The sequence below is a fragment of the Mustela erminea genome, chromosome 19, assembly GCF_009829155.1.
Source record: "Mustela erminea isolate mMusErm1 chromosome 19, mMusErm1.Pri, whole genome shotgun sequence".
NCBI lineage: Eukaryota > Metazoa > Chordata > Mammalia > Carnivora > Mustelidae > Mustela > Mustela erminea.
Genome location: NC_045632.1, coordinates 10,897,321 through 10,950,864, shown reverse-complemented (window position 1 = coordinate 10,950,864; position 53,544 = coordinate 10,897,321). Strand labels below are relative to the sequence as shown.

At 57.9% G+C, this 53,544-nt stretch overlaps 3 protein-coding genes across 6 annotated transcripts in view; 2 read left to right on the top strand and 1 right to left on the bottom strand.

Annotated features, from left to right (window-relative positions):
- The first annotated feature begins 981 nt into the window (after nucleotides 1–981).
- On the top strand, nucleotides 982–21,095 carry PPP1R12C (protein phosphatase 1 regulatory subunit 12C). 3 transcript variants are annotated; one of them, XM_032323867.1, is made up of 22 exons: nucleotides 982–1,882; nucleotides 5,807–5,937; nucleotides 6,024–6,142; nucleotides 11,546–11,705; nucleotides 14,885–15,029; nucleotides 15,132–15,206; nucleotides 16,418–16,491; nucleotides 16,568–16,695; nucleotides 17,075–17,148; nucleotides 17,409–17,567; nucleotides 17,648–17,715; nucleotides 18,215–18,298; nucleotides 18,509–18,599; nucleotides 18,844–18,927; nucleotides 19,005–19,065; nucleotides 19,225–19,307; nucleotides 19,399–19,439; nucleotides 19,522–19,603; nucleotides 19,749–19,853; nucleotides 20,075–20,125; nucleotides 20,308–20,358; nucleotides 20,444–21,095. In XM_032323867.1, exons 1-22 carry the CDS (start codon nucleotides 1,562–1,564, stop codon nucleotides 20,528–20,530), a joined length of 2,274 nt encoding a protein of 757 aa, XP_032179758.1. In that variant the 5' UTR covers nucleotides 982–1,561; the 3' UTR covers nucleotides 20,531–21,095. The 3 variants fall into 3 exon arrangements, with proteins under 3 accessions (XP_032179758.1, XP_032179757.1, XP_032179759.1); XM_032323866.1 differs by having other exon boundaries at nucleotides 19,222–19,307; XM_032323868.1 differs by lacking the exon at nucleotides 17,409–17,567 and having other exon boundaries at nucleotides 19,222–19,307.
- A 1,849-nt stretch (nucleotides 21,096–22,944) lies between these two features.
- On the bottom strand, nucleotides 22,945–34,114 carry EPS8L1 (EPS8 like 1). 2 transcript variants are annotated; one of them, XM_032323864.1, is made up of 21 exons: nucleotides 34,009–34,114; nucleotides 33,347–33,399; nucleotides 31,504–31,544; nucleotides 31,280–31,338; nucleotides 30,592–30,753; nucleotides 30,109–30,258; nucleotides 29,516–29,598; nucleotides 28,629–28,884; nucleotides 28,240–28,366; nucleotides 27,984–28,072; nucleotides 27,820–27,894; nucleotides 27,568–27,716; nucleotides 26,881–27,022; nucleotides 26,747–26,775; nucleotides 26,612–26,623; nucleotides 24,567–24,693; nucleotides 24,348–24,479; nucleotides 24,109–24,214; nucleotides 23,750–23,924; nucleotides 23,365–23,497; nucleotides 22,945–23,279 (listed from the first exon to the last, which is right to left on the bottom strand). In XM_032323864.1, exons 2-21 carry the CDS (start codon nucleotides 33,361–33,363, stop codon nucleotides 23,193–23,195), a joined length of 2,151 nt encoding a protein of 716 aa, XP_032179755.1. In that variant the 5' UTR covers nucleotides 33,364–33,399; nucleotides 34,009–34,114; the 3' UTR covers nucleotides 22,945–23,192. The 2 variants fall into 2 exon arrangements, with proteins under 2 accessions (XP_032179755.1, XP_032179756.1); XM_032323865.1 differs by lacking the exon at nucleotides 26,612–26,623.
- Nucleotides 34,115–44,231: 10,117 nt separating this feature from the next.
- RDH13 (retinol dehydrogenase 13) overlaps nucleotides 44,232–53,544 on the top strand; it is a 13,256-nt gene continuing 3,943 nt past the window's right edge. Inside the window, exons 1-6 of the mRNA XM_032325826.1 lie at nucleotides 44,232–44,490; nucleotides 46,802–46,920; nucleotides 48,415–48,570; nucleotides 50,921–51,025; nucleotides 51,860–52,072; nucleotides 52,870–52,971. Coding sequence (XP_032181717.1) covers nucleotides 44,426–44,490; nucleotides 46,802–46,920; nucleotides 48,415–48,570; nucleotides 50,921–51,025; nucleotides 51,860–52,072; nucleotides 52,870–52,971 — 760 coding nt within the window. The 5' untranslated portion in view covers nucleotides 44,232–44,425. The remainder of the gene's footprint in view (nucleotides 44,491–46,801; nucleotides 46,921–48,414; nucleotides 48,571–50,920; nucleotides 51,026–51,859; nucleotides 52,073–52,869; nucleotides 52,972–53,544) is intronic.

The window sequence follows — 53,544 nt, the reverse complement described above, 5'->3', positions numbered from 1 at the left end:
CTTTCAAAGTACTTCTCTCTTAAATTTAAAACTTTCCTTTAACGGTTTTAAAATATCAGAAATCACAATTGACCTATACTGTGCCTCGTTCTGTTTTCACTCTGGACAAGGGAGCAGATCTGATACAACACATCCCAAGACCCCCCCCCCCACCCCCGTCCTTTTATATTTATGGCCAGCGTTATCCAGGCCTCATGGGATTTGTAGTTCATTTCTTCTTACAGGCCCAAGGACTTGAGTGGGTGGGCTCCTCCAACATCCCTTGGCAAAAAAGGCTGTCGCCCCATCCAGATTTTACAGCCTTCCTGGGCTATTTTTCCCACTCTTTGATCTGATCTCAAAGTATCTGCATCTCTCCTAGCCAGATTCAGGTTCAGGACACTTAAAGTGAGATTATTTCGGGCTTTAAAATGCTACGCGGGGTCACCTGGGTGGCTTAGTGGGTTAAGTCTGTCTTCGGCTCGGGTCGTGATCTCAGTATCCTGGGATCGAGCCCCGCATCGGGCTCTCTGCTCAGCGGGGAGCCTGCTTCCTCCTCTCTTTCTGCCTGCCTCTCTATTTGCGATCTCTGTCAAATAAATAAATAAATACTTAAAAAAAAAAATCGTAATAAAACGCTACGCCGAACGCTTCACTGAGGACTGCAAATCCCAGCATGGCTTGCGAGGAAATAGAGCCTGGACTACATTTCCCAACGTGCACACGAGCGGGAGAGGGGCGGGCGCATGAAGGTTCTGGGGGCGCTATTGTTGTGGACCCTGCCCCTCGGGCACCTTTACCGATGTGATCCAAGGGTTACCATGAGGGACTCTGGACTCCTCTTGCCCTTGGGCCTGGTTTTTCCGGTGCTTGGGGTTCTGCCTAGGACCCACCGTGCCTCCAGGGGCGGGCCCTGAGGACTACATTTCCCGGCGTGCGTTGGGGCTGCGGCCCGAAGGCAGTGACCTCTGCCCACTTTTGTCTCGCACGATCACAGTCACCCGGGGAGGCTGGGACCCGGGTTGTCCCGAAGGCTTTCTGGGTCGCGTGGCGCCCTGGCGTGTCCCGTGACCTCGGGTATCCCTCCATTCATGGGTCGTGCACTCTTGGGCTCCACTCTGGCGCCGGGAAGAAGACAAATGTCCTTGTTCTCCGGCCGCGTACTTCTAGTTGAAGGGAGCCGACTCAAGGGCCCACAGTAAAGAGTCACGTGGGGAAATGGGCGTTATAGCTTTCCCGGCTCCCGGGCCCCCTGGGACCGAGCGCTGCGTTTCCCGAAGCTCCCCGCCCCATCGCCTGGGATCCGGGGAGCGGCGGACTTCCCAGCGTGCCCCGGGGCGGAGCGAGGCCGGACGGTTGCCAGGAGCAACTTCCGCTTGCGGACTCCATTTCCCAGCGCGCCCCGTGGCGGCGTCCTGACGTCAGCGCGCCGGGCGGAGGCAGACAGATCCTCGGGCGGCGCGGGGCCAGCGGCAGTTCCCGGCTGCCCCGGGCGGGCGGCGGCGGCGGTGGCGGCGCAGCGGTAGCTCGTCCTCGGGGCTCGGCCCTCGCTCGCTCGCTCACCGGGCGGGCGGGCGGCGCGATGTCCGGCGAGGACGGCCCGGGGGCGGGCCCGGGGGCGGCCGCGGCCGCGGCCCGGGAGCGGCGGCGAGAGCAGCTGCGGCAGTGGGGGGCGCGGGCGGGCACCGAGCCGGGCCCCGCGGAGCGGCGCGCCCGCACCGTGCGCTTCGAGCGCGCCGCCGAGTTCCTGGCGGCCTGCGCGGGCGGCGACCTGGACGAGGCGCGCCTGATGTTGCGCGCGGCGGACCCTGGCCCCGGCGCCGAGCTCGACCCCGCCGCCCCGCCGCCCGCCCGCGCCGTGCTCGACTCCACCAACGCCGACGGCATCAGTGCCCTGCACCAGGTCAGCGCCCCGGGTCCGAGCCCCCTCGAGCGTGCTCCCAGCATGAGTCGCGGTTGCCGCCCTGGTCTGCGCCCCCTCTGCCGCTCCACCCGCTGGAGCTCGCCGCTTCTAGTCTTGAGCCTCCTCAGCCGGCCGGGTCTTTGCCACCCTGCGCCGCCCCCTCTCCGGACGCGAGCCCCTACTGACAGCCTCCGTCTGGTCCGTTCCAACGGCCCCGTCGTTGCCGCTGCGCGCCGCCTTCTCCCGACCCCGAGCGCGCTGTACGAGTTTGGTCCCCTCCCCCCCAGCCCAGCCCCCGTTGCCAGTTTCCAGGCAGGTACTCGAGCAGCAGGGTCCTCTCGCTCTGGCGCCCCCCGGGCTTCCTGCCCTGGTCCCTGGCCTGGGCTGCCGCTTTTGCTAGGCCCGGATCTTCCGTGCCGCTGCTTTCGGCTTCGTGCTCCTTCCCTGTTCCTTCTCAGCCTTGGGCAGTGCCCTCTGAGGCTGGGGGAGGATGCTCTTTCTTGGGCCGCTTTTTGCTAGGCTTCGCTTCCTTATCTGGGTCACCTCGTCCTTTTTCCACCCTGATGCCGATGCCGTCTGCACTTTCCGGAGGCTGTGCCACCTGTCTTCCACAGTCGGCCTAGTGTGGGGGATGTTTGTCCTTCTCAGGGCACCGCGTCGTCCTTACGCCCCTTCCCTTGGCTAGGCCTGTATCCTCGGTCTTTTCTGGGGAACCTCAGAGCACCCACCTCTCCGTCCTCGGTCATCTTGCTTTCCGGGCCCGATGCCTTCTCTTGGAGATTTGGGCAGCTTCTTTCCCATAGGCTGATCTCTCTGGCTCTCGTCATGTCACCTCCGCAAGTCTTCTAGAACCCTGCTGGTCCTCTCCTCCACAAGCTGGCCCCCGTGCCTTTCCAAGACTCCCTGATTGTTGCCTCCAGTGTATCTGTGGCCCAGAAGCAGGGCCGCCTTATGCTCCAGGAATCTCTCCGGTTCTGGGTGCATTTATCTGTTCCTCCACGGTGGGACCTCCGGGCACAGGACTGGTCACGGAAGAGCCTCTGGCCCCTGTGTGATCCCTTAGACCGTCTTCTACCTGGGCCAGTCCTCAGCCCTCTCTCTGTGCCAGAACCCACAGGGCTCGGTAATGGATGGAGTCACAGCAGACCCTGGGAAGGAAAGGTTGATGGGGGAGGCAGGGATGTTGGAAGTAGCCCACTTCTCAGGTCTCCACAAAGAGGAGAGGAGCGATTGAGGAGAAGCAGAACTGACCCTAAGTTCTAACCTCAGTTGCTCAGCTTTGTGGCTTTGCTTTACTGTCCATTCTCTGCCTCAGTTTCCTCTCCTGTGCAGCAGGGCTAGCGGTGGGTCCCTCCCTGGTTGGGCTCTGGAGAAGGAGGGAGCTCGTATGTGTGGAAATCCCTTCAGGAAGCAGCGTAGGCGTTCAGCTGGGGAGTTGCTGCCGCCTGGTCTAAGTGCCCGGCCTCTCCCTTTTTCTCTTTCCCAACCCCCCAGGCCTGTCCCCTACAGAGTTCCTCTTGCTATCTGGGAAATTTTCTTCCACCCATAGAACAGTCCTGCTTCCCTGAGATCTTGTAAGTTCTCAGAGGACTTGGCAAGCCCAGGAGGGGTGTGTCAGGCTCCCGTGTCCCCCTTCGCCATCATCCATGACTTGGCTCACCTGGACTTCCCCTCAGGGGCTCTTGGTCCTGCTCTTGAAGCTGAATCCCCCCTTCTCTGGCATCCCCTGGGCCTGGACCCTTGCAAAAGGCCACTCTGAGCTTGCCTAGCAGGCTGCCTTTTCAGGTGAGATCTTTCTCCCGCTCCAGGCAGGTACCTGGTAAACTCACTCTGTAGGAGGCCTGAAGGGTTAGGGCTTTGGAGGTTCAGAGAGGGGAAGTTCCCGCCTCAGGTCACATGGCCAGCAAGCGGGCGAGCTGGGGTTGGGTCAGGCCTGGGGTGGGGTGACCAGCTCATCGTGGTTTGCATGAGACTGGTTTTTGCAGGGAAAGTCCCAGGTCTCAGGCATCCCCTGTTCCACGCTCCTGGGCCTTGTCTGGGTGAGTCCTGGGACTGTGATTTCTTTTCTGAATTTTCCCTGGAGTGGGTCCCGGGGCGTCAGCCCCCTGCCTTGGTTGTGGTCTGGGAGTTCTTAGAGCCGGGTGCTTGCTTCAGGTGGGTTTGTTGACCACTTGAGAAGGCTCCTGTACTGTGCTTCAGGTGGGTTCGCTGACCACTTGAGAAGGCTCCTGTACTGTCCCCTCTCCGCAAAATCGCCTTGTGCATTAGTAGCTGGCTCTGCAGTGTGGAGTAGAAGAGATTGGGAGCTGCAGTTCTTAGATCTGAATAGGGAGGGTGGCAGCTGGGACTCTTGGGTCTGGGTGGGGGAGGGGCTTGGACTCCTGGGTCTAGGGGGGTGCCGGGGGTGGGGACTGTCATCTGGATTCTTGAATCCCTGGTGCCCAAGCCTCGGGCATCTTTCACATGGATTCCTGTGCCTGGCCAGGTCCTTGAAAGGGAAAGGCCCATCTCCCTGCTTGACACCCCCCCCATCACCATGACAACCGGGTAGAAATAAACGGAGCGGAGTTCATCCCGTTCCCAGGGCACGTGTGGCCCCCCTTTCACGGCCTGAGTTTCCATGACTTCATGCTCTTGGCCCTCATGGCCTGCTTTCCCTTCTCCAGATGGGTGGTTTTGGAGAGGTGAGGGAGTTGGGGGGTTAATTTACCCTGAGAACTCAGGACTCCAGGCCTACCCCTTCCCTTGACCCAGCTCAGGTCCCAGCTCCCACCCCGTGTTTGCACGTGCCCTGGGCTATAAATCCCTTCTTTGTCCCCACTTGCTGTGCCTGCTTGGGCCAGGGCTCTTACCTCCCTGAGACTGATTTCTTCCTCCGCTGTGCAGAGCCCTGACAGCAGATCAGGGAGGATCTTCCCAAGTGTGAACCTCTTGGAACAGTGCTCCATGTGTAGTGGGTCCTCAGTGCATGGGAGCTTCGTCTGGGCTCCATGCTCTGGGAACAGGCAAACGCAGCCGTTTGTACACCTTGAGGAGTCTTTTCCAGGACTCTCTTTCTGCCCCACGTTCCCAGGGACTTGGTGACTTTAAGAGCCCTGCATAGCCTTGGGCCCCAGGGGCCTAGCCTCTCCCCTCAGGGTATAAGTCAGGGGCATGGTCAGTTCCTAGAGTGTATCTCCTGGGCCTGTGGGAGGAGGAGCTGGGGTCCTACGCTCCTGGATTTGAGGGAGGAGAGAGCTGGGGGGCCTGGACTCCAGGGTCTGAGGGAGGAGGGGCTGAGGGGCCTGGACTCCAGGGTCTAAGGGAGGAGGGGCTGGGGGCCTGGACTCCTGGGTCTGATGGAGGAGGGCCTGGGGGACCAGGACTCCTGGGTCTGAGGGAGGAGGGGCTGGGGACTCAGACCCCTGAGTCTGAAGGAGAAGGGTTGTGGGCATGGACTCCTGGGTCTGATGGAGGAGGGACTGTGGGCCTGGACTCCCCTGTCTGAAGGAGGAGGGGCTGCGGGTCTGGACTGCTGGGTCAGGGAGGAGGGGTCCATTACCGGAAGCCCTGTCCTGTTGGTGGTGATTGGGGTACACTGTATCTGACAAAGCATCTTCCGGGATTTCTGCACCTGGAGGAAAGTCTCTATCTGGTTTGTGCTTGCAGGGATTTGGGTGTCTTGCTGTCATGGTCTCTGCTGAGCTCCAGAGGCCCAGCTGACCTAACCTTTGGGAAGCCAGGGGTGTCATCGGGAGCTGGGTCGTTCCAGGAGTTGGGCTGGTGCCTTCCAGACTCTATCCCAGCGACACCACGGTCTTTCCCTTGAGTGTCACAACTGCTTGTTCCCTGGATCTGTCTTGCGGCCCCTATGGGTGTCCTGCCTTGCTGGGCACACAGTGCGTGGGCCAGGCAAGGACTGACAGCTGTGCCCCTTGCGCCCAGGCCTGCATCGACGAGAACCTGGAGGTGGTGCGCTTCTTGGTGGAGCAGGGGGCCACGGTGAACCAGGCAGACAATGAGGGCTGGACGCCCCTGCATGTGGCTGCCTCCTGCGGCTATCTGGACATCGCCAGGTGAGGCAGGGGAGGTAACATGGGATCCCCTGGGGGCCGGAGCTCAGCCCCTCAGCCCTGACCTTCCCACCCCACCCCGCCCCCAGGTACCTCCTGAGCCACGGGGCCAACATTGCCGCCGTCAACAGCGACGGGGACCTGCCCCTGGACTTGGCCGAGTCGGATGCCATGGAGGGGCTGCTGAAGGCGGAGATTGCCTTCCGAGGTGGGCCCCCGGGAGCGGACAGCCGGGGCTCCGCGGCCGGCCTCTGCTCATCCCGGGATTGTCGGACTCTCTGTGCTTCCGCTTCCTTTCCTGAGCAGTGGGAGTGTGAGTGTGTCCCCAGCCTTGCTCGGGACATGGAGTGACTGATTGTATATGGCGCTTGTACCGCCGCCGGGCACAGAATATGAGCCCAGCACTGGTGACCCCAGTCGTCACCTTACCACTTGAGTAGGTGAGGAAATGAGGGGAGAGCCTTGTTCAGGGTCTCCTGGGTGAGATTGTCTACTCGTGGGTTCAGTGCAGGGGTCTGGGGGATTGGTCATCTCATGCACAGGGTCAGTGTACCCCAGTGGTCTTTAATGTGGGGCCCAGGGCCCCCCAAAACTCTGCATATGGCTTCGTTCATATTTCTAGAGAGAATGTGTGTTGTTTCTAGCAAGTTCGCAGAGGGGCTTACGACTGAACATGCTCCCCCACCGGAGCAGCTGTCTGGGACCCGCTGATGCGTGGGGCGTGTGGGGAAGGCTGTGGCCTGATGGGTCTGGAAGGAGAGGACACGGGTGGGGGGCACTGGTCTGGGTGCTGCTGTGAGCACAGGGCCTGGGCGGCTGCGGGGCCACGTGGCAGCTTCAGGGAGGCTGCTGTGCGCAGGCACTGGGCCGTTGAAGGGGACACCCAGGTCCCCGGCTGGGCTTGGGCAGGTTGGCCGCTGGCCCCGTGGAGGTGGAGGCCCCGTGGAGGTGTAGGTGGGTGCCCTGCTGTGCTTGGCGGGGGTGGGGGTGGGTGCGCAGTGGGCAAAGCTGACCTGAGCCGAGCTTCCCTCTGCTCCTTGACTTCTTGCTCTGAGATGCTTTGAGCTTGGAGAAAGGCTGGGGCAGCCTCGGGGTGTGCACGTGACCCTGACCAAGCTTCTCCAGGGTTTGGCCGCTCTGTGGAGCTGAGGTGTGAAGCCCGGTTGGCTCTCTCTGAAGGTGTACCGTCCGTGGGTTCTTTGGTGTTTCGCGTGTGCTGCGTCCGTCAGCCGCCTGCTCTGGGGGCTTCAGTCACCCCACAGTAACCCCACAGTAACCCTTAGCCCACGGCCCCCGGCCCCAGGAGGCCTCTTAGCCCTCGGTGCCCATGCATGTGCCCATCGTGGGTGTCTCATACAGATGGAATCACGCGCTAGAGATCCATCAGCTTGTCACGTTTTGGCACATCTGCAGTTACCCTGCCTCTCCTCCCCCACTCTACATAAATAGCTCCCCCTTGCCCCGTTCCCGTTTTCGCCCTTCCTGGCTGCCTCCCTCTCTGCTCCTGGCCATCTCGAGAACGCGTTGCAGACTGTAACCCCCGTCCTGCCCTGGGAGCCAGAGTCTCCTCCAACAAGGACAACGGGATGTCACATTGTTACTCCTCTCTGGGTCTTGGGACCTTGAGGCTGTGCTGTTGATTATGGTCCCCTCCTGTTCCGGAGCCTCACGAGGCCGCACCCCGCCTGCCTTCGGTCCTCCCCTCGCCTTCCTCATCCAGCCTCGTGTCCGCGGCGTGTCCCTTGGCCTGCGGTGGGCTGCTGCTTCTCCAGGAGATTCAGGTCTGCATTTTGGGCCAGGAATTTCCTCAGGGCGTCACTCCGGGAGACATGTGCTGTGTGTCTGCCTCGTCGTTGTTGACCTTAGCCTTGAACCCCACATGGGCCTTGGCCAGGTGGCTCCAGTGTGGAGGCAAGAAGTAGTATGCGGGGGGATTCTGGCAGCAGCTGCTGTGGGAGCCTGGCTCGGGCCGACGGGGCGTCCGTATGGCTGTGGGCACCCTGGCGATGTTCCCAGCCAAGTGTCCCTCGGCAGACAGACGGATAAGCAGTATGCGGTGTGTGCATACGATGGGGTAGTGTTCAGCCTCAAAAAGGCAAAAGATTCTGACACACTACAGTGTGAATGAGCCGCAGGGACGTTCTGCTCAGTGAGATAAGTCAGACACAAAGTACAAAGACCGGATGATTCTGCTTACCTGAGGAACAGGACTAAAGCAGTCATGTCTGTGGAGACAAAGAGGAACAGTGGGTTTCAGGGGCTGGCGGAGGGGGAAATGGGGAGTTGCTGTTTAATGAGGACTGGGTTTCAGTTTCTCTAGATGAGTGTTCTGGTGGTTGTACAAGTGCAGACGTACTTAATACCACTGAACTGCACGTTTAAAAAGGGGTTAAGATGGTAACTTTTGTGTGTGTTTTTACCACGGTTTAAAAAAAAAAGCCAGTTTACAGGCTGTGTAACTGAAGTCCAGGAATTTTGCAGGCTTCAGGCAAGGGTTGATCCAGGGGTACAGCGTCAAACCAGTCACTGTACTGAACTCATTCTTAGACAGAGTCTCTCAGTGGAGTACGTGGCTCGGATTCTCACAGCTCAGCCTGATACTCCAGCTGAACCGGAGCTAGACTTACTCAGTTGTCTGAGCTGCCACTCTCGGTCTGAGCCGCCACTCTCGGTCTGAGCCAGCCCTGAGCCAGCCACTGGGGCAGGAGGGATGGGCGGTTATGGAGCCCCACCAAGGGCGCAGTCCTGTTGGAGGTCACACAGGAGAGAGAGTATATGCCCGGAAGGCCAGCAGCGGCCCTGCCATGCCGCACATGCTGCCCCCAGGCCTGGCCACAGGGCAGGCCTCAGGGACCTGCGCAGACAGTACTCCAGCCACTTTGCCCACAGGACTGGGCAGGAGAGGAGTATTTGGCAGGTCCACTCCTAAGCCACCTGACAGGCCCTCCCACCCTAGGGCGAGAACCTTCGTCTAGTTGTTAGCAGGCGTGAGAGGTGGGGGCCTGCACCAAAGGAAGAATGGATAAATCAGTAACCTGCGAATCCATGGACTGAGCGGGGCTGGCAAGCTTTCTCTGTGAGGAACCACATGGGAAGTATTTGAGACTTCGTGGAAGGTCCTGTCATGCTGCCACTGTCCCCTGTGGCTGCTTCCCCCATCACAGCAGGGGGCGATATGTGACTGGTGGGCATGCCCGTGTTCCAATAAAGCTTTATTTATAAACACAGAGGACTTCCACATTTGGCAAACTTTAGTGACAGGGAGTAGATATGTGGGCTGTGGGGAGGGAGGTACAGGGAATGACTGCTTCACGGGTACGAGGTTTCGTTTTGAGATGATGGGAAAGTTCTGGAAAAGGAATGGGGGTCGATGGTTGCACATTGTAAATCTAAATGCCACTGAGTCGCACAGTTTAAAGTAGCAAAATTGGCCCGTTTTATGTTACCTTTATTTTGCCATGGCCACAACAAAAACAGTAAAACATCAAACAGGTTTGCCAACCCCGGTCAGGAGCTCCATCAGTGAACAGGCAGATTTCAGCAAAAAAACAGATTGCAGGGGGATGTGTACGAACATGCCGAAGGTTGAAGAGAAGGTCAGCAGGCCCCCAGCCCCGCCCCGTCCATTTCCTGCGCAGGTAAGGCCCACGGCCCTGTCATAGGCTGCAGGGGATTCCCCTGAAGGAGTTGTGGCCGGAACCTGTCCCATAGCGCCCAGCACTCGCCTGGCTGTCCCACCCTGGCTGGGGCTTGCAGGTGGGCCCTCACCAGGCACACATTCCTGGGGCGGCTGCCCACAGCTGAGTCCCTGTGAACCAAAGCCGAGACCCTGAGGCACTCGGACTGGAGATGGGGCCCGAGTGCTCAGGGGCCAGCAGGTGGCGCAGCTGGGCCACCAGGTCGCCTCTGCTTTCTGCCGCTTCGGGCGCGCCTTCTGGGATCTGGCATGGAGACTTAGAGCAGGAGGTTTACAAGGATGCGGAGGAAGGATAAAGCGGATGCCTGTGCAGGAGCCCGTCCGCGGCGGTGGTCACCTCGGGGGCCACAGGGTGTCTCTCTGTCATATTTGAGTTTTTCAAACCTAAGTGGTGGGGCCGTGGTTGCTCTTTGCCGGTGCTGTCCAGCAGAAAGCCTGCGTGAGCCGCAAGCAGAACAGATGTCTTAAGTAGGTGCAGTTAAAAAAGTAAAAAGAAACCGGTAAAATTAATTTTAATAACACGTTTTCTTTAAGGCCATATGTCCGAGACATTATCATGTTAACATTAATGAGTATAAAGAAAACTGTGCAGGGGAGCCTGGGGGGCTTAGTCGGTTAAGTGTCCAAGTCTCGGTGTCAGTTCAGGTCTTGATCTTGGGGTAGTGAGATTGGACCCCATGGGCTTGTGCTGAGCGTGGAGCCGGCTTGAGATATTTTTCTCTCCCTTTCCCTTTGCCCCTCCACCTGGCTCATGCTCACCTCACTCTCTCCAAAAAAAAGAAAAAAAAATCTATTCATGGGTTGTTGCACGCTCTCCCCTGCCCCCCACCAAAATCCAGTGCGTCCTTTACGTTCGTGACACCTCCGAGCTCGGGCTAGTGTGGCTCCAGAGCTCCGGCTCTGCATGTGGTCCATGGCTGTGGAGCAGGAAGGCCCGGCTCCATGCAGCGCTTCGGAGAGCATGAGAAACCCCAGCTGGAAAAGCAGAGACACCAACAGACTTGGGGGAGAGATGGAACGTTTCCTGGGAAAGGGAAGGACTGTTTCTGAATCCTTTCTCAATGGGCTGTACTGCGCACACTGCGGATCTCGGGGACGATCGGCAGACACTGTTCCAGCCTCCACAAGGCTGCCTGTTTTGACCCCAAATCCGCTGATGTGTGAAGTGGCAGCTTGCCTTCCGCATCCGTGAGTGCGGGATGGCTTTCCCGTGAAACCAGAGGAAAGGGTGAACCTGACCGACAGAGAAGCCTGTTGGCCTCACCGCTTGTCCCAGGTGACAGTGCAGCTGTGAACGGGAGCAGCTCCTGGGGAGGAAAGCAGCTGTTGCCTCGGTGACACGGACCCTTGGCTTGGTGCACCCCGCTCACAGGCAGCAGAACTGGTCAGGACAAAGTGCATGGGGGTGCAGGGCTAAGCATTTTATGGGTGGTGCCCGGGAGAGTCGCATGTCATTAGACGCTGGGTTCGCTCTGTAAACTCCAGGCTTTATACTTAAAAATACCGGTAGGGGCGCCTGGGTGGCTCAGTGGGTTAAAGCCTCTGTCTTCGGCTCAGGTCATGATCCCAGAGTCCTGGGATCGAGCCCCGCATCGGGCTCTCTGCTCGGCGGGGAGCCTGCTTCCCTTCCTCTCTCTGCCTACCTCTCTGCCTACTTGTGATCTCTCTCTCTCTCTGTCAAATTAAAAAAAAAAAAATACCGGTAAACGTAGCACTTCGGTTGAAATGGGAGGAGGCCTGCAATCCCCATTCTCCCCCCACCAGCAGCGACCTGGAGACCCAGTGGGGAAGTCCAGGTCCTTCGCGTCCCAGTGGAGCAGACAGATGGAGAGGGACAGGGCAGGGCCGTGCTGCCCTGTGCCTTCTGGAGCCCAAGGTGTGCGTCCCACCTGCTGCCCCTTCTTGTCCTCCCAGGTGTGGATGTGGAGGCGGCCAAACGGGCGGAGGAGGAGTTGCTGCTTCATGATACCAGGTGCTGGCTGAATGGGGGCGCCATGCCAGAGGCCCGGCACCCCCGCACGGGGGCCTCTGCCCTGCACGTGGCTGCTGCCAAGGGCTACATCGAAGTGATGAGGTGAGCTGGGCTGGCGGGGTGCTCCCTTTTCCCTGCTCCTTGCCTTGGGCCCATCTGTTCCTTCTCGCCCTTCCGCTTCCCTGTGGACTTTTTAAGTTGGGTATGTAGGCTGAGTATTTCCCTTTAAACACAGCCTTTGCTGTGTCCACAACTCCTGGCGTCCAGCCTCTTCGTTGCCATTCAGTTTAAAACATTTGTAGTCTTTCCTCCATGACCCATGGATTATCTGGAAGTGTGTCGTCCATTTCATGCAGATGCATGGGATTTTCCGGTCAGTGTTTTGTTACTCCTTTCTGGGCTCGACTGCAGTGTGGTCAGGCAGCGGGTCCTCTCTGATTCCAGACTTCCGAAGTCCTCTGAGGTTTGCTTTAGACAGCAATACATGTGGGCTGGAGAGGAGTCGCGCTGTCAAGTATGGCGTTCTATGTAGGTCATTAGGCCAGCTTTGTAGTTATACTGTTTAAATCCTTTATATTCGGGACGCCTGGGTGGCTCAGTTGGTTAAGCGGCTGCCTTCGGCTCAGGTCATGATCCCAGCGTCCTGGGATCGAGTCCCACATCGGGCTCCTTGCTCCGCAGGGAGCCTGCTTCTCCCTCTGACTCTGCCTTCCACTCTGTCTGCCTGTGCTCGCTCTCGCTCTCTCTCTGACAAATAAATAAAATCTTTAAAAAATAAAAAAAAATAAAAAAAAAATAAATCCTTTATATTCTTAGTGATTTTTTTTTTCTGTCTGTCTATTCTGCCAGTTACTATGAGAGGTGTAAAAAACAATTTTTTAGTTTTTTTTTTTTTTTTTTTTTAAGATTTTATGAAATTTCCACATCCAGCGTGGGACTCAGATTTACAACCCCGAGATGAAGAGTCATGTGCTCTACAGTTGAGGCAGCCAGGCATCCCCTAAACTTTTCTACTGTGTTCATGGATTTTGCTTGTTCACCCTCATGGCTCTAGCAGGCTTTATTTCTGTATTTCAAAGCCAGGTTATCTGGTGCGTATGTGTTTACACTGCGTGAACTTGAACAGTGCGTGTTCCCTTGCTGCCGTCCTCCGCTGGCCCTTGTCCGTGCTTGGATGCCTCGCCCTTTTCTGTTGGGGTCGTTAGTTCCAGCTCTTATTCTCAAACTTCCTCTCCTCTCTTTGTGATTTGTACTTTATTTTTAGTCTGAAAGTGGAATAGAGAGGAACCCTTCATCTCTGCTCACTTCCGTGTTGGATTTCAGGCAGGTCTTCTAGGGAGGCACTTAAGATGACCCCTAGTAGCTCCAGGCTCGTGTCCTGGTGGCACACCTGCTCTGAAGGTAGAATGTTTTGTCCTCCATACTTAAAGCAAAAGATCAAGTCTGATGCTCGTGGGCCGCCATGGGCACCTGCCCGTCTCAGAGCTAGTCCCTTTGGCGAGGGGAATGGGATACTGTACATGGCCGTGCCCGGCATGCGCTCAGCCCTTCCCTCTTCTGCCCATGTTTTCCATCTCTGAGTCTCAGGTGGCTGCTTCACCTCCTGCCATAGCGTCTGCATCCCAGACAGCAAGAAGGGAGAGAGGGGGAGAGGAGCAAGTGTCCATTTCCCTTTAGAAGAGCAACCCAGAAGGGACACACACACTTAACGCTCACACCCCATTTGTCAGACCACTTGGCATTTGCCCAGCATTACCCCATCCCAGTGATTCACCTGGCCACTCACAGCTGCCGCGGAGACTGGGACACTCCTCTGCAGCCAGGCGACAGTGTGTCCAGCCAGGAGTTGGCACTGTCTCGAGCAGGAGGAGAGGCCGTATTTGGGGCAGCCTCGCTCTCTGAAATGCTTTGGATGCAGACATATTCTCTGAGTCTCATTCTCTGAGTTCGTTACCGCCCCTCAGAATGGCTCTGTTTACAGCTGGACCCATTGCATGTGTAGGACTATGTAACTGCCCGGCTCCTCCTTGGAGATGGACAGCAGGGTAGAGACATGCGGCAGGCAGCTGTTTGGCGACTCATGGAACATCTGCTGTGTGCCAGGCCGTCTTCTAGGGCTGGGGACCCATGGGCGAATGGGCCAGGTCTGGGCCCATGTGCGGCCCCCAGACAGGTGACCAGGGAAGCAGGCCACATCAGAGGGCCCTGTGTGCATGGAGGGCTGCCAGTCGCCACGCTGGGGACCTGGAGCTGGCTGATTCCAGGTTCATCATACAAGGTTGAGCAGCCTCCGGGGGTGCTGGGAACACACCCACCACAGTCATGACAGCCGGCCCTGTGTGGCCATTGCCCAGTGTTCCCAGGGGGCCAGCACCATCCCTGGTTGACCACCTCGGGCCTAGAAGGATATAAACAGGGCAGTGGGGGAGTGAGCGTGTGAGCAGTGGCCTGGGGACAACTGGTGACTGACCATTTGAGACCCCCTCCCACGCCCCGGGACAGAGGGCCAAAGGGGCGTCCTCGGGGAAGTAGCAGGTGCCCAGTGCGGTAAGGAGAGTGAGCTCTGGGAAGGTCAATGTTGAGGTCAGCGGGGTATGTGGCGCTTTCATTCGGAAAGCCTCCTTGTGAAATAACACCCCCCCATCATCTTACTGTGCGCTGGCTCTTTTCCACGGCCTCGGCGCCTGGTGCCAGCCGTGTGCGCGGTGGCCCTGAGCCTGTAACGGTGCCTTCCCCACGTCCTGTGCTCTGAGATGCTGACGATCGCAGACTCACGTAAGCCAGGCTTCCTCAGCCTCCCACTCATGGCGTGTGGACCAGATGAGCCTGTGCTGCGGGGCTGCCCTCCATGCCCTGGGATGTGTTGGTAACATCCCAGGCACGCACGCCCAGGTTGGGACAACCAGTAGTGACTCTGGACACTGCCCAATGTCCCTGGTGGCCAGTATCCCCGTGGCTGGGACCCTCTGCAGGCCGGTTCCTAGAGCAGTACCGCCCCGAGGCTGCTCCTTCTGGGGCCTCAGCCTTTTCAGCGGCTCTGGGGCTGTCTGTCCCATGGTGGGGGGCGACGGTCAAGAGAGCGGCCCCTCTCCTGCAGGTGCCAGGAGCAGTGTTTTGGAGGCTGCCTGCTGGCAGGCAGAGCAGCCGCACACAAGGGCTCTTGGCCATGGGCCTGGGACCAGGTCAGTGCTGTCGTTGGGCCCTGCGCCGCCAGCCACGTGTCAGCCCTCGGTGTGGAAGCCCTATCTTGGTCCTTGACTCTCTGCCGTCCTGGCCCCCAGGCTGCTCCTTCAGGCTGGCTACGACCCTGAGCTCCGGGATGGGGATGGCTGGACTCCCCTGCACGCGGCGGCCCACTGGGGTGTGGAGGATGCCTGCCGCCTGCTGGCGGAGCACGGTGGGGGCATGGACTCGCTGACCCACGCGGTGAGGGCCAGGCGGCTTGGGGGCGGGGGTGGGGCTGGGGGCTGGTAGGGGACGGATTGTGGGGAAGGCCCGCTTACCTCCGCCGTCCTCCCCCTCCACCAGGGCCAGCGTCCCTGTGACCTGGCGGATGAAGAGGTGCTGAGTCTGTTGGAGGAGCTGGCCCGGAAGCAGGAGGATGTGAGTCTCGGGCACCCTCTGTCCCTGCAGCCGGCTGAGTGAGGCCCCCCTGCTCTGCCCCAGCGGTGACCAGCAGGAAGAGGAGTCGTGGGGAGGGGATGGGGTCTGGGGCGGAGGCAGGGCCCCAGGCTCAGTCACACCTTGGGATAAGGATGAGGATTAACTGTCCCAGGCTCAGGGGACCGGCCTGAGCCAGGCCTTGTTGCTGGAATAATGCAGAGTAAAGGGATGAATGGCATGGCTTCTGGGCTCTGAAGCCTGGCTCGGCCATGGAATTGCTGTGTGAGCTCAGGCTGGTCACTGAACCCCTCGGGGCCTCCGTTTCCTCACCTCTGAAATGGGGATAACGGTGTGTGCAGCTTTATGAGGAGCTGTGTGGGGTATATGCTCTTCTATGACGGGCATGTACGTTACTGAACGAGAATGTCTGGTCATTGCTCGGCAGATGGTAAGCTGTGCAGGTGGCCAGTGGCCTCTCCTGGGGGCCGGGCCCTAGCCCAGAGCTTCCCATGAGCGGCAGGTAGATGGACGCACATCCCTCTGTTGGAAGGCCGGCCATGGTTCTGGCCTGGTGGGCAATGTGCACGGGTTGGTGGAAACAGCATATGCCAAGGCTGGGGGAGCATGAGGCAGGGGGGCCCTGGGTTGGGGGCCCAGCCGAAGGGCTTGACTGCCAGGCGGGGGAGCGGCGTGAGACTGAGGGTGAAGATGAAGGGGCCACAGTGGGCTTTGTCGATGAGGCAGGGTCAGCCCTTGGCGAGGGGGAGCACAGATCTGTGTGTGCCTCCAGCCTGGAGGGAGTGCTTCCGCCCGCGGGGCTTGTGGGCCGGGCTGGGGTCTGGCAGACGTGGTGACTGGCTGTTCTAGGGGAGGAACCATTGTGCAGAGGCTAGGCTTGTGCCCAGCGAGCCATAGAGAGGGGGCTCCTGGGGCGGAGGACCAGGCCAGTGTCCTGGGTGAGCAGGGCTTCCTGGGAGGAAAGAGCCTTTCTGGCGATGAGCCCAGAGGTGGCTGTGAGAGCTTGAGGGACCCAGACACCACACAGCCACCTGCGCAACACCCTGATGAGCCCACAGACCCTCCACGCGCACCCCTGGAGCAGAGCGCATCATGTCTAGAGCATTCTGGAGTTCAGACAAGCAGAGCACTGCATGCTGGGCTGGACGCGGGCGCTGCGGGGCCTCCCAGCAGCCTGCTTTCTCCCCTCACAGCTGCGGAACCAGAAGGAGGCCTCCCAGAGCAGGAGCCAGGAGCCCCAGGGGCCTTCCAGCAGCAAACACCGAAGGTAGTAGGCGGGCGCCGGGATGGGTGTGCTGGGGTCTCTTGGGGCTTAGACCCCGACACCCTCCTCTTCCCACCAGGAGCTCTGTGTGTCGCCTGAGCAGCCGAGAGAAGATCTCCCTCCAGGATCTGTCCAAAGAGCGCCGGCCTGGGGGTGCAGGGGGGCCCCCAATACAGGACGAGGATGAGGGAGAAGAAGGCCTCACAGGTGGGGGCCGGAGTCTGGGTTTTTGGATCTAGGAAGAGGGAGCTGGAACCTGGACTCCTGGGTCTGAGGGAGAAGGGGGTTATGGGCCTGACTTCTAGGTCTAAGGGAGGAGGGGGCTGGGGGTCTGGACTCCTGGGTCTGAGCGGGGAAGGGGTTGTGGGCCTGAACTCTGGGGTCTGAGGGAGGAGGGGGCTGGGGGTCTGGACTCCTGGGTCTGAGGGAGAAGGAGGCTGTGGGCCTGACTTCTAGGTCTAAGGGAGGAGGGGGCTGGGGGCTGGACTCCAGGATCTGAGGGGGACTGGGGCTGGAGTCCTGGTCTGAGGGGTGGGGAGTTGGGGGGCTGAGAGACAACCGGCATCTCCATTTTCCTGTGCCACAGGGCCACCCTCTCCAGAATCCAGAGCTCTCAATGGAGTGTCTTCCCCGCCACCCCCTGGCCCTCAGGGCCCCATGGTGAGTCTGGGTGCCCTAGAGGGTGATGCTAACTTGGGAGGGGCAGGGAGGGAGGGAGGGATGCCATGAACTCTGCAACTCTCTCTCAGGGTATGTAGGGTGAAGATTAGTTTCCAGAGTTCCCCCGACCAACTGTCTGCTTCTTTCTGGTGGCAGCCTCAGGGGCTGATGGGAGTTGTGGTTTGTGTGGTCCTTCTGGGGTGACACTTGAAGAATTGGGGAAGGATCCTCTGTGTAACGGAGACCTTTCTCCTCCCCAGCCCCCAGAGGAGGCCCCCTTCTCCAGGCGCTTTGGCCTCCAGAAGACAGGCAGCTCTGGGACCCTGGGGCCCACAGATAGGCAGGGGGCCGAGGGCACCCCTGGGGCTGCACTGCAGCGCTCAGCTTCCTCCTCGAGGCTGGAAGGGAGCTCTGCTCAGGTGAGTGGGGCGAGGGGCGGGAGACTGAGCCCTGACTAGTCGAGGAGAAAGGCCACCCCGTTCTTGGCCTCTTTCCCCAGGCCAAGGAGCCCCGTCTGGCCAGAATTATGCCGACGCCCTCCCGCAAGCTGCCGGAGCCCTCCACCTTGTGAGTAGCAGCCTAGGGCCTGGGCTGTCGGGGTGGGAGGCAGGTCTGGGGTCCACCCTCGTCAGCATGACCCTCAGCAAGTCCCTTTGCTCTCTGAGGTCTCTGCCTGCCATCGCTCTGGGGCTCTGTTTTCCTCCAGTGCATCAAGTAAAGCTCACAGTGACAGGACCTCCTGTTGCCTCTGGCTGTACCTCCTGCCCCTTTGATGCAGACGTGCTCCTGCCCCAGGGCCTTGGCTCTGCAGCCCTTTCCTTCACTCCAGAGTCCTTTAGCCTTCTGGCATATCATAGGACGTACATGAGTTTTTACGCTTTGTGTTTGTTCTGCATCTTTTAATGTTGGACTCTTGGGGGCAGAGGGACTTGGCTTCTGCTCACCGCTGCATCTCCAGCACCTGCCACGTACCTCGAGTTTGAGTAAAATTTGCTGGATGCCTGAATTCACACAGGTTTGAGATCTCTAGGCGTCCTCCCTCAGCTAACCACTCTCCTCCCTCCAGGATTTCGGAGCCTGAATCCCCGGTGAAGCCCAGTGTCCCTGTAGCCTCCACAGCGCCCCCAGCTGACTCCCGGGACCGGCGGAGGTGAAGAGGCAGCGGGTGGGAAGCCCCTTTCTCCCTGCTGGGAAGAACTGCATGGCCTGGGCCTGGGTCCCCACGCCTCCGGCAGGCCCTCCCTAGAGGGGGCATTTGTCCCAGGGTTGGCTGTGAGTTGGAAGTTCCTTGAAGAGTGTCAGCCATGAGACGGGAACAGGGTTCAAAGGACCCTCCTTGAGGTTGGGACCTTTCACTCAGGTCCTACCAGATGCCGGTGCGCGATGAGGAGTCTGAATCCCAGCGGAAGGCTCGATCTCGCCTCATGCGCCAGTCTCGGAGATCCACACAGGTGGGGGTGTGGGCTGAGGCCTGGACTCCTGGGTCTGAGGGAGGAGGGGGCTGGGGGTCCGGACTCCTGGGTCTGAGGGAGGAGGGGGCTGGAGGTCTGGACTCCTGGGTCTGAGGGAAGAGGCTGCAGGGTCTGGACTCCTGGGTCTGAGGGAGGAGGGGGCTGGGGGTCTGGACTCCTGGGTCTGAGGGAGGAGGGGCTGGGGCCTCAGCTTGGAGATCCCTGACTGTCCCCACTCTGCCAGGGTGTGACTCTGACCGATCTGAAGGAAGCGGAGAAGGTAGCAGGGAAGGCCCCAGAGCCGGAGAAGTCGTGCCTGCAGAGCCTGGTGAGAGGGGTCGGGGAGCAGGCACAGGGTGGTGGAAGATGGCTTTGGCTTCTGACCTCCCGGACCCTCTCTTCCAGGACCCATCTCGGCGACCCCGAGTCCCTGGGGTGGAGAACTCTGATGGCCCTGCCCCGAGAGGTGAGGTCTGGTCTCTGGGAGGTGGTCCTCCTGCCCTCTGGCCCTTCCAGCGCTCCTGCTGCAGTGTTTTCTGGGGGGTCGGGCTAAGGACCCTGACCCTGCAGGAAGGGAGGCCGCTCCACAGGTTTCTGGACTGATTTCTGTCCGTCCCCCTAGCAGAGGAGCCTGACGGGCAGGGGCAGGGACCACAGGCCACCAAGGAGCATCGCAGAGTCGGCAAGGAGTGGAGGGGGCTTGCAGAGGTGAGGGGTGGGGCCCGGGTGGGCCTTGGAGGCAGGGTGGTGGGCCAGACTCCCCTCCTGGCATCAGGCTGAACTCCACCTCCACCCGCAGGGGGAGGAGGCGGAGCCGGCCGACCGCAGCCCAGACTCCAGGTACAGGGTTGGCCGGGAAGGGTTTGGGCTGTCTGCAGGGCTGTCGAGAGCCCCGCTGACGCCCGGCCCGCCTCCGCCCCAGCACTTCAGAGGGCGGCCCATCACCTCGCAGGCAGCGGGACCCCGAACCAGCCTCGGAAGAGCCCGATGGAGGCTTCAGGAAGGTTTGCAGACACCCCCCAAGTTGGCCTCTGTCCCTGTCGCCCCCCCCCCCCCGTCTGTGGCTCTGCCTGCCACACATCCCTGCACTGCCACCCCACAGCCTAGGGGCTGGCAGGCCTGACCCTGTCCCTCCCCCCGGGCCCCCAGCTATACTCAGAGCTGCGCAGCGAGAACGAGCGGCTTCGCGAGGCCCTGACGGAGACCACGCTGCGCCTGGCACAGCTCAAGGTGGAGCTGGAGCGCGCCACGCAGGTGCGGCCGTGGTCTGTGCTCCCTGGGCATGCCATGCGTTCTCAGCACCCGCCGCTGGGCAGGGAAGCCCGAGCGACAGAGCGAGGGGGGACCGGGTCGGGGTGGGGTGGATCCTTGGGGGCGGGCTGGGTGGTGAGGGATGGGGCCCTCCAGAGCCTGGGCAGCTGTCCACCTCCCGGACTTTGTGGTTTGGACATTTGTCTTTCTTCTGTTCTCACCAGAGGCAGGAGCGCTTCGCAGAGAGACCGGCCCTCCTGGAGCTGGAGAGATTCGTGAGTAGGGGCTGCTGGAGCGGGGCCTGGTGTGGCCTCAGCCTTACAAACCACTGTGGGCCTGCAGAAGGCCACACTGACCCAACCTGGCCTTCTGACCTCTGCCCTTCCCAGCCTTAATGGCTGCTGGCCCTCCCCAACCCCTGGCCCCTGGGCCTCATGCCTCCTGTTGTTGGTTCCAGGAGCGCAGGGCCCTGGAGAGAAAGGCAGCCGAGCTCGAGGAGGAGCTAAAGGTGAGTACTAAGGGGGCGCCGTGGGCAGGGGGTTCCACTGACCCGGGCCCCCGGCTGACCACTCTCTGCCACTCCTCTCCCACAGGCCCTGTCCGATCTCCGGGCTGACAACCAGAGGCTCAAGGATGAAAACGCAGCCCTGATCCGCGTCATCAGCAAACTCTCTAAGTGACTCTGGAGAAGGACCTTCCCCCTTACCCGTATTTATCCAGCTGCTTCTGCCACACGCATCCCTTCCCCTGTGTGAGCACGAGTGACAGGGCTCCCAGGGGGTCTCTGAGAAGCCATAGCCTCCCTTCGGGGCCTCCAGACTGTGAGGGGAGTACAGAGTCCCCAGGAGCCAAGGGGGGCCCCTGAGGCCAGGATGGAGGCAACAGGCCGAGCCAGGTAGGGGGATGTTGCTGAGGGGGGCTCGGGGCTGGAGGTGGGACCAGGGAGGAACCGAGGACCAGGAAGTGCCAGGACCAGTAGCCAGGACCAGAGTGGCCACCAGAGGTGCCCCTCTCACGTGTGATGCCACCCCAGTCACCCCTCCCATTCCTGAACAGGGATCCGAGAGTGCCAAGAGTCCCGCCGGCCCGGGCCAGGCGGGGCTGTATATAGGGTCCGTGTGCAATAGGGAGGGAGGTCTCTATTTTTTGCTGCCCCCTCCCCGCCCACTGTCAGGGGCAGGGGGAGAAGATATTTTCAAGACAAAGCACAGGCACCACAAATAAAAGTCGTGAAGTTGCTGCCCAGTGACTGTGTCCCTGGGGTGGGGGGGGTCGGTGTGCAGTGCTTCCCTGTGCCTTTGTGTGTGTCCCTGGCCAGACCCCTGGAGTGCAGGGGTGGGGTGCCGGGGGTGCATGGGAAGGGCTTGCAGGGAGGGGGGCCACCTCGAGCCATGGCCCCGAACCAGGGCTGCCGCGGTAGCCATAGGCGGGAATGCGCAGCTGGCCCAGAGGCCTGGGCTCACCAGTGCTCCTGAAACGAATTTGAGCCAACTGCCAACACTGATCTTAAAAATGCTAGATTTGGGCTTTTTTGGCTATTTGAATGGGGTAGTAGGACCTCTTCGTCCAGCACGGTCACAGGTGGCTGGGGCTGGACACGAGGTGGGGGCGTTCTTTCCTGGTCATGTTCTCCTTTCTGGACCCCGTCCTACCTCCTGGTGCTGTGGTAGTGAGGGAATGGGAAAGACCTGACGTGTGAGGAGAGGAGGAGGCTGTGGGGGGTGGGGCAGGGGCTGAGGAGGCAGGGGCATCTGTGTGCCCACAGGATTGTGGACCAGCAGCTCTGGGTCAGCCCTCCGGAAAGCTGGCAGGGGCAGATACTTGCAGGTGTCAGGGAGGGAGCCGGGCAGGTTGTCAGGGAACAGCAGGGACAGAGTCTGTAGGGCAGAGGTGTACCTGAAATGTGGAGACGAAGGAAGCAGCCTGTGTGGCCAGAGAGAGACAGGAGGGATGAGGTTGGAGGTGACGGCCAGCTGTGTCGGGATGGCCCCAGTGAGGTGGGACCTAGGCTTTAACAGGTCCCTTTGGCTGCTGCATTGACAACAGTCTGGGGGATGACAGGGATGGAAAGGGGGAGCCTAGCTACTATGATCTCAGCAAGAAGTGGGGGTGGCTGGAGATGGTGAGAGACCGCGAAACTCTGGGAACAGTGGAGGGGACAATAGCCTGCAGATCCTGACAGGCAGATTGTGATAGGATAGGGCGTGGGTCTGCTTTGCTCCAACCCTGCATCTTGCATTTTATCTGGTGGGTTATGGGGGGGGTGGGCAACAGAGGTGGTGGGGGCAGAGGGGAACAGAATCAGAACTCCTGCGTGCCCAGGGCTGGGTCTGAGCTCATCTGATCTTGGAGGGCAGCCTGGGGGTCTTAGGTAGAAGATCGCAGGAACTAGGTTGGGGGGAGGGGAGGCTTGGCAGTGGGCATCTTGGGGACACAGAAGTGATCACAGGTCGAGGAGGAAAGGGCCATCTTCCTAAAGCTAGAGGGGCATCCAGTCTGAATGAGGGAAAACCTGTCCTAAACCAGCGGAGCTCACGGTCTGGACCATGGGAAAAGGAGCTGGCTGTCCCTGACAGTTGTCCCCTCACAGGAGAACAGTGGCCAGTAAGCCTGTGGCACATGCAAAAGTCAGGCCTCCTTTGTGGCTGGGCCCCCAGCAGTTGGTGGGGATGGAGGGGAGAGGGCACTGGGAGAGGACAGGCTTCTCTGAAGTGGGTGTTTGAGCTGCAGCAGGGAGGCTGATGAGCTGCTCACCAGGCAGCAGAGAGCACACCGGAGCCCAGTGGCTGAGGGGTCCTGGGGGTGTTTGAGGAGGGAAGGGCCAGAGTGCAGGGGGCAGGGGGAGGGGATGAGGTGGGGTAGGGACCAAACCTCTCAAGGCCTTAAACGTGAGGCGCTGGGGCTAAGGTGGCCTTGGGGAGCCAGGGAAGGAGACTGGGTGTTCAAAGCTCTCTCTGGACTAGAGAACTGGCCAGCAGGGGAAGAGGAAGCCTGAGAAAGAAACCAGAAAAGGTAGGGACCGGGACCTGGGCTGAAGGGCAGGTTGCTGGACCCCCTGGTGGCCGCCTAGAGAAGGGAAACAGTTGACAATGCCTGGGAAGAGGAGGCTGTTTATGGTCTGGGTGGCGTCTCACAGTGCGCAGGGCACCTGAGTGTGCCCCCACCCACCCCGCTCCAGGCCAGTCCCCTCACTCAGGAGACTCCACGGGGTTGAGGGAAGACCAGAGGCGGAACAGGTCTAGAGCCTTTGCCAGGGGTCATCTTCTGTGGGTAGGGGTAGTCTGCAGAGTCCGTTCTCCCACGGGGCTGCCTCGAAACTTCGAGCAGAGCCGCCGGGTGTGGTCAGATAACCTCTGTTTCCAGGTCGCCTTCCACCTTCTTCTTCTGCTTCTCCATTACCGCCTCCAGCTCTGATACTTCCTCTTTGTCCTGGAGGGCGGGGTGGAAAGCAGAAGCCTGGCCTCAGAGCCCTGGGCGCCCACCCAGGCCCCGGCCAGGGACAGCAGCGGCTCACCTCCAGCAGCGCGCGCTGCACGGTGACCTGGCTGTACACACGGGCTCCCTCCTCTGGGCTCACGGCCCGCAGCTCCTCCTTCTGCAGCGTGAAGAGCTGCGCGCCTGTCAGCACGCCCAGCGCCTCCACGGTCCTGAGCAGAGCCCAGGAGGAGCGGTCAGCCCCCGTCCATCCCCGCTTCAGCCCCTCAGCCCCCCAATCACGTCCCTGCTGCCGAGCAGCTGTCCAATCACAACGGCGTTCTTGCGCCAGCTTCCCTCCCCCGCCCCTCCTGCGGTGGCAGCGTGCGCCCGGCTTTCCACGGAGGCCAGAGCTCCCTGGCCACACCCATGCAAACCTGGGCCACTAGGGCACCCAGGGTCCCCAGCTGGCGGCAGGCACTCACTGGGCGCTAAATCCCTTGGTCTGCAGCCAGGCGCGGACCTCGGAGGTGTCGGAGTGCGGGCTGAGCTGGGGCTCCAGGGCGCGGGGACCCGGGGCTGCGCGGCTGGGGCCGGAGCGGCCCTGGGCCAGGCGTGCCTGCAGCTCCTCATTGACACACAGCATCTGGGAGAATCTCTCTGCAGGCAGAAAACCGGGAGGGAGCGTGGATTCAGGATGAAGGGTCCTGGGGCCTGAGGGGAACAGATCTCCACCATCCTCAGGATGGGTTGGGAGTCTGGTTCCTCTTTTTGAGCCTTGGCTCCCTGCACCCGAAAGCGAGGACAAGTACGGATTCCTGGAAGGGGTGCCCCCACCACTCACCCTTCTCTCTGGGGTCCAGGTTGAGGTTATCACAACTGTCCCAATGGGGCCGAGACGAGGTAGGAGCTGAGGCCGGCGGTGGTGCATGATGGGGAGTGCTAGCCGCCTAGAGGGGGGTCAGAGCACTGAGTCCCAGCCCCTCCACCTTCCAGAGGTCAATTTCTGAGCACTCCCGCCCCCCCAGTGCCCTTAGCACCTTCCCTCCTTCCCTTAAGCCCTAGGAGTCTGCCCTGGCTCACCAGGCTGCCGGAAGGGCTGTGGCTGCAACTTCCCCGGGGTCGCAGGTGGGGTGTCAGGATATTATAGGGCACGTATCCTTCCTGCCCTTGCTGGTCCCGAACCTTCCACCACTTGCGCCTGTCATCCAGGACCTGAGGGAGGTAGGAGAGGAGGGCTCAGAGCCTGGGTCTGCAGCTAGGGCTGGGCCCCTGCAGTCCCTGGGGCCTACACCCCCTCACCTCCAGTACATCCTGCTGCTTGACCGACAGCTCACTGCTGTTGCGGGCCTGGAAGTCGTAATTACACAGCACCCACTTCCCGTCCAGCTCCGGCTGCGGCTCAGCCTCCGGCTCTGGGTCTTGGTGACTGTGGAGCAGGAGAGTTGGGGATAAGGAGGTAGCCAGTCCCGCTGCTTGGGCAGTAGGGTACCGGTGTGAGCTGGGGTTAGAGCCAAGCAGGGGTAGGGCAGGGGCCAGGTTAATACTGTTAATAGAGACTTGAAATGAGAACGACATCTCGAATGCATTTTGCTCCTTCTGTGCCTGGCTCCCAGCTTGAAAGCACATGATAGGAGTACTAACATCACCTCCATCTGACAGATGAGAACAGTAAGGCTCAGAGAAAATCACTTGCTCCCCAGCTGCTGTTTATTGAGCACCTCCTGTGTACTGGGTTCAGGCTTAGGAGGACCCATAGTTACAACACAGTGGTTACCTGTTTGTTGACTTCCAGCACAAACTCGGTGCCAGCTCTGGTCAAAGACTTCACGTGTATTGGCTAATCTGGTTTTTGACCCAGCCCCTGCTATCACCCTGACCTTGGACTCCCCTCTCCACTCCCACACTTTCCTCCTCCACTCCCGACCCTATTATTTTCTATTTTACAGATGAGGAAGTGGAAGAACGAGAGAAAGAGGCACGATGGTGTCAAGTCACAGAGCAAGAAAGAGGCATTGGCCAGACTGAGGGAGACCCAGGCAGGCTGGCCCCAGAGTCCGTGTCCTGAGTAATTCTGGCCACACGGTGCGGGCCACTGGGGGTGAGCCTGAGCTACCAGGGCAGCTCTGACCGGCTTGCCTATAGTACCTCCTAGATTTCTAACTCCTCCAAGAAGGGATTATTATTCTCGGTTTCTCTGAACTGGAAACTCAGAGAAGGGAAGTCAAAAGCTGGGGATGTGGGGCGTCTGGGTGGCTCCGTCAGCTAAGTGTTCAGCTTAGGTCATGGTCCCAGGGTCCTTGGATCCAGATCCGCATGGGGCTCCCTGCTGAGCAAGGAGCCCGATTCTCCCTATCACTCTTCCTGCTTGTGCAGTCTCTGTCAAATAAATAAATAAAATCTTAAAAAAAAAAAAAAAGCGGGGGGTGTCAAGCCCAAGATTCAGAAGCACAGGGAATGGGTCAAGTTCTGCAAGACCAGGCAGCCGGCGGGGGCGGGACATGATGTTGGCTCTGATCCCCCAGGAAGAGGGACCCCGGCCCCGGATCAGGCCTACCTGTGCAAAGGAGAGGGGGGGGTCTTCAGGGCCGGCGCCCCCTGTGGGGCTGGCAGCTCCCAGCGCGCTGTCCTTGCTGAGACCCTGCCAGGCCCCCGCCAGACCCCCCTTCCGCTCTTGCAGCTCCGCTGCTTGGTCGTCGTCTCATCCCACGAAGCTTCCCTCGCATCCATCCTCAACTTGCTCAAGGGCCCTAGAGTCCTGGCTTCTCCATGCCCCTTCTGTGCCCCCACTGCTTTTTGGAGTCAGGGACTCAGACCCCCAGCTCTTTCCTTTCCCAGAGATTGGGAGTCCAGCTCTCAGATCTTAATTTCCCCCACCTTCTAACCTCTGCCTGACACCCTGTAGGAATGGAGACAACTGCTTTCCACAGGCCTTGGGAAAGAGTGGGTCTGGCCTCCCCGTGGCTGCCTCTTTCAGGGGCCCAAAAATACTACCACTTCCTAACTTCCCCAGAAACGTGCCCCATGACTCTTGAAGGCCCAGGTCTTCTCTGGATCTCCAAGGTCCCATGCACCAGACTTGAGCTCTTCTTCAAAACTCAAATGCCCAATCCCCCAGTCTCTTCCCTCTGACACCTGGGGTGCTCTTCTTAGAGGCCCAGACAGGGAGCTTCCCTGGCCCTGGGAAACCAAACTGCCATCTCCCAGCCTCTCAGACTTGACCCACTCCCAGCCCCCTCCTCCCTCAGACCCTGCAAACTGGGCCTCCTCCCTTGGACCCCTTAGTCTGGGCCCTGCCCCCTCCCTCCCTTCTCCCCCCTCTCCCAGCCCTGGCCCTCCCTCCTCACCACCTCACCCACCTGTGACAAGCCAGAGAGACGGAAGGAAAGACAAAAAAGGAGTGGAGTTAGTGCCTGGAACCCCCAGGATGCACCCCTCCTTGACCCCACCTGTTAATCCTTGGGGGGGAGTGGGACACTCACCCATTGACAGCGACCTGGGGCGCACTTTGCTGCAGGAGAGAGGAGAGGAGAGTGGCAGCTCAGGCAGGGCCAGACTAAGGCACCCAGCCCCACTGCGCCCCTGGGGGAGTGCGTGGCTCTCCAGGGAGCCTTACCTGCTGGCGCTGCCGCTCGTGCTGCAGCTGTTTCTCCACAGGGTCCTCCCAGGCTCGGCCCTGCGGGTCGGTGGCTGGGGGCTCCCAGCCACTGGAGAACTCAGGGCTGTATGGGGATCCCTCCTCTGGGGGCAGCTCCAACCTGTGGCCATGGGGCTGAGGGCTCAGGGACCTAGTCTGGGCCTGAGCCCTATGATTAACCTCAGGTTTTCCCCAGCCTGCACCCTGGGCGTGAGCGCCGCTCCTCCAACCTCACAGCCCCACACTTGAGCTTCAACCACCCCCCCCCCCGGCCCCCCCATTGACTGTGCTCGTAAATACACCGATTTCGCTCAAATGCTGCGGGGGGCCTCTGAATCTCCCCGATTCTGCACCCATCCCACCCCCTCCCCTCAGTCCGGCTCTGCTCTCACCCCTCCCCCCCAGACTCGCTGCCTCCCAGCGCAGACGGCACCCCTTTCTCAAATCTACAGGTCCCACAACTCTCCGCGGAGGCTCGCTTTTCCTGTTGCGATTGGAGCTGGGGTTCAAGCTGCGACCCCTGCCCCGCACGAATGTCTGCCCCTCCCACCCCGTGGGCTCCCGCCATTTGTCCCAGCTTCTGCAGCAGCCTCTGTCTTGCCAGCTGAGCCCTGCGAGCCCCGCAGCAACCCTTCCCCGCCTCCCAGCCCCCCACCCCCGCCTCACCCCGGGCGGGTCCACGAGTCCCCAAGCGATGTCCAGAGCGCATTCTCACGTGGGGTGAGGTGGTCCCGCAGCAGTGCCACCGCCTCGGACGTCAGGTGCGGCCGCCGCACTTCACTTGCGAATCGGGGGCCGCCCGACGTGTCCACAACCTGCCCGGGGTGCAGGAGTGAGCGACCCACTCCACCCCCACCCCCACCCAAAGTCGCGCCCCTTCTTTCCACTGCAGGGGGCCCGCAGGGCCCCGGCTCTCACCAGTTGCAGCGGCCCGAACAGGAAGTGCAGCAGCTCTGGGGACGAGGGGTTGGCGATGTTGCCGCGCAACCGGGCCTGCGGGACGGGAGGTGCCAGGTTAGCGCTCGCGCCGGTGGGTTCGCCATACCCCTGCCCTGCGACGGCCGGGGTTCACGCGTTCTCACCAGCAGGCTGAAGGCGTACTTGATTTTCTGAAGCACGTCGGTGTACTCGGCCTCGGAGGGGGGCTTGGCCCGAAGTGTCAGGAGACCCTCTGTGGGGAGGGGAGGCAGGTGCGGGGACAAAGAGACAGCACCGGTCAGAGATCCCCAGGCAAGGGGAGTCACCCCTGGCCAGGGTGTGTGTGGGGAGACCCTAGGGCGAGGGAAGAGATTTGGGAGTGACCGGAGGCTCAGGATCCCGCTTGGGAGCTCCTCTCACCCCCAGCCGCCAGGCGCCGGGTCCTGCGGCCGCGCTCCCGGTGCTCCAACACACGGGCTGCCTCCGCAGACTTCTGCAGCCTCGACACAAAACTCTCCACGTCGTCGAACACATGGTTCAGGATGTCCTGGGGGAGAGAGCCGGGGACTCAGGGATGTGGAGTCCTGGCCACTCATCACCCCAAAGCTCTCAGGTCCAGAGCCTGGACACCCTCCCGGGCCAGGTCACGCCCTCTGCTGCCAGGCCCTGTCCCCATATTCCAGTCGCCGTCAGCCACTCCCCGAGGAGTCTGACACGCCCACCGCCCGCCCGCAAAGCCCCACTCCTAGGAGCTGGGACTCACTCCCCACAGCGGGTCCCGCCTCCAGGCCCAGGCCCACCCCACTCACCACGTCCCGCTCCGCCTGCAGACTGGCCAGCTCCGGACCGCGGGGGCCCAGATCCGGGGAGGCCGGGTCAGGGCTGCCCGCGGTCCCGGCCAGACCGGGCCTCTGCGACTCTTCCGCTTCGGGGATGGGTTCCGCCTGGGAGTGCCCCCGGCCGGCGCTCACCGTGCTAATGACCGCTCGGACCGATGGGCGGCGCTGCAGGGGAGGGGTCTCAGCCACTGGCGAGGGGCGGCGCTGCAGCTCCTCTTGCGTGGCCCTGCGGAGGGACAAGGGGAAGCAGCCTGGGTCCGTTGGGGGGATAGGGCAGCGGACGAAGTTGGGCCTAAAACTGAGACACTGTGGTCAGCTGAGCCAAACCTGGGACAGGGAGAAATCGGAGGTAAGGGGAAGGGGAACGCCTCTCTGGAGGGAAACTGAAGCCCGAGGGAGGAGAAACCGAGGACCAAAATTAGAATAAGTCGTTTTGGAGAGCGGGTACACTTGTCTGGATGCTACGGGGGAACTCGAACCAGGCTTTGACTCCAAAACTCGTGCTGTGCCAGGCTAGGGGGATCTGCTCATTTGTCGGAGGGAGACCAAGGCCGGGGGAAGGGGAGACCGGGGAGAGGGGAGGGGAGAAGAGAGCGAAGGGGGGAGGCCAAGGGGGGGCAGAGGGGGGAGACAGCGGAGGTGGGGGGAGACGGGGGAGGGGAAGACCGAGGCGGGGGGAGGGGGGAGACCGAGGCGGCGGTGGGGGAGGGGGGAGACCGAGGCGGCGGGGGGGGGGGGGGGGAGGAGGAGGAGGAGGAGGAGGAAGGGAGAAAACCGAGGCGGGGGTTGGGGAAGCTGGCCTCCCAGAGATCCTACCGTCCTCTCTTCTCCCCCAGCTTCCAGCCCAGCACCCTCACCTGAGCGCCGCCGGCCTGCGCTCCCCGCGGCCCGACCGGTAGTCGTGCAGAGCCCCCTGGATGTCCTCGCGGATCAGCTCCGCCTGCCAATGGTGCTGTCAGGCCAGGTCCCCACCCCGCCTACCGCGTACCGCGTACCCCGGCATCGGCCCCGAGGATGGGATCCCTGGCTGGGCGCCAGACCCCCTCCAGTCAGCTGTCCCACGCGGCGCCCCACACACGCCCACGCCCTGAACACTAGCCCGCACTGCACCTCTGCCTCGGCCCTAGGCCTCTCGTCAGGCCCAGAGGCCGGTCCCGGTGTTGCCTCGCCCCTACACCATACCCGCCTCCAGGTCCCGCCGCTCCCTGACCCTCTCCCCCATGTGCTGTCGTGCTCTGTCCCGGACGCTCGGCTCCATTTCGTCACGTTCTATCGCGAACCGGTCCAGCTGTCCTCAAAACCCCCTCCCTCCCAGAACTTTCCAGGCCCCGCCCCCTCAACTGGCCCCGCCCCAGTCCCCACCCCACCTGCGCACCAGCCCGGCTCTCGGAATCCACAGGGTCCCTGCCCCGTCCCAGCGGCCTGGCTCCTCCCGACCTGGCGGGCTCACCCCGAGACGCAGGCCCTGGAAGAAGTGCACGTCGGGGTGTGTACGCTCGGGCTCCTGGCACACGAGCAGCAGCAGCGAGCGGCTCCGGCCGGGCGGCAGCACCGCGTCGCAGCGCACGATGGCACCCAGCGGGTACAACTCCAGCTCCTCCTGCGGGCCGGGATACGGCGGGCAAACTGAGGCCCAGAGCTGCGGGGACTCAATGGGGACAGCAGTGCCCGCGGGTACGGAGACACTGCCCAGGCAGCCGCGCGTGGTTGGGGGTTCCGGGGTGGCCCCGCTGTGCTGGGGGTTTCCAGATAGCGCCCCAGTTTAATAGAGGAACTAAGGATGCTTGAAAAAGGAGCGGAGATCTGTCCCAAAGTTCCCGGAGAAAGGATATGCAAGGGACAGGATTCACACTCAGAAGTTCCTGGGGTCAAGTCTCTGGGCCTCCCCCCCACTCCCGCCAGCCGCTTCTGCTACACACGTGTCCCCTGGCACCTTGGAGATGGGGTCAAGCAGTGTGACATGGTCCGGAGACACACGCAGCAGCATCTCTTGGGCCCAGATGCGGCCCTGGCTGTCCATGACGGCCAGCTTCCGCGAGGCGTCCTCCACGGTGTGCACGCCATCCTCCTCACCCAGGCAGAACGTCACCAGGTGCTGGCACGTTGCGGAGAAAGCAGGGAGTCCCAGGAGGACGCCGGGGTGGGGGGCTTATATCAGCCTTCCCACCGGAGACTAAACACCATTCCTGAAAGCCTTCCTGATCTCGGGCTCCACCAATGGGGCCCCTCCCAGGGCCCTGAGTTTTGCTTTCATCTGAGCCACCAGCACCTGAGTCCAGCCTCCCCGAACACTGGAGGCTCCTTGAAGGCACTGGTTCTGTCCAGTCCCCTCTAAGCTTCTCTGCCTCCGTTAGAGCACCGGGCACACTTGGTCTGAGCCGTCCTCACACAGGTGTACCTAATGTTTGTCCCCATGGCCTGACTGTCCAGCACAGACTCAAGTGGAAGGGACTTCCTCTGACAAACGCCCACTTCTGAGGCGGGGGGCAGGAACAGCCCATCTTGCAAATGAGCAAACTCAGTTTCCCGGCTTCCTTCTGCTTTCAACACTGTCATCTTCCCAGGCCTGCCTGCCTTTCCTCCCACAAGCCTCCCTGGGGCAGCGCAGACCCCAAACTCACATTGACTAGATACTGGGAAACGTCAGCCATAACCACAGTGGAGTACCGCTTCCTCTGCTCTGTGGGGGAGAGGAGAATGAACCCAGAAAACTCAGTGCCTCCTCCCTCAGACCCAGCAGTCCAGGTCCCCAACCTCTCCTCCCTCAGACCCAGCAGTCCAGGCCCCCAGCCCCTCCTCCCTCAGACCTGCTTTCAGCCTGGGGGTTTCTTGTTCCCAAACTCACCATAGATTGACTTGGCACTTGGTTTGGGGGCAGCTTCTGGGCTGGTTAAGGAAAAAAAGAGTGAGAGGGGCCATGGGAATTGGGAGAGCATGGGGGTTTTGAATGCCAAGCAGAGCAGCAAAGACTTCACTGTGAAGGCAGTGGGCAACCTTGGAGTGTTCTGAGCAGGGGAGGGCAGGGCCAGAGCTGGACGTTCACACAAGTAAGGCAGTGTGGTAGCAGGTGGTGGTGGAGAGAATGGTCTCAGCTGTCGCAAAGAACTGGCTTGGGCTCCCCTGTCCAAACTGCATTGCCATAAGACCCTGGACAGGAGACCTAATCTCTTCTGCCTCAGTTTCCCTTTCTGTGAGATAGGGGTTAGTAATTTGTTAGCCGCCGTCTGGTAGAGCGCTTGGTGGACACACGGAAAGTTGAGAGGGTTCAAAGCCTCAATAACTTAACTTTCAGTGCCATGGTACAAAGGGTAGCAAACAGCGGGTGCTCAATAAAGGGGGGGGTTTACAACAGCGTTAACATTTGGGGTAGACAGATACTTATCTTCCCCTCCTATTCCCATGGGCCTGTCTCTTCCCAGCCAAATACTTCTCTGTCTCCTGCTCTGGCCTGCCCTTCTAGGTCACCTTCTCCAAGAAGAATTCCACAGATATGACAGATTCAGAGCTCGGGTGGGATCAGGGATGAGAGATGGAAAACACACACTTTCAGTCAAACCTCTGCTCCCTATCCTGCTCCTACCAGTCAGTTCTCTGCACAATTTGGTTACCTCTGTGCTGGAGAACTCACTACGTTTTATCTCCCATACAGCTATTCCCATGGTCCTCTCTTTGTTCTTTTTGCTATTCACTCCAGAAGACTTGAACTTTATTAGAAACAGCCCAGGGGCTCCTGGGTGGTTAAGCGTTGGACTTTTGGTTTTGGCACCAGTCATGATCTCAGGGTTATGAGATCGAGCCCCACATGGGGCTCCCCGCTCAGTGTGGAGTCTGCTGAAGACACTCTCTCTTCTGCCCCTTCCCCCATGCTATTTCTCTCTGAAATTAATAAGTCTTTTAAATTTTTAAAAAAATTTTTTTTTTTTTGGTTAAGATTTTATTTGTTTATTTGACAGAGAGAGAGATCACAAGTAGGTAGAGAAGCAGGCAGAGAGAGAAGGGGAAGCAGGCTCCCTGCTGAGCAGAGAACCTGATGCGGGAGCGGATCCCAGGACCCTGAGGCCATGACCTGAGCCGAATGCAGAGGCTTAACCCAGGTGCCCCATGAAATTAATAAGTCTTTAAAAAAAAAAATGAAAACAAACAACAACGCCCCGATTTGTCTGCAAAGCATCAATATTTAACAACAAGCTATGGGCGCCTGGGTGGCTCAGTGGGTTAAGCCGCTGCCTTCGGCTCAGGTCATGATCTCAGAGTCCTGGGATCGAGTCCCGCATCGGGCTCTCTGCTGAGCAGAGAGCCTGCTTCCCTCTCTCTCTCTCTCTGGCTGCCTCTCCGTCTACTTGTGATTTCTCTCTGTCAAATTAATAAATAAAATCTTAAAAAAAAAAAAAAACCAACAAGCTAACCACGGCAACAGTGGCTCCCAGGAGCGGAGCACCTGCTCTTGGTCAGAGTCTGCTAATCTTGTACCTTCATTATCCTGTCAAGCTCTGTTTCGCAGAGGAGCTCAGACTCAGACTCAGGCTCCGTGGCCAGGGTACCCCCCTGCTGAGTGTTAGTTGGGCAGGGAAGAGGGAGTACAGGCTTCCTTCTCAGTGTCCATACCGGGAATGCTGCGAATGCCCCCTAGGGGTGCGGGGAAGAGGGTGGCAGAAGGGGCTGGGTAGCCCAGGGGTGGGACCACTTACCCTGTGGAGGTGCTCATGGTGAGAATGGGAAGCTCCTGCCACCTAGAGGTGCCCTGGGAACCAGCAGAGATTGAGGGCCTGACCTGGCCAACTGTACCAAGGATTTTTTCCCCCAGGCCCTCCTCCCTCAGACACAGGAGTCCAGAACCCCCAGTTTCCCCTCCCTCAGACCTGGGAGTCCAGAACCCCCAGTCCCTCCTCCCTCAGACCTGGGAGTCAGGAACCGCCATCGTCTCCTCCCTCAGACCCAGGAGTCCAGGCCCCCAGTCCTTCCTCCTCCACACTTTGAACTCTGCCCCCCAAATCTCTCAGGGATCCATACATTTGGCTCCCTAATCTGTGTGTATCCCATTTTGCTTCCTCTTTCCAGGGATCCTGTCTCTAGCCTAATCTCAGGGGCCCAGGAGTTCCAGCTCAGAGCTTCTGGACCCTGAGAACCAAAGCGTCTTGTCTCCAGATCCCTTCAGAGAACCATTTAGCCAGTTCCTCGGCCACTGTGACCTCAAACTGTCCAATCCATCTCCCGGCCCTCACCTCCTCAGGACTCATGGGTTTAGGTCTGCCAGCCTTCCTGGTATGTGGATCCAGGTGTCCTAGCCCCCTGCTCCTGCTCCCCAGGCGTCCCGACCTCCAGCCCCTCCTGGCGGGGGCCCCCTCCTCACCTGCCACCAGAGAGGCCCTGCTCTCTGCTGTTCCAGGCTTCCAAATGCCTGCCCCGTCCTTCCTGCTCCCCGCCCAGCCCGCCCGCCTCCGCATACCAGCGCACTCACCGGGCACAGCCCCACCGCCTTGGCCCCTGGGCGGGGCTGGCACAGACACCCGGGTTGGGGTGGGGTGGGGGGGACTGGAGCGGTCTGCGGGGAGCCAGGAGCTGTGACGGTCTCTGTCATAACACTAGCTCAAGGACAGCAAGCCGTTGGGCATCACGCTCAGCCAGAGACGCAGAAGCTCTGTCTCAGAAAGCCTCTTCCACTTGCCCTTATACCTCTGGGAGGTCAGATGTTTGAGTCGCACCTGTTTGCAGTTCGAGAGGGGGTCGTCAGTGTGGGAGGATGGCATTTGAACCCGGGGCTGCCTTACTGTCTCCGGGACTGGTGTCTGTCCCGGCCCGGTGCGCACCTCCTGTCCATGGTTCCTGCCTCTTCTGGAAACTAGCCCCCTACCCAGGAACCCCTCTAATCATGGCAACTAAGACTCAGCACCCCACCTGGCTCCAAGTACTTCTCAAACACTAATGAGCTCTTCAGGCTTGAAATCTGCTTTCCAGAACTTCCTCGGTGCCACGGTCCTTGCCGACCACGTTATCCATGCCATTTCTTCCCCAAATCTCGTGAGGTGAGGGTGGGGGTTTCCACTTCACAGATGAAGAAACTGAGTCCCGCATGAGCCTGAGGTTACACTTGCAGGGAGTGGGTGAGAACAGAGCTGGGAGAGCAGGACGGGCGGGCATGCCCCCTTTTAGCCTTTCACTTTATCAAGGATCCCCACCTCGGGATCATTCCTGGTGTCCTCCAGACTCACACCTGAATTTGGAGAGCCTCCCAGCTGGCGCCTGCTCCCTTCCTCCCCTCGGTCTCCTGTCATTGCAGGGAGCCCGAAGAAACCTAGCTCAGCTCACACCACTCCCTGCTCCTGTTCCCTTAGGGGCTCCCCATTTCTCTGCAAGGCCTGACCTCCTCTGGGCCTCCATCCCTCCCTTCCAGCACACTGTGTCCTTGCTGCTCCTTGAACACTGAGAGCCCGGCCCTGCCTCAGGGCCTTTGCACTTGCTGTGCCCTCTGCGTGTACTGCTTATTCCCCCATACCCTCCTGTTCGTCGTGGTCTCTCCCTGCTCCCTAATTAATTTTTTGCCAAATCATTCCCCACCTTTTAACATACTGTGTTACCTGATCATTTCGGTTATTTTATGTTTCCCCTGTTAGAATGTAAGCTTCAGGAAAAAAAAAAGAATGTAAGCTTCAGGAGGACACAGACTCCTCTGTGTTCGGCCCTGCACTCTATTTGCCACACACAGTAAGGGCTGAAGAGACATCTGCGTTTGCATGCATTGTGCTCCACTGTTTGCTTCGGTGAGTTGAGCCCACGGGCTCTGCAGAGTGAGGCCTGAAACCAGAGAAAGCACCCCTTTGTCCTGGGCTGGTGGGGATGAAAGAACAGAGGTAAGGAGAGACCATCCTGTGGGGCGGGGTGATGGCAGGGAGCCCAGGTGGGTGTGGGTTCAGGTCCTGACTTAATCCCTATGCAGGAGTGCTTCCATCTTCTGAGCACACTGTGTGTGTGTGTGTGTGTGTGTGTGTGTATACGTGTATGTACGTCTCATCCTCACAACATCCCGTGAAACGGGTTCCATTAGCCCCCTTTTACATGTGAGGAAGAGACACACACACATTGAGGAATTTGTCGCAATCACACGGCTCGTCCATGGTGGGGAAGCTTGAACCCAGGCCATGCAACTCTGACCCTGCGTCCTGCGGCCACCTCGTGACTCTGCCCTTTCTAGCTGTGTGACCCTAGGTAAATCGCTTAACCTCTCTGTGCCCCAGGCCCCCAACTGGAACGTGGGATGGCAACATTAGGAGGATTAAATGAGGTCACGGACAGCTCTCGGCGCCGTCCCGGCCAAAGAGGAGATGCTAGGTTGAATATTCGCCACAGCGGAGATGGTGGCCTTTCTTTCTGGATCTGCTGTGATAGGATGCAAAGGGCCCTGCGGAAGCCCAGAGGAGGCCGTTAAGAGGTCAGGGCAGGCTTCCTGGAGGAGGAGGGGCAGCCGGAGCTGAACCTGAAGGACGAGTTTGGCAGCTGGAGGTGGCCTGGAGGTTGAGGGAGGAGTGTCGAAGGCCTTGGAACTGCCTGAGCCCGGGAGGGGAGGGCCGGTTGGCTCACGTGGGTGTGCTCTCCCGGGAGCTGCAGGGAGAGGCCCAGGGTCCTGCTCCACTGTCTGCTACAGCTGTCATTCTGGCTTCCTGTCACGTTCATGCCACAAGTACTTTCTGCACGTGGCCCTGCCTGGGTTGGGGTCTGCAGAAAGGAGCAGACCCCTTAACTCTGACAGGCAGCTAGGGCTGGGATTGGTGCCCACTGGCACAGAAGACAGAGGCTCAGAGGGCAGAGGCCACTAACCCAAGGTCACCGTAGCCCTGGGCTAGGGAACAAAATGCAGATCTGACCAGAGACCAGGCCCTTTCTTCATGTGCAAACGGAGAAAACTATCCTCAAGTAGGCATTCCATGGGAGTCAGGGGCCAGGACTCCCAGATCTGAGGGAGGAGGGGGCTGGGGTCTAGACTCCTGGGTCTGAGGGAGGAGAGGCTGGGGGTCTGGACTCCTGGGTCTGAGAGAGGAGGGGACTGGGGGTCTAGAATTCTGGGTTTGAGGGAAGAGGGGCTGGGGCCTGGAATCCTGGGTCTGAGGCAGGAGGGGACTGGGAGGTTTTGGACTCCTGGGTCTGAGGGAGGAAGGTTCTGGGAGCCTGGACTCCTGGGTCTGAGGGAGGAGGAGCTAGGGGTCAGGACTCCTGGGTCTGAGGGAGAAGGGCAGGTCAGAGACAGGTGCCCCAGTCCCTGCCTCCAGGTGCTCTGAAGGCTGAAGCAGCAGGTGAGACGGTGAGACCGAAACCAGAGCCTCCACCCTAGTTCGGGGCCCAGGGCTCCTTCCTCCTTCTGTGGCCACAAAGGCGGCCCTCCCTTTCTTCACAAACCATAGCGAGTGGCTCCCAGATACCAGTGGAGCTCCTAGCCAAGCACAGTCTGACTCAGTGAGTCCGGGGCAGAGGCAGCGAACCCCGGTCTTAGAGACTCACCACGGGAACAGCCACCTGAGATCCCTTTCCAACCCCTTGTCTGCCCACAGTCAGTGCCTTTCATTAAGTGAGCTCTAGGACTCTGTGGTTGTGTTTGTTTCTGTCCCTAAACTGGGATAGCTTTGTCACTGGGGACTGGATTGCTTATTATCTGGGTTGGGGGCACCGAGGCAGCACACAGAATTCCCCACAGGGGCTTGATCTGCTGAGATCCCCTGGGGTCATGTCTAAAACTACCCCATCTCTTTCTTCTTCCTACTCTCCCAACACACATGCCTGTCCCCACTCCCCCGCCATCGGGTTTGCTGATGAACTCCTAGGATGGAACCCCGGGGGTGGGCGGGCATAGTCACAAGAAATAGGTATGGCAGGTTTTTGGCAGATATAAATAAGGTGGGGCTGGGTCTCCGAGAGATGTGTGTATTAACATGTGTGTCAATGAACTTAATCATTCAATGAATGGTTCCTGAGACCCAATCTGTGCCCCGCTCTTTGTGCTCAAGAAGAGTCTAACTGGATGTCCAGTTAAGTGGTGACTGGACAGGGTTCTGAATGATGAATAGGAGTTTCCCAAGGACAATGTGGCAAGGGATGACACTAAGCTTGAGAGTGGCAATATGCAAAGTCCCAAAGTCATGCAGTAGCAAAGACTTACGAACCTACTTTGTGCCATTTCTGAGTGCTGGATGGACGAACCTACTTTGTGCCATTTCTGAGTGCTGGATGGACGAAAGCCCTGCCCCGTGTTATTGTCACCTTCGTGGGTGTGGTGGGAGACAGAAGGTAAACAGGGAGGCACATACATGAGGAAGACTTTTGGATTGTGGTAAGTGCCACGGAGGACCTAGAACACAGGTGAAGAGATGGAGTGACTGGGGGCAGGCAGGTGTGGTCGCTTTGGGGGGGGGGCGCAGTCAGGGCGGGCCTCCATGAGGAGGTGGCATCTGAGCTTTGACCTGGATTTCGAGAATGAGTCAGGAATGCAGAGAAGGTTCCAGGCAGAGGGAATACCTTGGGGAGGCTTGCAGGTGAAGTCTGTCAGGGTGTGTTTGGCCAGAGCACAGGAGACCCGGACACTTGGCTACCAGGACGATTAAGATGACAACTATGAAATAGCGCCAACAAGAGGTGGCCAAAGTCCAACGTGGATGGGGTCGTCCCAGGCGGCGCAGACTCGGGCTGCCCTCAATGGGCGGTGGTGGCGTCTGCTCAGGCAGTGCGGAAGCCCAGAGGAAGGGTGAGGTGTTTCCCCGCAGATCCTGGAATGGGCCCGCCCCAGAGGGTGGGTCTGGGAAGCCGCCGGGGCTGGTGGGGGAGGTGAGTGGGGGAGGGAGGCTGGCGGCGGGGCTGTTTATTATCTGGGAGGGATGTCGGGTGGGTCAGTCTCCTGAAACTGGGGAAGCCTGGCCCCTAGGCTGGCAGGAGTGGGCTGAGCCCCAGGGTGGGGGGAGGGGCAGCGACTGGAAGGGGCTCCAGCAGACTTGGGTTTAGGTTCTGGGTTGGAGCAGGTGACTCAGTTTATTCGGAGCTCTTCCTCTAAAACAAGCATAAATCCTAGTACCTGCTGTAGGGCCAGCAGGAGATGAGGTGTGGGAAGGCACGAACAGTGCTTAGAATGGCTCTAGGCGCAGCCTCCATGGAAAATAGCCAGAGCAATGGACCAAGAGCTCCATGACCCAGAAATGGGCAGGAACAAGGGATAGCTCTGCACACAGCTCTGCCTTCCAGGGCCCCCAGGTCCCAGCTTCCAGGGATGTCCGCTTATCAGACATCCATGCATCCATCCAACCAATGTTTATTAAGTATCTACTCTACACCAGACACTGTTCTGGGGACCAGGGAACTCAGCCCCAAACCTGCCCTTGTGGAGTTTATATTCTGGTGGAAAAGAAATTAAAAAAGTAAACTGTTTAGAACATCCAATGGCAACAGTGCCACGGAGGGTCCAAAAGGTGTTTTAGGGGTTTCTGCTGAAAAGCCATAATGTGGTTGGGATGATACTGAGTGAAGAAGACCTGGAGGGAGTTAGGTGGGGGATACCTGGGGAAGGATCTCCAGGCAGGGGCAACAGCCAGTGCAAAGATCCTGTGGTGGGATCTTGTCTGGGATATTCACAGCAAGGCCAAAATATCTGCTGTACAGTGGCTGAGGGCAGAGGGGTGGAACATGAAATCAGAGAGATTATGAGAGCAGATTGTGGGTTCCCAGGGTCGCTATAAGCATCAGAGAGAATGAGAAGTCTCTAGAAGTATTTTGGTCAAGATTTTTTTTTTAATTGACATAAAATTAATCTTAGAGTAAATAATGCAGTAACATTTACTACGTTTTCATTGTTGTGCCACCACCCACCTGCATCTAGTTCTGAAGCACTTTATCAGCCCACAATAAAGCCCCAAATCTATTAGCAGCTACTCCCCATTCCTCCCTCCCTGAACCCCTGGAAAACATTAATTTGCTCTTTGTACCTGCAGATTGGCCAATCTGGACATTTCATATACGTACAACCATACACTACATGATCTCACGGAACCTCATGAGGTGCATATATGTATTGTTCAAGTGCTGGAATAATTTCAGACTTACAGAAAAGCTGCAAAATAATACATAGAACTCCCTATACTACACCCAGAATCCCCAGAGCTTAACAATGAACATAAACACTTGTTTATCATTTCTATCTCCCTGTCTCTTTCTCTCTCGCACACATTTTTTCCCTGAACAATTTAAGAGTCACTCCCAGACCTAATATCCTTATACCCCTAAAATTTTTATTTTTAAGAAATATTTTATTTATCTATTTTTCGGGGGGGAGCACACAAGCAGGGGCAGCGGCAGAGAGAGAGAGAAGCAGACTCTCCACTGAGCAGGGAGACAGATGATGCAGGACTCGATCCAGGTCCCCGAGGTCACAACCCGAGCCAAAGGCAGACACTTAACTGACTGAGCCACCCAGGCACCCCACCCCTGAAGACTTTAAATGTATTTCCTAAAAGAGCAGATAGATGGAGATTGAGACAGAATGATTTGGGGCCATAAGCCCCTGATAGGGAAAGCAGAGGGTTTTGTGGGAAAGGTCTCTCAGCACCTGGGACAGCACCAAGGCTTATCAAGAATTCACCAACACTGACAATGATAAAGAGGTGCATAGCCTACCTGGAGAGTTTCTAAACACCGTGGGTGTGCCTGGGAATCAAGTGGGAGGTCCTCAGAGAGGAAAGAATTTGCACGCATTGTTTCCTGTGTAATAACTACATTAGCAGCCAGCAAGTTCTGGCACTTAATCTGTGTTAGGTCCTTCTTGTGAATGACTTTATATCAACCTTCCAGATTCTATAATGAACTGGTAAACTACGGCCCATTGCTCCTTTTTGTAAATAAAGTTTTATTAGAACACATCCACTCTCATTTGTGTGCATCGGTCTCTGGAGGCTTTCCTGCTCTAATGGCAGGATAGTTGCAGTAGGGACCGTATGGTCGTCAAGGGCGAAATTATTTACTATCCTGTCCTTTGCAGAAAACCCCCTTGAGGTAGATGATAGAAGGGGAAAAAGGCTCAGAGAGGAAGGGCTTTACTCAAAATCGAGAGAACCAGCATCTGAACACACAGTGCTCATCTTCCCCCTCCCCTCTCAGACCTCCTTCTCCTTAAGTACAGTACAAGACACACGACACAGAATTTACTACCTAAACCATTTTCAACTGTACGGTTCAGTGGCATTAAGCACATTCACACTGTTGTGCAACCATCACCACTATCCACATTCAGAACTCTTTTCATCCTGCAAACCTGACATTCTGTACCCACTACACCCTAACTCCCCACTTCCCCCCACCTGCCAGCCCCTTGCACCCACCATTCTACTTTCTGTCTCTAGGATTTTGTCTCCTCCAAGAATGTCAAACAAGTGGAGTCATATGGCATTGGCATTTTTGTGACTGGCTTATTTCACGTGGCTTAACATCTTCATGCAGTGAGAAAAGGCACATGAACAAGGAAGTGAAAAACAGTGAAATCACCCAATTTTTTGCCTGGCAGAGACCCGATGCTGAATATTATAGGTTTTTTTTTTCCTAACTCTAAAAGTATGCACTGCAGTATAGACACTTAAAAAGAGAGAGAGAGAGAGAGAGAGAAAGAGAGATGGAGAATGAATCAGCCCATCTCTCCCCACCTTGTATTGGTGCGGTTAAGGAAGAAGTCATGTACGTTCTTAAACATTGGGGCCTGATAAAGCTGCAGACAGAGTCTTTCTGGAACCACATATAGAGGAATTAATTTTACTGTTAGTATCGGAGGGACCATTATTCTGCCTAGTTGCCAGCGTGTAGTTCAATGTCTGGAACACAGTGGGTGCTCATGACATAGTTGTTGAAAGAAGTGTGGAAGTTGGAATAGTAGAGAGTAGACCCCTCTTCTGTGGATAGGCATTGAGCTTAATTTTATTTGCTTCTGGCAATTTGAAGAATATTTTCCTAAGTGTCTTTCTTTCTGAATGACTACTCCCTTAGCATAATTTCTTACAAGGGAAATATATGCATGAATGTTTTTTAAAAAAACTATTTATTTGACACACACACAGAGGGACAGCAAGGGGAGTGGGATAGGGAGAAGCAGGCTTCCTGCTGAGCAGGAAGCCCGATGTGGGACTCAATCCCAGGATCCTGGGATCATGACCCAAGCCAAAGGCAGATACTCAACAACTGAGCCCCCCAGGTGCCCCCATGCACAAATGGTTTTGACATGAATTGCTGAACGGCCTTTTAGGAGACTTCCACTGGCGAGTATGAGTCCCCATGTCACCACATCCTTGCCAACACAAGCTGTTAGCATTGTTTTGACCTTGCCAATCTGATAGGCAAAAATACCATCTCATAATTACCCTAATGAGCATTTCTTTGATTCCTAGGAAGGCTGAATAGTTTCATGTGTGTGTTGACATCACTTCTTTCCAAATAGCCTGTCATACCATTTGCCTATGCTCCCTTCTCTTGTTAGAGATTTGTAAGAGCTCTTTACATATTAAGGATACTATCTCTTTGCCATTTGGTGGGTAAGAGGAGCCAGAAATTGAGAGAAGGGAAGCCACTGCTCAACGCACACATAAGAGGTAGAGCAGGAATTTGAAACAAGATATGTGTAGATCAACGTTTGGGGTTCATTACCTGCCTTCGTGGCACCTTCCCCTTTCCCAGGCCTTGCTCCCTCCATGGCCAGAAGCCCTGAGTTCCCACAGTCTCTCAAAGGGGAGGAACCTCTTGCCAAACCCAGTCACCTTTGCTACATCCCTAACAGCAAACCTGTTGTTTGGTTTGTTGTGTCAGTTAAATACTTGGCACATATATTGGTACTCAATAAGTAGCAGCTGGTATTATTGCTTATTTTTTCTTTAAAATTTTCCCTTCAGTCACATCTCTTGCCAGCCGCCTCCCCATTCAAGCCAACCTCCTACCATCCCAAACATGTGTCCCTCCCCAAGCAACTTGTGTCCTGATGCTTAGCCTTCGAATATGCTGTTACATCTGTCTAGTTGTCTCTCTCCACTCGGTCCACTTAAAGAACTCCTACTCATCCTTCAAAACTCTACTTATGTTTCCCTTCCTCTGGGAAACTTTCCCTCACTCCTAGGCTGAGACTCCAATTACAAATCCTGGACCCAGTGCTGTTGTGCTCCTTTTGGGTGCCCTGTGTCTGGGAGGGCACACAGAGCTCACAGTTATCACAGCATTACAGAGATAAGCAATATCTCTCTAAGAAAACAAAAACACAAAAAAAACAACTTAGCTCCAAACTGCAAAAGCTGCAGACCCAAAGTGAATAATTTCATTCTGTCTACAAAACGTCACATAAAATTTGTTGTCCAATCCAATTCGAAAACCTCTTGGGCATCTGGATATAATTTATCAAGGCGATATTTCTCACCTCATAAGAATTCTCAAATATATCTGTTGATTGCAGACAAAGCAGACTGATTCATAAATTAAGAGTTAGTTGTAGTCAAAAGATTTCCAGAACAAAATTGGAGAAAATTTTCAATTCTTTTGAGTCACCTTTGTTGCAGGATAATTTACATGCAACAAAAGTCACTATTTTTAAGTGAAAATGCTGATAACATGTTACAAATAAGTGTATGCGGTCATACATATAACTGTCAGTAGGATTACAAGAGAGACATTTCCAAAACCCAAAGAAGTTCCCTTTCTGGCAATCACTTCCTCCTCCCCCTCTGCCCCTGGCAACCACGGATCTTCCTTCCTTCACTACTGGCTTGCCTTTCCTAGAACCATGCCATATAACTGGACTCATACAGCATGCTGTCTTCTGCGACTGGCTTCTTTCACGCAGAATGATACTTTTGTAGCACATCTCGGCTGTCACAACTGCAGCATTTCATTCATTTTTTTTTTTTTTAATAATGATCCGTGGTACGCATTTATAATATTTTATCCAGGAGTCCTGGCCTCCATCTCCTCCTCTCTCTCAGACCCAGCAGTTCAGACACCCAAAACCTCCTCCCTCAGACCTGGGAGGTCCAGACCCCAGCCCCTCCTCCCCTAGACCCAGGAGTCCTCATCCGGTCCCTCCTCCCTCAGACCTGGGAGTCCAGACCCCCAGCCCCTCCTCCCTCAGACCCGGAAGTCCAGACCCCCAGCCCCTCCTCCCTCAGACCCGGAAGTCCAGACCCCCAGCCCCTCCTCCCTCAGATTCTAGAGTCTTTGCCCTGATCTCCCAGGACACCAGGGGTTTGGGACGTCCCAGGCCAGTAGGTCCCGGTCCGGAGCCTCGAAATTCTCAAATTCTCTCATCGTCCATGAGGAAGGTACTAGTGGTGAACACGCACTTTAGGTGTGAAGAGGCTGATATATGGGAAAGGCACACAGAGGAGCGCAGCCTGCGAGCGGCAGCGCGGGGAGCGGCGTAAGCAGCAGGACCCTAACTCCGCCTCTTGTGGAACAGCCGCGCGGTGACAGTACAGCGAGCGTGACGTCATGGAACAGTGCGCAGGCTCGCCCCCCATGCCCCGTCCCCAGTACGCGGCCACGCCCACGACTCCGGAACCTCCCATTCCTGGCTGCAGCGGTGCCGGGGCCCATCCTCATAGGCCCCGCTCCGGGCAGGCCCGCCCCTTGAAGCCCTGCCCACAGCGCCCCGCCCCTTTCCGGAAGCTCGGTGCAGAGCAGAGCTTGCCCTTCTCCACGTGGGTCTCCCCGGCTCCCAGCTCCTCTCTTCCGAAAGACCCCGCGGGGGGCTCGGCGTCGGACCCTAGCTCCTGCCCGGCATGAACCGCTACCTCCTGCCGCTGTCCGTGCTGGGCACGGCGGTGGGTGGTGCGGTGCTGCTCCGGTGAGTGCGCGCCCCGGGTGGGCGGGTCGGCGGCCGCCAGGTGGGGACTGGCCGGGGACAGGTGGCCTGAAGGTCGCCGGCCTAGGACCGGTGTAGACAGTGCGGCGGGGCAAACCTAGGGCGGGCCTCGAGGGCAGGTCACGGCCCAAGGTCACCCTGAGGAAAGGGGCGGGCCCGGGCCCTGGAAACATTCTGGTCATCGATTAGTGAGTCTATCCTGCAGACAGGCATTGGGGGACCCCATGCGTCACCCAGGGCCCCCTAAGCTCTCGTTACTCGCAATCAGAGACGCAAACCGGATTGTCCAGCTCGGTGAACAAAACGGTTGTACTGCATGGGATACACACAGAGTTCCTTTCTTTTCTAGGCTAACGCACTTAAAACCCCACAGAAAACCCGGCTCCCGAATATTCTAGAGCAGCACTGTTTGGTAGAACTTTCTCGGCGGATGGAAGTGTGTCTGGGTGGTGCGGTCCATGATGATCGCCATCCCACATAGCTAGTGAGCGCTCCACTGTGTTACGCTTACAGTTAACAATATGGTCCTTAAACACCTGTGAAGAGCGTGCAGTTCCTGTGTTCTTGCCACTAAAAAAAAAAAGAATTAGCAATATATAATTTTATTACACTTACACAAAATAAGAGATTAGCTGGAAGGCCTGAAAGTAATTTGGGATTTTTTTTTAATATAAAGATTTTATTTATTTATTTGACACAGAGAGATCACAAGTAGGCAGAGAGGTAGGCAGAGAGAGAGGAGGAAGCAGGCTCCCCGCTGAGCAGAGAGTCTGATGTGTGGCCCGATCCCAGGACCCCAAGATCATGACCCGAGCTGAAGGCAGAGACAACCCACTGAGCCACCCAGGTGCTCCAAGTAATTGGAATATTTAAATACTTTTTTTTTTAAAGGGTATGAAGCATAGAATGTAAATCTCTTTGAATAAATTACCTTTGGTTTTATTTGCCTGCGCTGTGATGAGGCTTCACGGTGAACTTGTTGCTTCTGACCCAGTAACGTCATTTTCGTGTAGCTGGGCCGTCTCTTGTGATTTATAATTCATGACACTGCAGCTCTGGGATGGTAACTGGGTGTTTTTGAAAGTTCTAGAAAATGGAGATGATTTTTTTTTTTTTTTAAAAGATTTTATTTATTTATTTATTTGACAGAGAGAAATCACAAGTAGATGGAGAGGCAGGCAGAGAGAGAGAGAGGGGGAAGCAGGCTCCCTGCTGAGCAGAGGGCCCGATGCGGGACTCGATCCCAGGACCCTGAGATCATGACCTGAGCCGAAGGCAGCGGCTTAACCCACTGAGCCACCCAGGCGCCAGAGATGATTCTTTTTTAAATGGAAATAATTTCCTCTTCTGATAAAATTCATCAGCTGCTGTTAGTTTTTTATTCATACTCTTGTTTTTCAGTTTTGACGAAGCTAAAAATAGTAACAATACTAAAGGGACAACATGGGCTGGGCAGAATGAACAGTTAGCAGAATGCCCTGGGGAAAAAGGATGGTTATTTCTTTTTAATTAACTTAAAGAATTAGCCCCGGGAGGGTGGTGGTTTCCATGCTGTACAAGGCTCTTCTTTCATAGGCTGGTGGCACTGTCTGCTTGGCCCGGCCCCTATCAGTGACATTCGCTTGTTTCCAGTATTTGGCTTCTGGGGAATGTGGGTAGAGGGTAAGAGTCTCGCAAGGATGTGCATGTCCTCATGCTCAGAACCTGTGAAGGTCTTCCCTTGCCTGTCATAGGGGACTCTGCCGGTGCCACTGAGTTAAGGACCCTGAGATGGGGAGGTGGTCCTGGATTGTCCAGGTGGGGGCCCAGTGCAGTCACAGTGGTCCTTCAGAGTCAGGACCTGAAGATGCTGTGCTGAGGAGGAGGGGCCGTGAGCCAGGGAGTGTGGGCATCCCTCGGAGCTGGAAAAGGCATGTGACCCACCTCTCCCTAGAGCCTCCAGGAGGAGCACATCCCTGCCAACACCTGTCCTCCCGATGAGACCCATCTTGGGCTCCGGCCTGCAGACCCATAGATTTACCTGTGCATGGTTTTAACTGGCTGTGCCTGTGGTCACTTGTTACAGTAGCCATAGGAAACCAGTCCATTGGGTCTTTGCAAAGTAGTGATGTTCCCGTGCGGAGCCTCCCCAACACCCAGCCATGCGGAGCCTTTGCCTGCAACACCACACGGGTCCCCACGGAGTTAGGAGATGTCCTTCCTGTCTTATCACTGCGGGAACACAAGCGCCCAAGATCGTAACAGTCACAGTGCACACGTGGACCAAAGTGACCTCTTCGCTTCTTACCTACAGAGACTACGTTGCGGGCGGGGCCTGTCCCAGCAAGGCCACCATTCCTGGGAAGACCGTCATTGTGACTGGCGCCAACACGGGGATCGGAAAGCAGACAGCCATGGAACTGGCCAGGAGAGGTGAAGTCCCAGGGGGCACCTGGTCTTGGGGTGTGTGGTCTGGGGTGGAGGCCTTACGTTCTCAGGGGTTGGTAAGGTCGTTTGATGGTTTTGGTAACAAATGACAGAGACCAGACTCCCGTCGGCTTAAGCCAGAAGGGCTGGTGTCTCTGACAGGCAGGGGAGACGGTGGGTCTCAGAGGAGGCTGTGGCCACCCAGTGGCTGCTAGTGCTGGTTTTTCTCTCTGCACTGGCTGTGTGCTTCTGTACTATAGCTGACTTGGTGCTCATGGCTGGGCTGGGGCCTGGCTCAGAATCAGGTTTCAGGCCCTTCTAGGCTTACTGGTCAGGCGTTCTATAAGGCCCCTCGATTTGGGTGCGTTCAGTGTTTTTGTCCTGGTCAGACTGGGGTTATGGAGGACGTCCACGGAGGAGGAGTGATCGCTTTTGAAGTTAGAGTTAGTGGATTTCCTGTTGGATCGTGCTCCAGAAAAGAAGTCAAGGATTTAGGATTGAGCAACGGGGAGACCAGACCTGCTCTTGGCTGGAGTGGGAAGGCTGTGGCAGGGCAGCTGTGAGGGCTGGGGGAGATCGGAAACTTCCTTTGGGCTTGATGAGTTGCGGGTGCCTGGGGAACGGGTCCCGATTGGCCAGGCTGGAGCTGCCCGTCTCCTTCTGAGGTCAGATTGGAGGGGGCTGTGACGGGCAGCACCCTGCCCCCTCCCACCACATGGCGTTTCCCCGAGGAGGGGGCATGTAGTCCTCCCAGGAGAGGCTGAGCAGTGACATTGGGTGGACACCCCCACTGGATCTGGAGGGCTGGGCCCCAACAGAGGATGGACAGATCTGGGGTCCACTGAGTTCCCTTGTGGACAATGTGAGGGGAGGCAGCTGGGCCCACGGCAGGGAGCGAGCCACAGGGATCCACACGGATCCACAGATCCACGCCATCCACCTCGTGGTTGCCCGTCCTCCTCCAGTCCCTGCTTCTTCTCACTTCTCTAATTTTTCAAAGTTACTTTTTAGTGGCCCTACAGAAATTCAGTCCACACGTCACACAATTCCCCCATGGTGGTTAGTATATTCCCAGAGTTGTGCGAATGTTGCCAGTCAGTTTCGGAACGTTTTCATCAGAATGACAGCTCGGTCCTTTTAGTGGTCATCCGCGTTCCCACTCCTCCCAGGGAGCCATCCTGCCTCCTGTCGATCGGCCTGTTCCGGGTATTTCCCATCAGCGGAATCATCGGCTGTGTCTGCTTTCATGACCGGCTCCTCCCAGCGAGCACGTTCGTGAGGTCCGTCCACGTGGTAGCGCATGTCACGATTATTTCCGTGTCCGAGTAGGTTCGATGGTCTGGATGGACGCCTTGTGCCTCTCTGCTCAGCTGCTGGTGGACATTTGGGTGGTGTCCATCTTTTGGCTGCTGTAAACGGTGCCTGTGTTTTCATGTCTGTTGGGTGTCTGTACCTGGGAGAGGATCTAAAAACTAATTTTTTCCTGCCTTGGGCTCACAGGAGGCAACGTCATTCTGGCCTGTCGAGATATGGAGAAGTGTGAGGCGGCGGCAAAGGACATTCGCGGGGAGACCCTTAATCACCGCGTCAGGGCCCGGCACTTGGACTTGGCCTCCCTCAAGTCCATCCGAGAGTTTGCCGCAAAGATCACTGAAGGTAGGAGGGACGATGCCGGCCTTGGGGGATGAGGTCCTGGGTGGCCACAAGTCCCATGGTGTGGCGCTGGTGTTTTCGGACAGGTGCACGTCTCTACGGGTGAAGGTTGTACATTTTTATAGCTCCTTCCATTGTCACGTGGAAACATTTACATTTCAACTGTTGCCTAAATTGGAAGAGTAGTATTTCTAGGTATGTGAACACCGTGTGGAAGTTTAATATCAGCGTTCGCCAGTACAGTTCTCGGCACCCAGTCGTGCCCGTTAGTTTACGTATTACCTGCGGCTGCTTTAGTCCGGTGGCAGCAAAGGCCATGTGGCCTGCAAAGCCAACAATATATAGTCTGGGCCCTTACAGGGCAAGTCTGCTCTGTGGGACTCCTGCTCTGCAGGAAGATGAGCTCCGTCGGCATCAGAGCCGACAAGATGCAGAGGCCCGGGTGCGGTTAGGTGTATGGGGAGCTGGAGGCAGTGGAAATGCTGACTGAGCCGGCGGTTCCTGCAGCTTCTGGCCCTTGAGGCTGGTGGGTGCTGCCTGGGACATAGGCTCTGCGCCCAGTCTAGTGCGGGTCGCAGTGGGGTGATGTCCGACCCCTGCTTCCTCTGCTGGGTGTGTCTTTCTGCAGGTGCAGGGATTCCGCCGGCGTTTCCCACACTCCGCCTCCCTGACTCGCTCATTTCGCTCCCCACCGGATGTTCTCAGAACTGGCTCATGTCTTTATATTTTCGAACAGGAGTACCATTTTATGGGATTAAACATTCAGAAAGGATAAACCAGGGTGCAGCCGGCACCTCCCTGCCTCCGGCTACCAGCTGCCTTCCTTAGTGGTGCTCAGGGTCCTCGCGTGACCTTCTGGAGACAGTTTAATGCATTTATAAAGCAGGCAGGTGTAGAGACCGCCCTGTGGCTTTTGTCTTTTTTACAGAGAGGTTTCATGAGCGGAGGGGAAGGAGCAGAAGGAGGGAGGGAACCCTGCACCCAGTGCAGCCCAACTTGGGGCTCGATCTCACGACCCTGAGATCATGACTTGAGCTGAAACCAAGAGTCAGATGCTTACCCGACAGAGCTGCCCAGGCCCCCCTCCCGCCTTGGTTTTTTTAATACAATCAGAACCTGTAATACGTGAGGAGCTGTGCTGCTTTTTTTCCCTCATCGGGCCCAGCATGTGCACGTGTTACCTGTTTTTACAGAGGGGGAAACTGAGTCACAAAGAAGCTGTGTGACTTGGCCAGGGTTGTATAGCTGCCCAGGGTAGATAGAGCCTGGGGCTCCAGGGTGGGAGCTCCCGACGGCTGTGCAGGCCCTTCCAATAGGCAGGCAGAGGCTGTTTCATCGGTGCTCGATAACTAGTTTGTTGTCTCCACGGATCCTGCAAAGCACTGCCAGAGTGTGTGGGTTCTCCTGTGTGCCCTCCGAAGGTGCTTTGGGGTCCTGACCCCCAGGACCTCAGCACAAGACCTGGTCTGCAGAGAGGTGGTTAAGCCTGGTGTCCTCATACAGAGGGGAGGTGAGCACGCAGACAGGCCCAAGGGAAGAGACTGGGAGTTGAGCTACCTAGGAGCCCAGGAGAGAGCCTAGCGCAGGTTCTCCCCTGTGGCTCTTGGTCCTCAGAAGGAAACAGCCCTGAGACGCACCGACCCCGGGCTTCCCACCTGCAGGGCCGGCACACAGTATGTTCAAGCGGCCCATTGTGTGATGCTTTCTCAGAGCGGCCCTTGCTAACCGATATGGGAGGAAGTGCTAGGTCTGGAATCGGGTGCAGCACTGGCTGCCCAGCGAGCTGGGGTTCCCACGAGTAACCCCTCAGTCTGATGCCTGGGGCCCCTGCAGGTGTGGCTTCTTTCCCTTTCCAGGAAAGGCCTCCAGGCCTTAGGTGGGCGTGTATCTGTCTTCTGGGGCTGCCGTGGTCAAGTGCATTGAACTGAGTAGCTTGAGATGAGAACCCATTCTCGTCATGTTTGTGGAGGCCACAAGTCCGAGATCAGGGTGTCAGCTGGGCGGCCCTGTTCCCGAGACTGGAGAAGGCCCTCTGCCTCTTCCAGCCTCTGTCGGTGGCTGCTGGTCCCTGGCGCTCTGCTCTTTGCCGTGTCGCTACAGTCTCTGCCTCTGTCTCCTGGAGGGTCTCGGTCTGTGTCCTCCCAGGTTAGGGCCCATGCTGTGACCTTCTCTTAACCTGATGACTTTCTGCAAAGACTCTTTCCAAACATGGGTTGCATTCACAGGCTCCGGGTGGACATGAATGTTCCAGGCACTGTTCAGCCCAGTGCTGGGGGCGCTGTACCCCTGGCTGTGCTGGCCCTCCGTGCAGGCCCAGATGCTGATGGCGTCTGCCCTCACCCCTGTCTTCCAGAGGAGAAGCAGGTGCATGTTCTGGTCAACAATGCGGCCGTGATGCGGTGTCCGCACTGGACCACGGAGGACGGCTTCGAGATGCAGTTTGGCGTTAACTACTTGGGTGAGGGCCCGGGCTGAGGGCTGCGTGGCGTGTTGTGGACCTGGATGCGAGCGGGGTCCCCGGTGGGCTGGACTCGGGCTCCAAGGCTCCCCTTCGTTGCTGGATGCCCCGTCCGTCCTTCGGATCCTCTGTCCATCTCTTGGCCATGTGAGCCTTTGTCTGTCCTCCAGTCTGTCTGTCCATCAGTCACTCATTCTGTCCACCCGCTGTCACCCTGGATGTGACTGGAGTTCTGTTAGTAAGGGCAAGGCGGGTAGATACTGGGTGGGCGCCAGTCACTGGATCAGGGCCCACCCTAGTGACCTCATTTTCACTGTGAAGACCCTTCTCCAAATAAGGCCCAGTGCTGAGGCCCTGGAGGTCGTAACACACATTGCTATCATTCGGGTCCTATTGGCTGGGATGCAGTCACATGACCTGACATTGCTGCAAGGGAGTCTGGGAAATGTAGTCTTTCACTGGGCAGTACTGTGCACAGCCAGCAATTCTGTTGCTGAGGGAGATGCGGGAGGCAGTCCATCCCCTTGGGGTTCTTGCAGGGCCTGATGTCTGGGGCTGGGTCACTCTTTGCTGTGGGCTCATCCTGTGCACTACAGGGTGTCCAGCAGCATCCCTGGCCGCCTCCCGCCAGATGCTAGGAGCACCCCCCTTCTCTCTCTGGAGTTATGATGACTGGAACCTCTAACCTTGCCAGATGGCCCGTGGGGGAGAGAACTGGCCCCTGTCGAGAGCCCTGGGTTACTGGGAGGGTCAAAGGAGGTACCATTCTCAGCACGATCCTATGTACCAGCTAAGAATTTAGTGAAAACTGTCTTTTCCTTGTCCTTCCTCTAGGTCACTTTCTTTTGACAAACTTGCTGCTGGACAGACTGAAAGCCTCGGCCCCTTCACGGATCATCAACCTCTCGTCCTTGGCCCACATCGCAGGACACGTAGACTTTGACGACTTGAACTGGGAGAAAAGGAAGTATGACACCAGAGCGGCTTATTGCCAGAGTAAGCTGGCCATCATCCTCTTTACCAAGGAGCTGAGCCGGCGGCTGCAGGGTATGTGCATGGCGAGCCTCACAGGCCTTCCTCCTGCTCTAGCTCTGGGCCTGGAATGTCCTGCTGCAACCCTGGGTCTAGGGGAGGTCAAGCCTTGGTCCCGGAACAGAGCAGGCAGATGTGTAACACATATACCCCTTGTTCTCTGGTGCCTGAGGCAGACATGACTAATCGATTGTGGCCTTCTGTGTTTATCCCACATGGCATCTAGGCCGTTGGTGCTCTACGCTAGTGGTGCTCAACCACAGCAGTGTCTGAAGATGGCTGTGACCGTTGCTTCAGGGAGTGGAGGTGGGGCGGGTGTTGCTGCTGGCATCTAGCTGCCTGGCATCCTTCCATGCACAGGATAAAGCATGATGGGACCTCAGTGTCCACAGAGCTGAAGCTGAAGCCTCCCCTTTGCCCCGCTCCTCGGAGAGCATCCGTGGACCAGCAACATCAGCTCAGCTGGGAGCCTGTCCTGACTGCAGCACCTCAGACCCCATCCCTCACCCACTGCTTCAGGTTCCCTGAGGTGGGTGGAGCCCAGCCGTTTGGGCATCTCAAGCCCTCTGGGTGATTTTTTTATGTACGCACAGGTTTGGGAGGCTCTGCTCTGGGCAGTCGTGCAACAGAATGGCTTTGCAAGATGAAACCATTGGATGTGGAAGTGTCAGAGCAAGAGGGGTGGTGTGAGGTTAAGGGTAGGACCCAGCACAGTATGGGTAACCCTAAAGCTGAGGGTGGGCCATGTCAGGCTTCCAGGTGGGGGGTGAACCTGGCGTCTGCCATCATCCCTCCTCTTCCCTTCTCCTCAGGCACGGGTGTGACGGTCAACGCTGTGCACCCTGGTGTGGCCAGGACGGAGCTGGGCAGGCACACGGGCATGCATAGCTCTGCCTTCTCCAGCTTCACGCTTGGTAAGCCACCTCCTGGCCTGGGCTCCCTGAGCGGAACCCCTGCCCTCACAGCCTGGGGCCTGGGCTCTTTTCGGGGGATTAGTCAGGGTTCTGCCGAGAAATAGAACCAAGAGGATTATTTAGATGCTCGGAGAGATTTGTCATGCGGGGCTGGTTCGTGCATTGAGAGGCTGTGATGACCCATGATCTGCTGTCTGCAGGCTGGAGGCCCAGGAGAGCTGGTGGTGTAGTCCCAGTCCAAACCCGAAGGCCTGCAGACTTGGGGAGCAATGGCACAAGTCCCAGCCCAAAGGCCAGGAGCAGTATCTGAGGGCAGGAGATGGGTGTTCCAGCTCACGCAGAGAGGGGGAATTCGTTCTGTTCATACCCTCAGCTAATAGCGTGGTGGCTGCCCAGTCAGCGTGGGCAGGTCTTTATGCAATCTGCCGATTCCAGTTCTGATCTCTCCTGGTCACATCCTCATGGACACGCCCAGAAACAGGGCTTTACTGGCTTTCTGGGCATCCCTTATTTCAGTCAAGTTGACGCAAAATTAACTGCACACTCCAGATACTGCGTCAGCGGCTTGGTTCT

What these genes read in the sequence shown, in the direction of transcription:
- PPP1R12C (XM_032323866.1), top strand. Translation starts at nt 1,562, where the DNA reads ATGTCCGGCGAGGACGGCCCGGGGGCGGGCCCGGGGGCGGCCGCGGCC. An exon ending in GCATCAGTGCCCTGCACCAG is followed by an intron (nt 1,883 to 5,806) that starts GTCAGCGCCCCG and finishes CCTTGCGCCCAG; the next exon opens with GCCTGCATCGACGAGAACCT. An exon ending in GACTCCCGGGACCGGCGGAG is followed by an intron (nt 18,299 to 18,508) that starts GTGAAGAGGCAG and finishes CCTTTCACTCAG; the next exon opens with GTCCTACCAGATGCCGGTGC.
- EPS8L1 (XM_032323864.1), bottom strand. An exon ending in TGCAGGCGGAGCGGGACGTG is followed by an intron (nt 28,367 to 28,628) that starts GTGAGTGGGGTG and finishes TCTCTCCCCCAG; the next exon opens with GACATCCTGAACCATGTGTT. An exon ending in TGCAGCGCGCGCTGCTGGAG is followed by an intron (nt 23,280 to 23,364) that starts GTGAGCCGCTGC and finishes CCCGCCCTCCAG; the next exon opens with GACAAAGAGGAAGTATCAGA.